The sequence below is a fragment of the Helianthus annuus genome, chromosome 13 (genome assembly GCF_002127325.2).
Source record: "Helianthus annuus cultivar XRQ/B chromosome 13, HanXRQr2.0-SUNRISE, whole genome shotgun sequence".
NCBI lineage: Eukaryota > Viridiplantae > Streptophyta > Magnoliopsida > Asterales > Asteraceae > Helianthus > Helianthus annuus.
In genome coordinates, this window is record NC_035445.2 from 172,277,532 (window position 1) to 172,349,620 (window position 72,089).

Consider the following 72,089-nt stretch of genomic DNA (forward strand, 5'->3'; position numbering starts at 1 on the left):
ATACTTAAATGGACCGAGCACACACAAGCCCACTCGGACTTTACATCCTACTCGATGACCATAGGGCAGCCCTATGTTGGGATCGGCCCACTCTTGATGTGGGGCTCGGCCCACTCTTATGCCGCAAACAAACAAACATCTTTTAGGGGATTATTATCTTTGGTTAGTTACAACAATATCATAATCACACAAAAACTCTAAGCTAACTCTCTCTCTCTCCCTCTCGTTCGCGAAACCCAAGTCGGCCGGACAACAACTTTGATTCGGATCATCTCCTCTTGATTGATCGGTTAGTGTGTAATTGTGTTATATTGATTCTGTGATTGATTCGGATAGTATAATAGTTGGATCGGACATGATTATAATCGGCAAATAGTATCGATTTTGTTGATTTGAATGTTAACCGGCCGGACATGTGTGATGACCGACCGGACTTACCTGTTAATCGATCGGACTTATGTGTTTTATGTTAGCTAATAAATAATCTGGCTAGGGTTCATGCAATCGGTAATAATAAGATGTTTGTTAATCGCATGCTTAGGCTGGAATGATTGAGATGTTTGTTTTAGTTGATCGGCCGAACAGGTTCTGAATTGATGTAATCGTTTAGTTAATTGGTTTGTGAATGGGCTAGATTGTTGATAACCGGATTCGTGTTCATGTCTTGTTCAATTAGGGTTCATGTGTTTGAATGCTGAATGTGCTTGTTTGATCGATATCACGGTAAACAACTTGTTGAAATCATGTTAATTAGGAAATAGGTAATCAATAATTGTAACCGACTCACATGTAAACCGGGTATGATGAAACCAATTGCACAAAACCCTTTTGGTCGCACGAGTGAACTGTTGGACCGAATAACACGGACTGTCCGCACGGACGGACCACACCAACTGTTCCGCACGAGTTTCCGACTGGACGGATTGTCAATCCGGATGGACTGACCATCCGCACGAACCAACTGCCCGCACGAATGGTCCAATCTGGATGAACTGCCATCCGCACGGACTACACAATGTCATCCGCACGAGCTGACAGTCCGCACGGATTGCCACTCGCACGAACCGTCCATCCGGACAGAATGTTGAACCGGGCGGATTGACACCCGCACGGATTGTCCAATCCGGACGGACTGACTGTCCGCACGAACTGCCACCCGGACCATTTGCCAACCGCACGAATTGACACTTGCACAACATTATTGAATTGTTTGGGCCATGAACTTTGTATGCTGCAATTATTTAACTTTGTGTAACCATACGTGCTGTACGTGATCCGAACCTAACTTGTATAAATACCATGATAGGACGTGATTGACCATTACTTGCTACTATACTCTTTGTGTGTCTGCCGAGCAATCCAAGGTGAGTTCACACAGCCAAGGCATGGGATTCCCGGGTTGGGAATTGGGTTGGATATGTTATTGAATAAGGTGTTACTCGTACTTACGCATATACCAGACTATACACCATCGTCCTCAGATTAGTCAGGACACGTTGCGTAAAGCCTACGCAACCCAGATTATTTGCCATATGTCTCCCGGGTCGGGAGGACACGTTACGTAAAGCCTACGTAACCCAATACCATTTACTGGCTTCCAGATCGGAAGGCCACGCTGCGTAAAGCCTACGTAGCCCCACGCGTACCACTGTCCTCGGGGAAGGGCACGTCACGTAAAGCCTACGTGACCCTGTACGTTTTCCTGTTCTCGGTAAAGAAGAACACATGGTCGGAAGTTAGTCTAGTAAGTACCGTTAATGAGAAGCCCTCATTAACCAGGATGAACATGGGAAGCCCCCACCTTTAGTACACACTAGTATGGGAAGCCCCCACTAGCTATACTTATGCATTACGTTATGAACTTATTGTCTGTGAACTCGCTCAACTAGTTTGTTGATTATTTGCTGCATGCCTTGCAGGACCTTAGGTACTTTATGGAGCTTGCACAGGGAGGAGCAGGTCGTTGTGGGATTTGGATTCATGAACGTTATTCGAACTTATAATTATTTTGAGATTACATACTATGCTTCCGCTATTTAAACGATGTTTGGTTTTGGAACATCAATCATGTCAGGATGATTTACATTGATTACTTTTACTATTAAATGCTATGTTTGATATGATTGATGGCTTGATTCTGGTCAGTCACGCCTCCAAGCGGTGGTACTCCGCGTGTGGATTTTGGGGGTGTGACAGTTTGAGCTCAGAGGAACTGGGCCGGAAGCCCACACTCGGCGACGAAACATCTTGACGAAGGATCATCCTTCGTCGAACAATAGGGTGGCGAAACATCTAGATGACGAAAGACCTGAGTTTCGTCGGGTTGGGTGGTGACGAGGGGTTAGTTCATAAGTTTTCATTTAATTAACCAAACCTAATAATTCCTTACTCATTTATTAATTATGCACAAGTTGCAAACACAAGGCAAAGTATGAAAACAGAATTGTAAACCAGCAATGTGTAAAGGAAGACCTTGAAATCTCGGGTTGTCACATCATCCCCAACTTGAAAGAAATTTCGTCACGAAATTTGATTAGCAATCTCAAGAAAATGAAGCAACTGACTAGGATGACTGTGGATTTTCCTCGGATGCCACAGTTCTTTTCAAAATCATTTTTTAAACTTTTTTAAACAATTCGCTTTTTTAGTCATTAATTTTTAAAAGTGTTTCTTTTTAAACCGTTCCTTTTAGAACCATTTTTTATATCGTTCATTTTTGAAACTTTATATTCAGTTTACTTATAGCCGTTAGGGAAAAATAACTTTAGAAAATGAACGATTTAAAAAATCGATGGAATTTAAAAACGATCGATTTTAAATGAACGAGTGGTTTAAAAAACGAAGATTAAAAAAATGATGTTTATAAAAAACAAAACCTTAAAAAATAAGTTAACAAGTGTAAGCAACTAGAAAATGCACGAATTTAATAAACGAAATGTGAAAAAATAACGAATTTTGAATAAACAAATAATACAAAGAAATGGAAGATTTAAAAAAGAAATAAACCATTCTAAAAAAGTGTTTGAAAAATGAACGACATTTTGCAAACTTTTTATTAGAATGTTTTTTTTTTCAAATCTTATATTTCTTTTGTTTTTTATACACGTTGTTTTGTAAAATCTAAATAATGAACCACCTAGAAAGTGAGTAGTTTATACGTGTTTAAAAAATAAATGATTTAAAAAAATGGTATAAAATGAAGTGTTTAAAAAACTTCAAAATACATACGATTTTAAAAAGAACGATTTTAAAAAACAAATAAAAATGAAAAATTTTAAAAACGATAGATGGTTTAAACAAAATGTAAAATAAAAAAATTATTTTTAAAACGACTTTTGTAAAAATAAACTGTTAATGAAAAAACATTTTTATTTGTATATTTAAAACGAATTTTGTTAAATAATAACTGTGAAAATAACGAAATAAAAAAAAGGTTGAGTAATTACATTAATAATCTCTTAAATATTTAAAGAACTTTGTAATTATTAAAAACAACCGCTAAGGTATATAATGACCTAATTACTCTTACACTTAACTGCAAAAAAGTAACCAAGTTAGTGTTAGGGGCCAAAACCGTTATAAAATGCAACCTTCGGATCTAATATGTTAAAAGGTTTCTTTTTAGGCTGAAATGGTTAAACTGATTAAACCACAAGGGTCAAAACAATAATTTACTCTAATGGTCTTATAAATTTATAAAATATAAGATTTATTAAAACTAAAAGTATAAACTATAGAATAGAGTCTATTAAAATTCAAACTAAACCATTAAAGTTATATTATGTTTTTACTAATACTTTTAGACATGAAAAGTGAAAATTATTATTATTACTCTAGAAAAGGAAAATAAAAACTCACTAAAGTTTAAAAGAAGTTAAGTGAGCTAGAAAGATATGATACAAACCAAATAGCAAATGACACAACCATAAAAAACACCACCAAATTAATGCTTTGTTAATAGCATAGCAATAAAAATATTAAATAGGCCCCACTTGATAATTGATATTGGAAAAAAAACATTATTTTATATATTATTTAAACTTTAAATATGATGTCAATTTTTATCACAAATCAATGTGCCACTGCCACCCGCGTAAATCCACAAAAGAACAGAGTAATCCGTTCACATAAAGCAACCAACATATCACTTCATCTTTCCAAGATTTCAAAATTAAAGATTACCCATTTGTATTTCAATGCTTTTTTATACACAAGTTCATGACTTTGTGGTTAATTTTGTGTTTTCTCAAAGAAAGATCAAAACTTTCTATACAAGTTCATAACTTTATGGTTAATTTTGTGTTTTCTCAAAGAAAGATCAAAACTTTTCATTCAAGTTCATGAGTTTATGGTTAATTTTGTGTTTTTTCAAAGAAAGATCAAAACTTTTATATAAAAGTTCATGACTTTATGGTTAATTTTATGTTTTCTCAAAGAAAGATCAAATCTTTTTATGTTTCCAACAATACCCTTGTTTGATTTTCATGTTTGTTGAATTTTAATCACAGTTTTATCTGAATCTTGAAAGAAAGATAAGGTGTTATGAGCAGGGATAATAAAAGATAAAATGTGGATCTTGTGGGAAATTGGAACTAGGGTTTAGCAGAGGATTTGATTTTAAGTTTGAATTTGTAAAGATTTTATAAAAATTGAAACTTTAGTGAAAGTTCTTTTTGGGTGTGTGTGATTGGGATAAGAAAGAGGGGAGAAAGTTGACTTTTTCTTCTATCAGTTGACTTGAAGAATAAAGAGACAATTGCATAACAAAGGTATGGTTTTATCACTTTATGTTCTTTTTAGTTTTTTTTTTTTTTTTTTTTTTTTTTTTGATTTTATCTCTTTGGATTCCCATAATTAATTTTGGATGTTCATCTTTATTGATCTGTAATCAGACAAAATTGTCAACTTATTTCTTGTTTTGACCTTCCCTTATGTTTTATGTTGATTACTCAATAATAATAATTCAGTTGAATCAAGGTATGTTTATGTTTATGTGTGTGTATGCATATTATGTATATAATTAGGGCTGTTCATAAAGCTCGCGACTCGTAGCTCGGCTCGTAGCTTGCTCGAAAGAAGCTCGAGAAAAACTAGCTAAAAAACTCAATTTGAGATGACGTGAACCAAGCTGGCTCATTTTGTAACCAAGCCCAGCTCGAGCTAAGCTCGGGTCAGCCCATGGCTCGGCTCGTTGGCTCGTTCTTAGGCTTAACTCACCGCCTGAATTAATTTCGAGCTTGAGCTCGACCCCACCCTGGCTCGACTCGTTTACAGCCCTATATATAATACAGCTGGAATTTATCTAGGATGAATGTAAGATTTGATATGGATATGTGTTTAATTTGTTGAGTTGAATATGCTAAAAATGAGTCAACTTTTATTTTCTTGATTCAAAAGTCAAACTATAAATTCTTAAATATAGATTCAATATTTTTTCTAATAATTTCTATATAATTAAGTGTAGTTAATCACTTAAATCATTTTTTGTAATGAAAAGACAACCAGTAATAATGTCAATTTTCAAAGTTAAAATGTGTGATGCAGAAAAGTCAACATAGAAGAAGACCTTATCTAGGACTACTGACTAGATACATCCAATCTAAACTCAAATGATGTTACATACATTAAAGTTCTTTCATTTGTATAATTTTCTTCATGTAGCAAGCATTTTTCCAACATGGGTTCTCTTTGCACCAAGCTTCTTCCTTGTTGTCTAGCTTCATCGCAAGATTCATCGGTTACCGAAGATCCGAAAGCTGGTATGTATTCAGCATAATGGTTTGTTAATCTCTTGTTAATTCATGTATAAATCAATATATAGGAGGTGGTCAAAGGGGATTTTATTTTGAATTTTACAGAATAATCGGTTCTTGTCTAGAGTTCAGCGTGTGGTCCACAGCAACTTTTCGACCCCTCAAGGGCGAGGCTTTGTTTTTAGTAGATTAGGGTTTTCTATTCAGAAAGGGATGGCGGTGCAGTTTGTTGCTCGTCTACCTGCTATCCTTATGTAATTTGCCCAAATTATTGGAATGAAATATATTTTAAGATTAAAAAAAAAAATTAACTAAATTTAGGATGAAGGTTGTAACCACTTGATTCTGGCAACAGTTTTTTTTTTTTTTTTTTTTTTTTTTTTTTTTTTTTTTAATTTTTACCGTTTTGACCCATGAGCAATAAGTTATAACCCAAACTGACCCGTATGTTATAATTACTGCAGGGAACAAGGATGAGGATGCGAGTGACCCGAATGCATTTAAAGAATTCACATTGGAGCAACTTAAAAACGCGACATCTGGTTTCGCTGTTGAGAACATTGTTTCTGAGCATGGTGAAAAGGCTCCAAATGTCGTTTATAAAGGGAAGCTCGAGAATCAAACGCGGATAGCTGTAAAGCGGTTTACTGGATCTGCTTGGCCTGATGCTCGACAATTTTTGGTACTATGTCAAACTTGCTCGGTTTCTAGTTGTGTTATGTTTTGCTCATTGTGTGGTAAATCAAATATTTTCTGTTAGATCCTTAAACAAAAGTTTTCTAATTTCATGCATTTTAATAGAATGAGTAAATTGTTATTTTCATCCCTGAGGTTTGGTCACTTTTGCGACTTTCATCCAACGGTTTGTATTTCAGCATCGGAGTCCTCGTGATTTCAAAATCTTGTCATTTTCGTCCCCAAGGGCTAGGGGTGTAAACAAGCCCAGAGGCTCGAGAGCTACTTGTGATCGGCTCGGTTAAAAGCTCGAACGAGCCGAGCCTTAACGAGCCCGAGCTCGAGCCTGAAATACAAAGCTTGTTTAGGCTCACGAGCCTAAACGAGCCTATAAAAAATTTTATTTTTTTTATATATAATATATTAATAATGATGATAACATTGAAGAGCCGAGCTTTGGCTCGTTTAAGCGATGTTCAACTAAGCTCGAGCCGAGCTTTTAGCTCGTTTAAGGTTGTTCTCAAAATCGTTCGAGCCGAGTCAAGCCGAGCTCGAGCTTTGGGTTTTACTCGCGAGCTGAGCTCGAGCTCAAAGAAGTAGGCTCGAACCGAGCTCGAGCTTCATAAAAACTTAACGAGCCGAGCTCGGGCTCGGCCCGGCTCGTTTACACCCCTACCGAGGGCCAAACCTCGATGGACGAAAGTCGCAACAAATTGCCAAACCTTAGGGATGAAAATGACAAGATTTTGAAACCACGAGGACCCAGATGAGAAAAATCAAACCTTTGGATGGAAGTCGCAAAAAGTGGTCAAACCTCAGGGACGAAAATGACAATTTACTCTAATAGAATTTTAAGTCTTTAAATATGTTGTTTTGGCATAAAGTGATTTTACTTCCTATTCGAGGTTTACTTGTACTCATAACGAGTATGGACCGTTATTAATTAGAACTTGAGAATGTTATGTTTAAAACATCAGGAAGAAGCAAGATCTGTGGGGCAGCTGCATAACGTTCGGCTGGCGAATCTTCTTGGTTGCTGCTACGAAGATGACGAGAGGCTACTTGTTGCTGAATACATGCCCAATAACACACTCGCCAAACATCTTTTTCACTGTAAGGACGTCCCCGCCTCTTTGTTATTGTTTTACACGTGGCGAATTGGGCGGGTTAGGTAATGGGTCAAGACGGTTAATATTTAGGTGGGTCAAGACGGACCATGTCGGGTTGACCTGTTAATAAATTTAGTCCTTAAAAAACTGGTATTCAAATAATGATCCAATTTTTCTTTTAATTAAAACAAGAGTAAAATGTCATTTTCGTCCCTGAGGTTTGACCAGTTTTGCGACTTTCGTCCAAAGGTTTGTTTTTCCGCATCTGGATCCAAAAGGTTTAAAATCTTGCCATTTTCATCCGACTCGTAAACTTCATCCATTTTATTCTGTTAATTCAGGAATATTTTTGTCTTTTTTGTTAACTTAAAGGGTACTTCGGTATTTTAAACAAGGCGGACCCAAGGCAAGCCGTGGGTGGGCGGGCGCCCCCCGTAAATTTTTTTTTTGTGTATTTTATAGGCAAAAATCCCGATCGCACCCCTTGAAAATTTGGTTAAACCCTTCATTCGCACCCCCATGAAATAATTTCTGGGTCCACCACTGATTTTAAATACTTGTACATTACGCTAAATGCTTGTACATAAAGTGAAAAAGACCGAATTGCCCTTTAAGTTAACAAAAAAGACAAAAATACCCTTGACTTAACTGAGAAAAAAATGGATGGAGTTAACGAGCCGGATGAAAATGGCAAGATTTCAAACCTTTTGGATCCAGATGCGGAAAAAAAACCTTTGGACGAAAGTCGCAAAACTTGTCAAACCTCAGGGACGAAAGTGGCATTTTACTCTTAAAACAATGTGGGAGGTTTGTAAACACATGAGTATGCATTTCGTAATCTTTAAACCGTTTGTTCTGTTGGACCCCTTTTGTTAGTTAAGTTTTTAGTTTTACCTGTTAGCAACAAAGATGACCCATTAACTAACTGGGGTAGCCCTGTTGGCCACCGACACCCACCTCTTCCCAGAGGTACCGGGTTCGAGTCTTGGGAGTTGCATAAGTTGCCCAGGGTAAGAACTCGGCATGGGGAAGTCACTGCGGAGCTAGCTTGGTCGGGTAGCGGCTCCCGGAGTGAGATCACTCTGGCGGTTGGGAGGACCGTGCATTATCCCCCCCCCCCCACACACACACACACAACAAAGATGACCCATTTCACCAAACATGTTGAAATTTCCCCCTTTGTTTCTTGTAATATAGTGGCTTACAAAGTATAATCTCCATTAATCTAGGGGAATCACAACCGATGAAATGGGCGATGAGGTTACGCGTTGTTCTACATCTTGCAGAAGCTCTTGAATATTGTACGAGTAAAGGTCGTGCTCTTTATCATGACCTCAACGCTTACCGTGTCTTGTTTGACGAGGTAAAGTTTTGATTTTTTTTTTCTAAAAATATTTGCTAGATCCATTTAAGAGTTAATTACTGTTTTCGTCCCTGTGGTTTATCAAAAATCACTATTTCAGTCCATTAGTTTAAAAATTGCGATTTCAGTCCCTGTGGTTTCACTTTCATAACCATTTCAGTCCACATTTTAACCATTTCAGTCCCTGTACTAACAGAATAAATGGATTGAAAGGTTACAAAAGTGAAACCACAGGGACTGAAATGGTTACGAAAGTGAAACCACAGGGACTTAAATCGCAATTTTTAAACTAATGGACTGAAATAGGGATTTTTGACAAACCACAGGGACGAAAACAGTAATTAACTCTCCATTTAATTATGCATTAAACTCCTACAGGAAGGTAATCCAAGACTTTCGTGTTTCGGGCTTATGAAGAATAGCAGGGATGGGAAAAGTTATAGTACTAATCTTGCATTTACACCACCCGAGTATTTGAGGACTGGTATGCTTATATTCGTTGAAGGGTATTTTAGTAATTTGTCAAGTATCGACAACCTTGCGTGTTTCTTTCGTAGGGAGGGTGACGCCAGAAAGCGTCATATATAGTTTCGGGACTCTTTTGCTTGATCTTCTTAGTGGGAAACATATACCTCCTAGCCATGTAAGTATATGCGTTTTGACTAATTATGAACCCGTTATCCGCATTTAATATTATCGTGTTTTATATCTTTGACTTTTGGTATGTTGACTTAGGCTCTTGACTTAATAAGGGACCGAAACCTTCAAATGCTTACGGATTCATGTCTAGAGGGACAATTCTCTAATGATGATGGAACCGAGTTGGTGCGTTTGGCTTCTCGTTGTTTACAATATGAACCCCGAGAGCGTCCAAATCCAAAATCGGTAGTGGCTGCTCTTATTTCTCTTCAAAAGGAGACCGAGGTTAGTTTGGTATTTTTTCCTTGTTAAAAATGCCGGCATTTTTTTGCCATCGCATCGTTGGTTGTTCATCAACATAAGTGTCAACTTCATTTGACGATCAAAACGGGTTCATGTTAGAACAAGACATTTGTTAGCATCAACGGATACTATCTTACATTTTAGGAGGTTGTATGCATTAAAAATAGACTCTCTGTCCGTTTCCCTTTTAGCTAATTTTTTTATTTGACCAAGTTGACCCGTTTAAGATAACACAAACCAAATCAATGTTTTATAAAAATTACATGTGTTTGGGATCGATGATGTCTTGAAAATTGCTTGGGCTCGACGTTTTATATAAAAATTACTTCTTTTTTTACATTTAGGTTCCTTCATACACTTTAATGGGAATTCAAACAACTACTTCGTTCTCACCTCGATCTCCACTTGGTGAAGCTTGTTTAAGAATGGATTTTACTGCAATTCATGTGGTCATGGAAAAGCTTTCGTATAAAGACGACGAAGGACAAACAACCGAGGTTTAGTCGTCGATTTACCCTTTTGTTCTTGAAAATGATCAAAAATGTTAATAATAATTTTATTTACATTTTCAGCTCTCATTTCAAATGTGGACTGATCAAATGCAAGAGTCACTAAACTCGAAAAAGAAGGGTGATGCTGCATTTCGACACAAAGACTTTACAACCGCAATTCAGTGCTATACCCAAGTATTTTTCTTACATACATACATACTCGTATGCATACCGCATACGCTTGAGAAAGTCCATATAAGAACCACAAAGAAACTTGAGTAAAAATAACTAATCATGATGGAAAACTTTTCTTCACATGTTATTATATTATAATTCACATGAAAATAAATTATAATTCACATGGGAAGAAATCCAATTTCTTGATTTATATAATTTTATGGCCCATAGTTGTTCTTTTAAGGTTTTTTTTTTTTTTTTTTTTTTTTTTTTTTGTGGTTCTAGAATGAGTTAATTACTATTTTCGTCCCTGTGGTTTGTCAAAAATCACTATTTCAGTCCATTAGTTTAAAAATTGTGATTTCAGTCCATGTGGTTTCACTTTCGTAACTATTTCAGTCTCTGTGGTTTCACTTTCGTAACCATTTCAATCCATTTATTCTGTAAGTACAGGGACTAAAATGGTTACGAGGTGGACTGAAATGGTTACGAAAGTGAAACCACAGGGACTGAAATCGCAATTTTTAAACTAATAGACTGAAATAGTGATTTTGACAAACCACAGGGACGAAACAGTAATTAACTCTTCTAGAATCAACAAGCCCCTACATATACATATACTTATACACTTACATATAGTTGAATTCTTGTAAGTTGTAAACAATGTATCGATTTCTTTTCTTTGCAGTTCATTGAACATGGACCAACGGTATCTCCAACTGTATACGCTAGGCGTAGTTTATCTTACCTTATGAACGACATGCCTCAAGAGGCGTTAAGTGATGCCATGCAAGCGCAAGTCATCTCACCCGTGTGGTACATTGCTTCATATCTACAAGCCGCCGCACTTTTCGCCCTTAAAATGGAAACCGAAGCCCATGTGGCACTTAAGGAGGGTGCCACCCTTGAAGCCAAGAAAACCGGACTCACTACACATGGACAATGACCAAGTTGTTGCCGTTGTAGCATACTGTAAATCTTTGGTATTTATACTGGATCTTTGTATCTTTTAAATGAAGTATGAGATTGAGAACCGATGAAAGATGGTTCGGTTCCTTCGTATGTGTCGAAATGACGCTTTTGCCCTTGGGTTTTATGTTGATTTTTTTGGTTACATGGTTCTGATAGTAAAGCAAGCAAGAACTCACATTTGTAGTTTGTTTACATAATGAACATTTTTCCCTCTCTTTGTTTCTTGGTTTTTCAGCTTTATTTGGTATTCTATAACTTTTAAAAGTGTAAAAAAGTGTTGTACACACTTTTTGTATCATATATTTTAAATTTTTTATACAAACCGCAACACATTTGGAGTCATCTGCGGTACCACTCTTACACAGTTCAGTAGCGGAACTAGAACTTCTAACAAGGGTCATCATAAGCTTTTTTTTAGCTCTACTGGTCACAGCTAGGTGGTCCAATCACATTATCCTTTTTTAAAGTTTAAGATTGTATATTAATATATAAAAATTCAACAAATTTCGAAGACTGGGGTCAGTACTCAGTAGATCCTCTTGAACCCCTTTGGCTTTGTCCCTGCCTTCCGTATCCGTCTCCACCGGTTTGTTATGGAGTATGTAAGCTAAAAGGCGTCTCGAACTTTTTTGGGACCTAAAGAGAATAACAATTTTGGAGCCCTTTTCGTTAAAAAAATTCAAAATAAGTTTCTTTTGATTCCATATCTAACAATCCCAAAACCCATGTTACTTATATAGTTATATATAACTTCTTCTTCTAGAATTTGAGCGCCCTACGAAAATAAAAACCCAAAACTCTTGCTTTATTTCACTGCTCTAAAACCACCCTCAAGTTACCTAGAGCATAGTCACAGAATTCGCCCAAAATAGCACGAATTTCGAATTGGTACATTTCGTATGGTACGGAATTCGTATACGACCCAATTCGCTATCAATTCCCGAATTTAGGGTTTGATTCGTCGTTTCAATTTGTTCATTTGGATCGTTCCAATTCGTGTTTCCAGAGCTTCAGCTTCAACTTCAACTGAAGCCACTACAAGGTGATTCGACCACATTGAATTATCGACCAAATAGCAAATCTCGACAGAGAATCCTGGTGCCGGTGCTGCAATATCGGCAGGAAAGAAGAAGGAGAATAGCAGATGTGCGTAACTTGGGTTTCAGCTTTAGGTTTAAATAAGTTTAGAAACTTTTAACATTTAACCCCTCCATCTTTTACTACTTTATATTTAGTCTGTAAAGCTTTAAATTTTTACATATAAAGTGTAAAACTAGTTGTTTTATTTTAACATTTAACCCCCTCTATCTTCACTAGTTTACATTTGGTCTTCAAATTTATAAGTTTATACACAAAAATATAAATGAACATTATAAATGGTACACCGTATCGGAATAGCATACCGGATCGTACCGAAATGAACCTACCCCGTCTGTACCGAATTCACGCTATCTAGCGAATCGCGAACCCGAACTGCATACCCAAACCGGAGCGAACCACGAATTAGGTGACTATGACCTAGAGTCCTAGACATCACAAATGATTTTGTTCAACATAATTTTCTCGTTTTGTGAACAATTAAATATTATTTAACTTACTTTATATTTCAATAACAAAATTTAAAATCACTCAAAAGAAAATATCATATCATACCATAATACTAGCTACCTAACCACTAAAGTGTTCAAATCAACCAACATTTAACACTGTTCAACACCAAAGCTGATCATCATTATATTCCACTTTGGTAGTAGTAGGTAACCTCAAAATTATCCCCTATTCCCCTAATAATTTTATCACCACACAAGTGCCACATTAAAAAAAAAAAAAAAAACTAATTGAATTAGTGTTCAGTTAGTTTGGAAGAGCAAGAGGAAAATAGGTTGAAAGTCATGTGATACAAATCGAAAGTTGAAAATGCTAAAATTTATGAAAATTGAAGTTATCTAAATCCAATAGAGTTAAATGCCATTTTAGTCCATGTGGTTTGGGTCATTTTGCCAGTTTAGTCCAAAGGTTTTATTTTTTCACATGTGGGTCCAAAAAGGTTTCAACGTTGACATTTTAGTCCACTTGGTTAACTTCATCTATTATTTCTGTTAACGAGAAGAACAATTCAATCATTTTATATGTAATTCTGTTAACTAGAAGGGCAATTCGACCATATAAAATGACCGAATTATCCTTCTCGTTAACAAAAATAATGAATGAAGTTAACCCAATGAACTAAAATGGCAACAGTGAAACCTTTAACCCACAAATAAAAAATAAAACTTTTTCACTAAATTGACAAAATGACTTAAACCACAGGGACTAAAATGACATTTAACTCGTTACCTAACCCCTAATCAACTAACTTTTAACCACCCATATGAAGTTGATTGTCAAAATTGTACAGTTAGGTAGTTGGTAACCTCAAAATTATCCCTTAATTTATAATTAATTAAAAAAATATTTAGAAAAAATTCTCATTCACACAACAACTGCTTTTAACCACCCTGCACTCCACTCCCCTCAAACTTCTTCTCAACATGTTCTTCTTCTTCTTCTTCTTCCTTCAAACCCTAATTTCCCCAAATGACAACCCTCAAACCCCCATTTCAAACCCTAAATTCCCAATTCAAACTCCAAATCCCCCTCAAACTCTCCCCCAAAACCTCCAAAATCCTCTGTTCTCAAAACCCTAACCACCAACCCCCACCAAAACCCATTACAATCCTCTCAATTCTCCGATCAATCCCCGATTGGGCCGACGGGATTAAAGAACGGCGTATGAAACAACCACGCCCACTCTACAAACACTCCGACTGGATCCGTCACCGGAGCTCCGTACGCCACCTTAGACATTTACTATCTAGTCTCAATTCTAGGGTTATACTGTCGTTAGTCCCGCCGGTGATTGCGTTTACGTCGGTGGCGGCGGTGGTGGCGAGTTATAACACGGCGGTGGTGTGGCATTTGTTGCCGGAGGTGTTTCCGGTGCTTAGAGCGTCGAGTTTGCCGTACCAGTTGACGGCGCCGGCGTTGGCGTTGTTGTTGGTGTTTAGAACCGAGGCGTCGTATTCGCGGTTTGAGGAAGGGAGGAAGGCGTGGAGTAAGGTGGTTTCGGGGACGAATGACTTTGCTAGGCAGGTGATGGTTAGTGTGGAGGAGGAGGATTGTTTGGTTAAGACTGCGCTTTTGCAGTATATTATGGCGTTTCCGGTTGCGCTTAAGGTTTGTAATTGATTAGTAGGATGGTAACGAAATAAACCTGAAATGGGACGGGTATGAGATTAGATTTAAAAAATTTCATGGTGTGAGATAGGTATGGTATTAACTATTAAGAGATACCTGACCCGATTACCCGAAAGAAACATGCATACCTGTTTACCCGAGCCATAGTGTAAACATTTTTTTATTATATTTTTATGTCTACTAATCCGGTATTTTTAGTATATTATAGAGTTAATTACTGTTTTCGTCCCTGTGGTTTGTTAAAAATCACTATTTCAGTCCATTAGTTTAAAAATTGCGATTTCAGTCCCTGTGGTTTCACTTTCGTAACCATTTCAGTCCCTATGGTTTCACTTTCGTAATCATTTCAATCCATTTATTCTGTAAGTACAGGGACTGAAATGGTTACGAAGTGGACTAAAATGGTTACGAAAGTGAAACCACAGGGACTGAAATCGCAATTTTTAAACTAATGGACTGAAATAGTGATTTTGAAAAACCACAGGGACGAAAACAGTAATTAACTCTATATTATATATATCTCTAGTTTTCTTAGGTAATAAAATTATATGAAAGTTAAAATGGTAGAAAGTGTATTTGAAAATCTATACGAGTAATTTTTAACAAACCAACTATTATATACTATATACGGGTATTTGGGCATGGGACGTATGGAATTAGTTTTAAAAGTTTTCATGGCGATGGGACCGGTATGGTTTTAGGTGATGCCTGACTCATAGTTTTCAATAGCGAGTGTACTGATCGCTATAGTGCGCTACGTAGTGTATAGGTCTAGGCTCGCTATTCGGGTTGTTGCGATAGATAGCGATAATAGCGACACTTTTTTTTAATATAAATAGCAATTAAATATAGCTATAAAATAACTGGATTTTTTGTTTTGGTTTAATATACATGTAAAATAGCATATATAATATACGTATAAAATTTTTAGATTTTTTTCTAGTGTATCGCTATTTATAAAACAGCCGCCCGCTATTTATCGCTATTCGCCCTTAGCAACTATCTGTTTACCTGAGCTATACCTCCCGTAAACATTTTTTTTTTATTTTTATTTAATTTTATTGTCTAGGTAATCTACTAAAATTTAGTAGATTACCTAGACAATAAAATTAGGGATGAGCAAGTGGTATCAAATACCGATCCCATCCCGATCCCGATAATACCATACCGAAGCGGTTTCGGTACCGGTTTCGGTATCCACTTTTAGGTTTTTTCGGTATCGGTACGGTATGGTATCGGTATAATACCGAATTTTACCCTCAAAATACCGACACCGTACCGACACCGTACCGAACCGACGTATTTCGGTATCGGTATCGGTACCTACTTTTCACAAAATTCGGGATCGGGATTTGTCGGTATCGGGACGGTATGGTATGGTATCGGGATTTGCCCATCTACTAATCGACTCATTTTAGTTTATATATTTTTAAATTTCTTTTGTAATAAAATTATACTAAAATTAACATAGTAAGAAATGCATATCAAAATCCGTACTTAACATAATAGGAAATGTATATCAAAAGCCGAACATGTATTTTTTTTTTACAAATAACTAGTATACCCAATACCTGACAAGATTTGGGCCGGGTATAGGACACGGTTTCACTATCTCTTTTTGAACGACCAACAAAAGATTTATACAATATTGGGTATTGGACAGTGATTATCAATACCCGGGCCCAAATCCGTTCAGTTGTTATTACCCTATAATGACAAGTAGTTTTTAGTCATATATATGTTTGGGATCTTGTAGTTGAGCAAGTTATTAAGAATCTTTAAGCTTTGAATGCAGTGCCATTTGGTTTACGAATCTGATATTGGAAGAGAGCTTCAAGATCTGCTTGAGGATGATGATCTTGAAATACTTCTCGGTTCAAATCATCACCCGCGCTGCCTTATCCAGTTCATCTCTCAAAGTATGAAGCTGCTTGATTTAGAGGAGACAAAGCGGACTTTATTGGTAAATTGACTAAACTCTAACCGAGAAGTTATAGATTTGACCGAAAGTCAAATGGTATACGATAGTAAATGTTTGTACATGAAATCGCAGGAATCGAAAGTTACTTGTTTACATGAAGGTATCGGTGTTTGTGAACAAATTGTGGGCATTCCCATCCCTCTTTCTTACACACGTTTGACTTCAAGATTTCTTGTGTTATGGCATCTTACACTCCCGATTATACTCTGGGATGATTGTAACTGGATTGTGGTTCCCGCTACATTTGTTAGTGCGGCTTCTTTATTCTGCATCGAAGAGGTCTCTCTCTCTCTCTCTCTCTTTGACTCTTGATGGTTAAAACTTAAAAGAACTAATTTTTCAATTGAAACTAGTTGACTTATCAAGTTTAAGATTGTCATATATCGATTCCGTTTGAAACTTCGTCCCAATGTGTTCCTGTTTGCAGTAAAATACACGGATAGTCCCTGTGGTTTGGTGAAATTTCACCTTTAGTCCTCAACTTTTCAAAATTACACTTTTAGTCCCTGTGGTTTGACAAGTTGTTACTCGGATACTCCCCAAAGCGGGTGGAGGTTAGTTTTTCTAGTTAAGTGGGTGTGAAATGACAAGGACTATCCGAGTAACAACTTGTCAACCCATAGGGGCTATCCGAGTAACAACTTGTCAAACCACAGGGACTATCCGAGTAAGGGGCTGTTTGTTTACCTCTTAATGAGGCTCTTAATGGTCCAGACCTCTTACTGGTTCAGCACTTAATGGTTCAGACTGTTTGTTTCACGAGCAGATGTCTGAATGGTTCAAACATTTGCCTCTGAATGGTTAAGATTTATACAGAGTCTGAATGGTTAAGACCTCTAATCTGAATTGGTCAGACATTTGCCTCTGAACGGTTAAGCATTATACAGGCTCTTAATCATTCAGACCTCTTACTGGTTCAGCACTTAATGGTTCAGACCTCTTACTGATTCAGCACTTAACCATTCAGATGTTGGCAAACAGCCCCTAACCTTCATCCGCTTTAGGGGCTATCCAAGTAACAACTTGTCAAACCATAGGGACTAAGAGTGTAATTCTAAAAAGTTGAGGACTAAAGGTGAAATTTCACCAAACCACAGGACTATCCGTGCATTTTACTCTAATTTTAATATAGGTTATCGTAATTCGGGATGGAAATAGAAAGGATGCATTTTTATATCATTTCTGTTGACTTCAAAAGTCAAACACTGTGTTTTTCAATTTCTATTTATTTAATTTTGGTATATAAGGATAATGTAGATATATCTTGATTCGGGTATTTGCGGGTGAGAGTTATAAACTTATAATAACTGGATAGTAGATAACATTGCATTTTTATATCTTTTCTGTTGACTTCATAGGTCAACATTGCATTTAATGGATCACATTGCACACTGGATACAAGAAATTGCTAGATGTAGCGTAAATGCGTAATAATCAAATATGTGGTTGAAAATTGAAACATTACTAACCAATTCTGAAGTGTTTATCAATCAATTTGACTTTTAAAGTCAAACATGAACCTTATTAGATGATAATTTGTAGGTGGGAGTTCTCATTGAAGAGCCTTTTCAGATGCTTTCTCTAGACGAGCTCTGCATTCGCGTGTGTGAAAATGTACAAGAGGCGATGACAAGCGAGAAGAAGATTCAAGAAACTTTACTTATGAAAAAAGAGGCTGCATCTAGGGACCCATCGTTAAACGGGCACCCAACATCTGGCAATGAACAAAAGACTCGATCTAACAGTATCAGTCCGTCATCAAGATAAGTGATTAAGTGTTTACAAACTTGTCTGCTATTCGTGGTTCTCTGAGACCCGTTATCACACTTTGGCTTCTTATCACACGAAAATAACGGAAATGTTGAATGTCCTAAAAGAATGTCCTGTTGTAGTCATGGGTTTGTATATGGTTAGTATTTTTGTTAGTAAACAATTTAGTTCTTCATGAAAAGAAATGTGCTTGTGTTTGAATGCAAGTACACACAGTGGCGGATCTAGAAAAAACTTAAAGGGGCAACGTTCTATAAAAAGGAGCAGCGAAATCGGAAAAACGTCAAATTTTTCCAAAATTTACACTAATTTTACACTACCACCGGAGCGTCAAGGGGCAACGGGGGTTGCCCCTTGTTCTATGCTAGGTCCGCCCCTGAGTACACAGGATGGCAAAATCCTCTCAACTAATCGGGTGATCAAATATATTATTAATATTAATAAGTAATTTGCATATATGATGATTACTTGTATTCTTGTATATTTGCATATATGTTGCTTACTGATGACTTATCTGCCTACTGCTACGTGATTTACTTACCCGTTTTTCGTCTATCTGTCTGTTGGTTGTTTTGGAGCCGGGGGTCTCTCAGGAAACAGCCTCTCTATTCTTGAATAGAGGAAAGGTTTGCCTACATCCCACCTCCCCCAGACCCTACCAATAGTCTGCTATTTGTGGGATATACTGGGTATAGTTGTTGTTGTTGCAATAAGTAATATACTAACTAACAACAAAAGGTATGCTTATTGCACAACTAGTGACGGTAAGAATAACTTAAATAGTTGGTTCCATGGTCCTATGTGGCAATCATGACTCAAACCGCCATCCCCATACCCATAGCCGCATTATATGAAGGAACATGATGGAATGGTTGGTGATAAAACTTCAATACATACATATTTCAATTCGTTGTAGACAGTTCGGCTCAACCTATTCCAGATAGATTTCCAGGGTCTAAAACGGACCTTAATACCAGGGCCTTTTGTAATATAAATAAGAGTAAATTGCAATTTACGTCTTTAAGTTTAAGCTAAATTGCAGGCATTGTTCTTTAACTAACGAAATTACATTGGATGTCCTTTATGTTATTGATTCTTATCAGGCGATGTCCTTTTGCCATATCTAGCTAATATTTTTCTGTTAACTCTTGACACGCGCCACTCACATGAGGGCACAATGGTCAATTTCACTCGATATCTTGAGTAAATTGCATTTTACGTACTTTAAATTTCAACCTAATTTCAGGCGTCGTTCTTTAGTCCGTTGTAATTTTGTTAGTTATAGGACAACGCTTGATATTTAGTTGAAACTTAAAGGACGTAAAATGCAATTTAGCTAGATACTAAGTGAAAATCACCATTATGCCCTCATGCGAGTGACACGTGTTGAGAGTTAACATAAAAACTAACTGGGTTAGGGCAAAAGGACAACGCCTGATAAGACACCTTAACATAAAGAACATCTAATGTAATTTCATTAGTTAAGGATGTCGTTTGCAATTTGGCTTAAACTTAAAGGACGTAAATTGCAACTTAGTTTATAAATAATTAGTTTGCTTACAATACTAATAATGACTTAACATAATTACCGAGTTTAACATTGATATAAATTGCAAACAAACTGGTCGTATTGGAATCCGAAGTGGGTTATGGTACAATAGCCCCTTAACATGCGACCGGTACGCGATTTAATTACGCATGTTCTTTTGTAAATTACGCACGTTATAATTTTCAAACCCTAGTTACGCATGAAAAAGAAATCACGTATGGTCAAAAACATAAAATCACCCGTGAGTTGTTTCAACCCTAATTACGCAACATACATTATATAACACTTAGAATATAGATGAAAATTTATAATGTAGTAGTTCTTTTCATTATTTGACAGCCAATGTTAATGGGCGATGCATCATAGCTACTAATTATCGGATCTCTATCTAGAGATTGTCTCTTTAGTTTTTGTTAAAGACAATTCATTGTAATATCATCACTACTACAAAAACACACATCTATAACATTAGAGTATACGTAAATAAAGAAATATATATATATTTTTATAAAATCTTACGGACCCCATGGAAGGGAGATCTACTCTGCGACCAGCAGATCTGCTCGTCTTTGGTTGGGCTAGGGGGAAACACGCTTGTGTTGACCTCACGGGGGTTTCCCCTCTGGTTGGCTTAAGGGAAAACGGGTTTGTAGCTGGTCAAGCAGCAAGAAAGGCAGAATCGAAGAAAGTTGACAAGCACGCTAAAGCCTGTGCAGAGAACCAGCATGTTTTTGTCCCTTTTGCCTTTGACACATTTGACTCTCTAGCGCCAGAAGCTATCCAATTCCTGACCAGGGTCCAACGGGTCATCCACAACAATTGCTCGGCACCAAGGGGACGAGATTTTGTCTTTGGCAGATTAGGGTTTGACATTCAGAAAGGGGTGGCGGCGCAGCTTGTTGCCCGTCTACCTTTTGTTTTGATGTAACTTGGCAAATATGAATGGAATTTTCAAATAAACCAACATGTTTGGTTTTCTTTAAAAAAAAATCTTATTATATATACCTTTTACAAAGAATCATGAATAATGATTTTAAATTTATAATATATTATATATATTGTTGACGAAAAATCATGAATAGTGATTTTAAATTTATAATATATAGTTTTTTAATATTGTAATTAAGTATTATAATTACTTTTAACTTTTAACATATTTTCATTTTTTTTTTCTTAAACCATATTTCCTCTATCATTTATTTTCTATTTTTAATAACTTTTTTTTCCTTTTCAAAATCATATTTCTTTTTTAGTTAATTTGATATTTTTTAATAACTTACATTCACTAATTTTTTCCTCGACATTCCCGTATAAACTTTATTAAAAACAAACATGTATTCAAAATAGAGTATTTATTTGGTATCATAAAACAACACGATGATAAACTGAACCGATTCTAACGATTTGACTCTCTAAACAAAATGCTTCTTTTCCAAATAACGTTTGTTTTATGTTCTTATTTGCTCCTTTTCGCTGCAACGCGCGAATTCAATAGATCTAGTATACCATTAAAGTACCATGCAATGTTATAAGATAATGTAAACATTAACGTACAACTCTAGCGACAACGATTAGTATTTAAGACAGTAGGGTCAAATGGCTCCACATCGAAGGCTAAGTAGTTCTGTAATCAACCAAGTTCAAATATTTAGGACCGTTTATACAAAGCTATGAGAATTAGGTTTGTTTAAAATTTATCTTATTGCCTTAACTTTATATAGTAAACAAGTATTATACCTATATGCGAGGCAATATATATTTAAAGAGCATGAGGGGGAATAGTGCCAGGAAGCTATCCGGCACTTCCCCATTGGTTCTAACAAATTATGATTTTATTCCCTGTTTAGAATTACACTCTTGCCTTATTTCAAAATTATAACTTTTCCCCCAGCTCAAAATTACAGCCCCTGCAAAATTATGATTTTGCCCCCAGTTCAAAATTGCAATCTTGCCATCGTTTTAGCTTTTGGTAAATTATGATTTTACCCCTCGTCCTGATTACGACTTTCCCGAGATCAAAATTACAGTTTTGCTATCGTTTTAGTTTTTTAGCAAACCTATGATAGTGTTCTGTTTTAATTGGTTGACTCAATGCATTTTTTATTAATGCCAGGCAAACTACCTAGCACTTGATGATTGGTCCTGACGAATTACCGTTTTGCCTCCAGTTCAAAATTATAGTCAAAGTATCGTTTTAGTTTTTCTTTTTCTAACAAAACTATAATAACGTTTTGTTTTAAGTGATTGAGAAATATTTGGTCTAGCCCCGCGACGAGAACGGACTTAAATTTGAATTAAAAAAAAAAAAGACATAGCATATATTATATCTCCTATTGTTATATCACTTGGTTCGAAACCCTAAACCCCCAAATCCTCCTCAAAACCCTCTGAATCCACACCACAATCTCTAAATCGATTAAAATGGAGCAGCAGAATCACTCCGAAAACCAAACCCTAGATTCCAACACAGATGAAGAAATCGAACAACTTCAAAATCTAGATGAAGAAGTGAAATTAATGGCACAAAAAATCGCTGATTTCAGACAGACATTACCAGATCAGCTCAAGGACACTCTCGCTTCCATTATTTCCGCTCAGAGACCGGTTAATTTGACTTTTCTTGATGGTGATTCGGATCCTGGACCTTCCGGTAAATAATATTGTTGTTTTGCGTTATGTTGGCTGCAGTTAGTTGTTATTGTTGTACAGGATTTGAGGTGGTTTTGAAATTGATAGTTTTGCTTAGGGTTTTAATAGATTGTTTCAAGTTCTGATTCATGTTAGTATGCTGGCTTCTAAGTTTATTAAAAGATGAAGTTGATTTGGGACTATGCAGTTAATATCGGTGATATGTCGGTCCCCTAGTAAAATATCAGTCTCAAATATCGGTCAAAATATCGGCAATATTGACCGATATTTGACCGATATATCACTGAATTATCTGTGTTAAATTGCTGTATATATACATTCTGCATTATATTAAAATTACCGATATCTCACGGAGATAACCTATATCTCAAATATTGGTCCTTGACCGATATCCGATATTTTACCGCATTAACTGCATAGATTTGGGATTGCTTGAGATAGAAAGTATTGGATTCTAAGGTGTAGAATTGTTGCATAGAAGGATGGATTATTGCAATTACACTTGTGTGAAAAAAAAAAAAAAAAAACCTCATGTCCAGTAGGACCAATACACACACACACACACTTACATTGGCTTGAAAGTAGGGGTGCAAACGAGCCGAGTTCGAGCTCATTAAACTTGTGAAAGCTCGAGCTTGGTTCGTAAGTAGTTTTTCAAGCTCGGGTCGGGATCAGGTAGTTTATTTTTTAATAATTAATTTATATTAATTATAATTATTATTTATATATAATTTAGTTATTTTTTAAAAATTTTATAGATAATAATAATTATTAATTAAATTTATATTTAATATATTAGTTAAATATTGTATAAATACTGGGATCATTTAGGCATAGTTGTCAATAGCATAGCGATCACTACGCTCGCTACAGCGAATAGCGTAGCTTATAGGTCTAGTCTCGGTATAGCCTCTGTAGCGATAGACAGCGATGGTAGCAGCCTTTTTTTAATATAAATAGCAATTAAAATTTAAATATAGCTATAAAATAGTTGGATTTTAGGTTTTTGTTAAATATACATGTAAAATAGCGTATATATATTTTGATATAATATATCTTCTAGTGTGTGGCTATTTTTAAAATAGGGCCCGCTATTTATCGCTATTCGCTATGTAGCATATAGGTATACCTTATCGTTATTTGTCGCTATTCGCTATTCGCTATGAAGCATATAGGTACCTTATCGCTATTTGTCGCTATTTGCCATTAACACATATGCATTTAGGCTCTTGAGCCGGCTCGAGCTTGATAAGCGAAGTCCAGGCTTGTTTATTGAACAAGCTTGTTTTTTGGCTCGGATTCAGGCTCGTTTACTGAACAAGCTTGTTTTTTTGGCTCAGGCTCGTTTAAGCTTAGCTCATTTCGAGCTCTTTTTTCGAGCCTAGCTCGACTTGGTCACAAGTAGGTCAGCTGGTTTCCACCCCTAGTTGAAACAGGAAAAGTGTTCTTCTGATCAGAATAGAAAAGGAAGATAACGGTGAGAAGATTAGTTTATTTGGCACAGGTTAGGTTTATTTGATTATTTAAATAGAGTCTGAGTTGGGTCGGGATTAGATTATGTCTGGTATAAATAGAGGGTTATGTATTCAGTTTTATCTGTTGAGTTGATTAATACAAAGACAGGTTAGTCTCCAAATCGTTTGTGTTCGGTTTTGTGTGTTCATGATTGGAAGTCTGGACCAAAAGTAAGAATAACTAGGTCTGTCTGAGAAATGGCAAAAACTGCTCTAACAAGAATGTTTGGTTTACCACGGTGGCCCGTATGCCAGTTGGGAGCCGGGAACTTTATCTTTTTTTGCAATGTTGTCGGTTCTTGAGAATTAGATGTTATTAGTAGTTGTCTGTCACCCTGTTCTAACTGCTAACAACTCCATATAAAAATTTGATTCATGTTATATGCTACTTGGTTTTAAAAAGTGAGAGGCGCACAATAGCGATGAGGTCTAAAAATGAGGCGCAAAGCGCAGAAGCGGTGGGCTTTTTGTACCCGATGCGCAAGAAGATTATATAAATTTTTGTATATATCCCATAGGTTTTTAGCATCCCTTATCCAAAATATAGTTATAAATAAGGTTATATATCATATAACCTACATGTACAAGCCAAAAAACCTATTGTACACTTGGTTTTAAAAAGCGAGAGGCGCACAAAAGCGACGAGGTCTAAAATTGAGGCGCGAAGCGCAAAATCGGTGGGCTTTTCGTACCCGAGGCACAAGATGTTTATATAATTTTTTTTACCTCCCATACATATCTTATAGGTTTTTAGCTTCCTTTAACCAAAATATAGCTATAAGGAAAGCAATGCTTTTATACCATTTTACTTACATGTACAAGTCAAAAACCCAAGGTACAACATTTTTATGCAGTAAAACGCCTAAGATACATGAGGCGCGCGCCTCAGGCCAAAAAGCCCACAAAAAACATCAAAAAATGCGCCTTTTGGTCGCTTCCTGTAATTACACAAGGCGCTGAGCAAAAAAGCCCCAGGCCCTGCACCTTGCGCCTAGGCGCGCCTAGGGCGCGCTTTTTTAAACCAAGATTTTACAACACTTTCATGCATAAAAACAACACAAAAACACCCAAAATACATAAGGCGCGTGCCTCAGACCTCATAAAACCCAAAAAATGTGCTTTTCTTGCGCTTTGTGGAAAAAAGCGCGCCTCAAGCGCCCTGAGGCGCTGAAGCCTGCGCCTCGCTCCTAGGCGCGCCTCAGGCGCACTTTTTAAAACCCAGAATGCTAGCCCGAGTTTATTAAAGGATGAAGCTAATTTAGGATTACCTGGGATAGAAAGTATTGGATTCTAAAGTGTAGAATTGTTGCATAGAATGATAAGTAATTGTACATTTGTACTTACACCTGTGTTTAAAAACTCATGTCAAATATACACCCAAAACACACACGCTCTGGCTTGAAACAGCGAAAGTGCTTTGAGATCAGAATAGAAGAAAAAGAAGATAAGGATGAGAAGATTAAGAAGATAAGTTATAAGTTCGAATTAAAGAGTTTAATTTAGTTATGTTTATCAGGTTAGGTTTATTTGATTATATAAATAGAGTTCTGAGTTGGGTTAGGATTAGTTTATGTCTATGTAGTTAATATCAACCGATATATCAGTGATATATTGGTTATCGGTCCCCTGCCGAGATAGCGGTACAAAATATTGGTCAGAATATCGGTACCGATAATATCAGCGATATTGTCCAATATTTGACCGATATAGGACCGATATTTGATCTATAAATCACCGATTTTCCCGATATCAGTTCCATTCTTCTTATTTCTACCGTTCATTTTTCTTCTTATTGCTGCTATTAGTGTTTTAAGTCTTAACTGTTAGTGTTTTAAGTCTTAGTCAGTTCTTACTTGTTACAATTGTTAGTGTTAAATTGCTATATATATAAATTTAGTATGATATTAAAATTACCTATTTACCACCGATATCCAACCGCGATAACCGATAAATATCAGTCCTTGACCGATATCCGATATTTTACCGCATTAACTACTTAGGTTTATGTCTATGATAAATTATAAATAGAGGGTTATGTATTCAGTTTTATTGGTTGAGTCGAATAATAGTATGAGATTGGTTAGTCTATAAATCGTTTGTGTTCGGTTTTGTGTGTTCGTGATTGGAAGTCTGGGCCAACAGAAAGAATATTTAGGTTTGTCTGAGAAATGGCAAAAACCGCTCAAATAAGAATGATTGATTCTACTTGGTTACTTCAAGTTTGCAAATTTATTGTTATGCCTTCAGTTCATCCTATACTTTTCGTTTGATTGATTAAATTCAATATATATGAGTTTTCAATTGATTGACTTATTCCCAAACGCGCGCAGACGTGATGACCTGTCCTGATTCAGAGGATCCAGAGCACACTGAAAAACTAGAAATGATTAAACAGAAGATCTCCGACAATGCTTCAGCAATGCCATTACTTGTGAAGCGAATGAAAGCTTGTATCTCGAGAATCGATCAACTAGATTCCTTCAAACAAGACATGATTCACCCTGCTTTTACCAGAAAATGGTCAACCTGAGAGGAAAACTTCAGCCAGATAGGGAGTTGTATAACGAGTTGTTGGCTTCTGTTGCTAACCGTTTTGGCTATTCTTTGCAGACAAGACATCGTTTTCAATGTTGATGCGGAAAATTAACTCATGTTTAAATGTATCATAAAGTTTGTTGACAACTTTTTAAAGAATAGGTATGTTGTTCGGTTTTAAGATTCAAGATGGCGGATTTGTGTGTGCGCTAGCTTGACCCGTTTCTGGGCACTTGTTGTGTTGATTCGTTTAGAGCTATAGCAACAACAAAAGGCGGATCATGATTTGGGTTTGGGTTTGGGCGCAGGGTAGACAGTCCGCCGAATACATTGATCTTTCGGCCTTATATAACGGGTTTCGCGAGTGACTCCAATGTTATATTGGATTGTGAGTTGCTACTCCAATGTTTTTTTCTAGATGGTGAGTCAACTAGGTAAACAAGCCCATGGATGAAAAGCCCTCTGTAATTTAGAAAAAAAAAAGGGTAATGCACGGTACCCCTGACCACGGAGGGGATAACCCCTCCCAGGCCGCCACCCGACAAGCCTGAGCCTGGCAGTAAATACCCTTGCTGAGCCGACCCTTTGAGGGTACTTTGTTTGCCCCAAGGTTCGAACCCGGTACCTCTTGGTAAGAGGTGGGTGTCGGTGGCCAACTGGGCTACCCCAGCTGGTTGCCCTCTGTAATTTATAATTAGTTAAATAACCCACTCCCTTTGAATGAGCCCAATACCTACTGAATACTCGATTAGAGTTAAGTAGCTATATAAGCCCAAGTTCATCGAATTTTCGAATTTTTATTTTTTTACATGAATTCGTATTCGATTCGATTAGTATTTGAAACTCGAATTTGAATAAATTTGATTTAATTCAAATTCACCCTAAACAATAAATTATTTTACTTTCATATTTTTTAACTACTACAAATAATTATATTCAACATAATATATATAATAATCTGTAAAATTTATTAACTATCAATATGTTAAAACGCCAAAATTTAGAAGATATGTTGGTTACTGGTAGCGATTTAAGTTACGCAAAATTTTGGAAATAAGTAGTATGGGCTATTTGTCTGAAGGTTTGGTAATGTTATGAAAAATAAATTATCACTTATGGAGGTAGTTTATACTTTCGCCAAGTTTAGAAGTTATGTGTGTGTATATATATGTTTGTGTGTGTATATACGTATATTAGAAATATATATATAAACTGAATTCGAATTTAGAATTGAATCGAATTGAAAATCATAAATTCGTATTCGATTCTAATTTGATTACTGGACTCGAATACGAATCAACTCGAATTCGAAAATTTTTAATCGAATTCGAATAAAATCGAATTTCGAATTTTTCGAATTCGAATCAAATCTGAACGCCCCTACCAATCTCTATCAACAAGTGTTGATTAAAAAGATGTAATGCAACACTTTCAGTATATGAAAACTTCTAGGGAACAACGTAGTTTTTTTTTTTTTTAATTTGTAAAGAAACTAGTTTTTTTGTTATGAGTTTTTTTTTTTCTAATTTAGATGATGATGTTTTTTTTTATTAATGGATGGTAGGGTTGACCAGCCAATAGTTGTGTCATTTGTTATGTTTACAATCAAAAGAATTGTGAGGTTGGAAGTCATTTTTCACCTATGTATTTTTTTTTTGTTACTTTCTAGATACTTTTTAATATCGGTTTGACCAGATGGGAACAAATATAACCATAGTCAAATCTTTATTTAGGAACCACAAGAAACTTTTGAGATCTTTTACTGGCATTATTTATTGATCCAAAGTTTTGTTTGTAGTTGTTATTGGTGGTATCCATTAAACTTTGTTCCAAGTTTTTCAGTCGTATTTATGTACAAAACTTAATATTGTTAAAATTGGACCTAGGCTTGGGTTTTCTCGGAACTGGTGGCTCGGCCGCTCGGGTATGCATCCAATTTTGACCGTTATGGAGGTGGGGATGCATTTACTCGATTGAGGGCATCCCATGATGCTTATCCCGTGATTTAGTTGTCCGTTCAAAAAAAATGGACCTAGGCTGGGAACCGAAATCCTAGTTGGTTCAGGTGGCGTAGGTTAAACCAACACCAGTTTACTACTTGGACCGTATATCAAGCACATAATGTATTTGTATTTTTTGTTTTAAGTGTGAGATTCATTATAGAACAATAAATTACTATGAGAACAAATCAAATCTCTTATTTTGTTTTATCAGTTGTTCATATTTGTTTAAAAAAATTATTCTTAAGATACAAATACGCATATCTATATTTATATATTTATATACTATATAATAAAACAAACAATTCAGGGGACACTTGTCATCATATTAGGCTATGTATTTTTGATTTTCTTGCCAATCTCTTATGGATAACTATTATTTAATTTAATATCTAAGAATTAATTATAGACAACTCTCCTATCAAATATTATTTAGTTTAATATCTTCTACCTAATTATAGATAATTATTATTTAGTTTAAATTTAATGTATATTCTCATTTATAAGGCCGTGTATCTTTTGATTTTTCTACCAATCTCTTATGATAAAAGATTATTATATCGATTTTAATACATAATTCTTAAACAAATTGTATATAACTTTCAATATTACTTTAAATATAAAACTAGATTTATTATGGGTTTTTCAAATATAATTTATATTTTATTATTCAAATGGTTGTTTATTTGCATCTTGAATAACATGTTTGACCACTGTATATTCTTTTCAATGATCACCTCCGAAATCATCATATCTATCGCGTACCGAGTATATCCAACTTTCTATATTACTTTAAATATATAATTAGATTTATTATAGGTTTTTCAAATATAATTTATATTTTATTATTCAAATGGCTGTTTATTTGCATCTTGAATAACATGTTTGACCATTGTATCTTCATTTCAATGATCATCTCCGAAATCACCATATATATCGCGTACCGAGTATATCTGTTATTTTTTTTAAATATATTTTTATTATTTGGTATATAAAATCGTATTTATTCAACTCGTGTAATACATGAAGGTTTTTTAAAGAAATATTTTTTTATTATTTGGTAAACAATAATACATTTATTCAATCCGTGTAATACACATGGTTTTAAAGATATATTTTTTTTATTATTTGGTATATAAAATTACAATTATTCAACCCCTACAATATATATGGTTGTTATAGATATAACTTTTTTTAATTTAATAAATATAATTACATTTATTTAACCCGTGCAATAAAGGAGGTTTTTAAAGATTTGTTGTTTTATTATTTAGTAAATAAAGTTCATTTATTCAACCCGTGTAATACACGAGGTTATAACCTAGTTATATACATAAAGAATTATTAAAGTAATTTGTTCATGTGTTTTTTTTAATGTTTAAATATTTATCTACACGTCGCATGAGCTATCTATGTGTATGTTCGATAAATAGAAAAATGTTCATATATTTCTTTTTAAATCATGAGAGATGAAATTAATACTGACTTTCAACGGTTTTGTTATATATTTATTAAATTTTAATTCAAAAATTAATGAGATATGAATTAATACTGAACTAGCTTTTTACTATCGGCGCGTTACGGCGAACGTCTTTTGTTGTTTAGTTTGTGTTTACATGTGTTTTGAAATCACTAAGAACGCATTGCACACGGAAACCGTTGACAAGAATAAAAAGAAAATATGGAAAAAACACTAAAAGATAACCAAAAGAAAATCAACCAAAAAAGTTGTATGGTAATAATGTTGTTCGTATGAAACCTGTGGTTAGAGATGAGCAAATGATACTGGGTACTGGTACCGAATTTCCTGAACCGGAAAATCTTAAGTACCAATTCGGTACGACTTTTGGCGTTCCTGGTACCGGTTCGCTGCCGTTTTTACCTTCGTATACAGGTACCGTAATTGGTATTTTCGGTACCAGTACCGATTCGGTATTGGTTGGCACCGAGCTATCCCTACCCCTGAAACTAAAAAAAGAAATCATTAAAAGTTGAAGAAAAAAAAAGTTGCACGATACAGCTGTTATTCATACGACACCCGTGATCAGGGATGATCGGAGTGTCGTGCTCCGGTCAAAGATAATATTTATAAGCCCAAATTACCCTTAACAATGTGTTAGTGGTAGTAAGGGGTCGATCCACGAAGAGTATGTGGGTTGTGTAGGGATTTGACTGAATTATAAAAACTTGTCACAATTATGAAGCTTGCCAGATATTTTTGTATTTTTGTTTAGAAGAAAGATGTGAATTTGGACTACTGAAATTGAATTACTTAATTAACAACTACTACTTAACGATTGCAAGAATTTCTGGATACGAGAACAATAATATTAAAGGGGAATCACACCCGGTTTCGATAATTATTAACCTAGGATTTCTACAAGTTTTAGTTTTAACTCAAATGCATTTGATTAACGGATTTAGTGTACCGTGACTTAGGTGCTACTAACTATCAACGCCCCGAAGAACGGACAAAAAGACACTTTGTAATCAACACAAGTAAATCCTAACAATGATAATGCACAATTATATATCACCGTTTCGTGAAGTCATAACTTTTAACATTGCTCGACAATTCACGAATTCGTAAAAAATGTAACACTATTATCAAGAGTTTCAAAAATCAAATACAAATTGTCACTAAGTTAAAACAAGAACAATTCGAAACCCTAAAATTAACAACTACCTACACCGGGGTGAAACCGAGATGATTAGCCGCTCATGGTTGATGTAACTTGATCACCGGATGCTTGGAATGCCGATGGAGTCATCTTGAAGCTTGATTGGATGATTGGTGAATGATGAAGGTTGGTGATGGTGGAATGGTGAATGATTGGATGAACTAGGGTTCGGAATCAAGATTGTGTTGAATGATGATGATGATTCTTGATTCGGGTAGGATGTAGTGATAGATGGAGTTGGAGATGTAATGGTTGGTGAGATTAGGCTCCAAGTTCAAGATTCAAACTCTCTCCAGTGCGTAACTCCCGAATTCAATACAAGAGAGCCAATCATATTCGAGCTTGACCCCCAAATCATCAAAATTCGCGTTTTGATCATCCACTACCCGTCGTCGACGGGCCTGACCCCGTCGCCGACGGGTCCCCAAAAACACAAGTGCAGCCGACGACTTAATTGACTGGATACGGGGAACATGTGCCTACGGGCTTATTTGGAGGGCGTCGCCGACGGTCTGGACCCCGTTGGCGACGGGCTCTCTTTTGTGAATCCTCCATTTTTCGCTCCCGACTCTCCCGGTTGATCCATGACGCATTCTGGTGCTTCGGTTTTCGACCCGGTGATCCGTAAAGCTCCCGAAAAGCTCCTTAAACTTCATTAAACCTGCAAAACACAAATCTAATTAAAAGTAGGCTATTCAAGATTAAAAGTCGAATAAAAACATCAACTTAAGCATCAACGAACACCGGTTTTCAACCACACATCAAAAAAAATGTGCTTTTCTTGCGCTTTGTGGAAAAAACGCGCCTCAAGTGCCCTGAGGCACTGAAGCCTGCGCCTTAGTGCGCCTCGCGCCTAGGCGCGCCTCAGGCTCACTTTTTAAAGCCCAGAATGCTAGACCGAGTTTATTAAAGGATGAAGCTAATTTGGGATTACCTGGGATAGAAAGTATTGAATTCTAAAGTATTGAATCATACCTTTTCGATTTGATTGATTAAATACAATATATTTGAGTTTTCAAGTTTAATTTGTTATGATTGACTTATTCCCAAACGCGCGCAGATGTGATAACCTGTCCTGATTCAGAGGATCCAGAGCACACTGAAAAACTAGAAATGATTAAACAGAAGATCTCCGACAATGCTTCAGCAATGCCATTACTTGTGAAGCGAATGAAAGCTTGTATCTCGAGAATCGATCAACTAGATTCCTTCAAACAAGACATGATTCACCCTGCTTTTACCAGAAAATGGTCAACCTGAGAAGAAAACTTCAGCCAGATAGGAAGTTGTATAACGAGTTGTTGGCTTCTGTTGCTACCCGTTTTGGCTATTCTTTGCAGACAAGACATCGTTTTCAATGTTGATGCAGAAAATCAACTCTTGTTTAAATGTATCATAAAGTTTGTTGACAACTTTTTAAAGAATAGGTATGTTGTTCGGTTTTAAGATTCAAGATGGCGGATTTGTGTGTTAGCATGACCCGTTTCTGGGCACCTGTTGTGTTGATTCGTTTAGGGCTATAGCAACAACAAAAGGCGGATCATGATTTGGGTTTGGGTTTGGGCGCAGGGTAGACAGTCCGCCGAATACATTGATCTTTCGGCCTTATATAACGGGTTTTGCGAGTGACTCCAATGTTATATTGGATTGTGAGTTGCTACTCCAATGTTTTTTTTCTAGATGGTGAGTCAACTAGGTAAACAAGCCCATGAATAAAAAGCCCTCTATAATTTATAATTAGTTAAAAAGCCCACTCCCTTTGATTGAGCCCAATACCTACTAAATACTCAATTAGAGTTAACTAAATAAGCCCATCTCTATCAACAAGTATTGATTAAAAAGATGTAATGCAACACTTTGAATCAGTGGTAGACCCAGGAATTATTTTCTAGGGGTGTGAACGAAGGGTTCAATCAAATTTTCAAGGGGTGCAGTCGGGATTTTTACCTCGAAAATACACTAATATTTTTTTGAAGGGGGCGTCCGCCCACCCAAGCCAAAGCTCGGGTCCGCCCTTGCTTTGAATGAGCACATAATATATTTGTATATTTTGTTTTAAGTGTGAGGTAATTTATAGAACAATAAATTACTATGAGAACAAATCAAATCTCTTATTTTGTTTGATCAGTGGTTCATATTTGTTTAAAAAAAATTTACTTTTTAGATACAAATACGTATGTTATATACATAAAGAATTATTAAACTAATTTGTTCATATGTTTTTTTAATGTTTAAATATTTATCTAAACGTGTAAGTAATATAACCTCCGCATGAACTATGTATGTGTATGTTCGATAAATAAAAAAATGTTCATATATTTCTTTTTAAATCATGAGAGATGAATTAATACCGACTTTCAACAGTTTTGTTATATATTAATAAAACTTTAATTCAAAAATTAATGAGATATGAATTAATACTGAATTCAAAATATATCAATAAAATATTAATTCAATAATGAATGATTTATTTTGGTTTTCTTATGTGTTTTGCCTCGAATCCTCACATACACATTTATATATTTATATAATCACAAATTAAACTAGGTATTATAACTTTTTTGAGATGAAATAAACAAAAGAGAAAACTTAGGATTCGTTCATTTGAATATTCAAATGAATTAGCATTAGCATGTTAAACATAAAGTCAACTCCATAAGCAATTCAATCATTGAGTATTACTATTATTTATTTATTTATTTATTTATTTATTTAAATTAGTTAATATAATATTTCCAAGAAATTAAACATAACTTTAATGGTATGCACGTTTGCCATAAAAAAAACCATGCTATCTTATGAGATCTGTTTCCAAATACATTGAAGAGTTTATAAAAATTGCCCCATGATGAGCATCAATGTGTCATCTTTATTTTTGTGCGTTGGACGTTATATATATCTTATAAACACTTATCAAGAATATAATAATTATATCAACATCTTCCAGGGCTGTAAACGAGCCTAGTCGAGCCGAGCTAGACCCAGCTCGAGCTCGGCTCGAACTCGATTCGAGCTGGCTCGGCTCGAGCTCGAATTTCAAATTGAGCTGAGATTTGAGGCTCGAGCTCGACTCGATTCGAATTATGTACCAACAAATCTCTATTCTTTTATGTAAGATTGGAATTATTAATGCAAAAGTTTCAATATGATGTTATACGATAGATGTTTGAGTGATACAGTGTATTTTAGGACGACGAAGACCCTATAAAAAAAATTCTTCTAATTGTCATATGATCCATGTTGGAAAAACATTACCTTTTGTTGACTTTTCGGGTCTAGTAGGAGGTACGAGATGTCTTTTTTTTTTTTTTTTTTTTTTTTTTTTTTGGTACTAACATATAGGACATGGTCCATTTTGGTAGGGGTCACAAGAATGACAATTACTTTGGGTGTGGGGTAAATAATAGTAGAACATGGACCCTTTAGGTAGGGGACGAGATGACTTCTTTCAGGGTTGACATGTGTATTAGTTACCCATAGTGACTTAGTACATGATATGTATAGTAAATTTTAAGCTTGTGCCTCGCCACGTGTAGAAGGAAAAGAAACTTAAGTCCTGAACAATAAGTAATATCATCCTCACTAAAAGTAATGGCATAACGAACAATGATAGAAGTTAAGTAAAAAATCACGGCCGTCTCCGAAAATGTTAAAAGAAATTTGGGCCCTGTGCGAGACAAAAGAAAAAGGGCCCTACACGCCCTAGTAAAACAAAAATTCAGTGCCGTTGTTGTGTCACTCAACAATTCAATCAAACCCGAGTACGAGTACTATAACAAACCGAACAAATTCAGGTCGATTCGAATAATTTGTAAAAAAAAATATTTTAGAAGTTAAGGAAAAAATAAAATATTTTATAATTAATAATAATATTATACAATAAAAGAATTTGGTAAAAAAGAAAAAGAAAATTTAAGGGAATAAAAAAAGAAAACTTGAGTTAAACATAGCTGAAGGAAGAATACTTCTTTTGTCATTAAATGAAGTGTTGTGGGCATTTAATTTAGGACACTGAGTACGAAAATTGTAAAAAACGGTAACTACAAGCTTCGACCTCGTAACCAACGACTTAAAAACCATCTTTTCTACCACTCAACTGCAACTGTTACTTTGTTATAAACATAGGGTTATAATTATATATATTGAATATTATGTAAAAATTATATAAAAATTTACGGGCCCTTTTGCGTTTTTGGCCCTGAGCCGTCGCCCATCCGGCACATGCTTATAGCCGGCCCTATAAAAAATGAATAGATGCCCCTTAACAGTGTTACTTGACACGTATTTATATCTACCTAAAATCCTTCGGTAAGTGATAGCGACCCTTTATGTGGTCTCCTTTCGGACTGATATTGTTACTTATGCCATTATCAAGTTTGTTATTAAGATGAGGCCACTTAGTTATTCAAATATGTGTTGTTTATCGTTAAGTGCTTCTTCTCCTACCAGACTAAACGAATAAGACTTTTTGTATCCGTACCGAAACGTTGGATCCGACTATCTTTTTAGCTTGGCTGAACCGATTTAGGGTGTTACTCCTTCAAGTCCCCACAATCACGTGAGGCGTTCTATTCTTTTAAGACAGGCAAATTGGAAAATAATAATCCCACCATTGTGAAATTGGCCAATAATAATCCCAAGTCAGGAATTAGCCAATAATAATCCCACCTCGTCCATTTTTGGAAAATAATACTCCAAATGCTGACGTGGCACTTTTGTCGTTTAGTGACTTTGGATTATTATTTTCCAAAAATGGACGAGGTGGGATTATTATTGGCTAATTCCTGACTTGGGATTATTATTGGCCAATTTCACAATAGTGGGATTATTATTTTCCAATTTGCCTTAAGAATTTAGATGGAAATGACATGTTTTAAAAACGTCCGGGACAGAATTACAGAAATAGTAAGAAACTTTTTTTTTGGCGTGAAGTGACAATTTTTGTCAAACCACAATGACGAAAATGACATTTTACTCTAAATCTTATGTCAATACTTTTATTAGAGATGAGCGGAAAAACGATTAACTAAACCCTAATTGAATAACCGAATAATATGATACAAATACAACCAACTAAACTGAAATAATTGTACCTGACAAAATGTTTTACTCAAAGTCTCAAAACGGAGTTGCATATTCATGTTTTTCTTAAAGATGTCTTAAATTGTACCTAAAAGGCATAAGTTTGTATATTTATGTCTCTTTTTTAAAGTTTATATCACTTTCAAAGTTTTAAAACAGAGTTGGTCTTCCACCGACTTACATGTTTTGATGTAACTAGTAATAAGACTCATCCGCGTTGCGGTGCGGGTACTTCGTAAATATCGAACGGATTAGTCCAAGTGTTATGTGATGTGTTAACCATATGAAAACGCATGTTATGACGTATCTGATTGAAGTCAATGTATCCTATAGTTGCATTGCGATTGGATCAAAATGTAACATAAATTAAATTTATATCGTACAATCATAACGTATTGTAGGGTGTTCAATTGTTCATTGAATTGGATATTGAATTTTCAAATTGCTCGAATCAAAGTTTAAAAAAAAATTCATGAATTCGAATTCGATTAAGAATCAGCCAATTTGATTCAAATTCGTATTCAAATTAAAAACCAATTCGAATTCGATTCCAATTCAATTAAAAATTCAAATTCGGATAAATTCGAATAAATTCGTTTTGATTCGAATTCAGTTAAAATATGCAATAAATCAGTTTAAGTTATGGGCTTTGTAATGGGTTTGATAATGAGCTATTTTAATACTTAGAATAAATTTAGAGATTAATTTATAATATAGCCCAATAAAGTTATAAATGTATTATATATAAAAATAATAAATAAATAAATATGTATAACTTTAATTTGAATTGAATTTAAAATTATAAATTCATATTCGATTTACCGGACTCGAATTGAATTGACTTCAAATTATGATAATCGAATAAAATTAAATCGAACTTCAAATTTTTCAAATTCAAAACGAATTCTGAACACCTGAAGGGGTATGGTCCCAAAAAGCCGCGCAGACCTTCTGCAGGTCGCGCGCGAGACCATACTCCTTAATCAGCAAGATGTTCAATCCCAACCTCGCGTGGGTTACTTCAGCAAGGACTGACCTCGCGCGAGGTCTAAACAAGAAAGAGCATTGGTTTCAATACTTAGCATTCTGGATGAGTCTCCAACACCTATAATCCTGCGCGGGCTAGTAACGTGCTTAGCAAAGGTCACGCATGATCTATAGCACATAACCACTTCAGAAGGTACAAAGGTACAAGTGGCAGATGAAAGGAGCCAATCCGCATCCTCCAGGCTCCGCTCAATCGTGCTCCACGATCGTCTGACGTGCATGAGGCAAAAAGTACGTAAGGACGCCTACGTGGCACCAATCACAGGGCAGAGACACCTGCCCCACGATCTCCACTGACCTGCTGATGGCAGAGGGATAACAAGGCCGACAACAGTGACACGTGGCTCCATTCACGATGCGCCAGCACCAGAGAACTTCTTGAAGCCACTAACGGTCGACACCAGTGAGACAAAGAGCATATCCGCTGTGTTGTCGCCTTCCGGCCCAAGGCCCATCAGCTGTAACACCCCGAAAACGGGTTTAGTAATAAAACCACGTTAATAGTGATGAACGGGTAAAATACCGTTAGTGGTAAAATTTAACCCGGTAAATATTAGGACTTAAATAAATAAACCTAATATTAATTAAAAGGGGAAATAAATACTTTGAGAAAACAAAGTGTATAAAAAGCCCAAATTAACCGGACTTAAAATATAACGGATTATAACTTCCCGAACACGTTGAAGTAACTAGGAATAATTAACCTAGTTAGTAGCATTTAATTAAGTGACTAATGGTGAGTTACAGCTTCATTTGATCAAAATAAAACATTAGGGACTAATGTTGCCATGTGGGAAACTTGTTTTAATAAAACAACAGTTAAAACACCAAAACACACACTTAAAGTGTGTGTTCTGGTCGACATGTTCACAGAGCCAAGAACTCTTGAGCTCAAAAACCCTAACAAGCACAAAATCAAGAAATTGGAAGGGCAAATCAAACCCAAATCGAAATTCAAGCACATATTAGTGATCACCTCAGTAAAAGGGATCAAAAGGTATGTAAATTTTGTAGAAAATTCTCATCTAAAATTTCTGGATGAACATAAGAATTCGAGTTTGATGTTGCATGTTGGTTGTTTGGAATGAAATAGCGCCTAGGGATAAACCCTAGTTAATTACTTGTTGAAATTTGGCCTATTTCTTGTGAAACTCATAACTATCATTTAAGGTGATAAGTGGGTTTTGTAGAAACATGTTGAACACTAGAATTATAATGTTATCTTAGTGTAATTTGAGCCCTGGGAAGTGAATTCAGATTTTGTTAATGTGAAAATTGATAGGAACATGCTTAATTGATGTTAAGCTTGGCTAAATAACTAGTTATAAAAATTGATTGTTGATTTTATAGAATATGCTCACAAGGTGTTTGTTAAAATGCCTAAGTGAACGTTCATATGTTGAAATTTCGAAAGAAACGCGTAATTGGCTAACTTGACTAACTACGTGTAATAGGAAATAATACGGGTTCTAAACGTGATGTTGATTGAACTTATTGTGCGTGTAATATGATTGAAGTTGGTTGACTATTGAAAGTCAAATTAGCCAATGTTGAAGTCGAATAGTAGTTTCGACATAGAATTTGTAAGATGGAATAGTCGTATGCGATAATGACTAAACTAACCGTCTTACGAATTATGATGATAGTTGACGATCGACAAGCTAGGTGGAAGCTTGGGGAAAGAAGCCGGTTAAATGGAATAAATACGCCGAAAAAGAGCATAGCCGGATGCAAGGTAAGTATAACTTACGCCCCTTTTTCATTATTTGCGAAGTTACTAATTTCAGGTATTAATGAATGCTACTAAATGGTTGGTACATGATATTTTGACTTGATTCAATGAAAGTCGGAATGATGGAAAATGGTATGAAATCATGACGATAGTAAAAGGAATAAAATGGTAAATTAGTCATGTAGTGACAAATAAATAAAAACGGCTTGAGTGAAACAACTTCAAAGGAAAACCTAAAAAGGGTAAGGGGGATGAAATGGTAATTAAATACCATCTCATGCGGACAAATAGTTGGTTAGACTAAATGGGTCAAATGGTGTTGTTAACACCATTTGACAATAACATTTGACAATCACTTGTTGAGTTTTGTACTCACAGGAAATAACATAAGCTTGCATCGCTTTAACTAAAAGGATTTAAGGCAAAAATTATGTAATGGGTCAATACTTTGACCCGAGCCAGGTATGTACAATTAAGTTTTTAGTTAAACATACAAATTGGTCAAATATTTAGCGAAAGTCCTTCGTCGTATAGTGAGGGACTAAAGTTGACCAAAACACTTTGAAGGGTATATTGGGTAAACGACCCATAGGAGTTGTTTAGAAACTTACATTAAGATTATGGGATCATTAGACATGAATAAAGGTCATAGGAATGCACATCCGCGGGTCAAATGCTCAAAAGTGGTCAATTGCGTAAAATGATCAACCGATGGGTAAGATAGGGAAAAAGGGGTTTGTTATGATATATCCACCACAAAATAGTTGTGGTGGAATAATTGTAGTTGATTCGATATGTCATTTTGTAGCGACAAAAAGAAAAGGGTACAAGTTCTAGACAAAATGAGTAAATACCCTTAATGGGTCAAAATGGAAGTTTTAGCGAAACGGGTTAAGAATGTGTAATGACCCGTGAATTGAACCTTGTATAATAGGAAATAATTATAATAATATGTTTTATAGAAGAAACAAGGGCCATAACCATGTTTGATGATGAAATCACGAACGGGTCAAAAGTTGGCAAAAAGGGTAATAAGCCGAAGACTTAAAAGTCTTAAATTTTGTTAAGCCGAATGTCGGATTTTAACTCCATATGATGGAAAATCAAATTACAAATACGTAGGAAGAAACGGTAGGTCAAACGGACAAACGGTTTGAAAGATACGGAAGATTTCGTGTCAAATTACGGCAAATTGGAGAAGTTAGATGCAGGGTCCACCGTAAATTACGGTGACACCGTAATTTACGGTGGAGCTGATATGGTTACGGTGGTAACCTACTGTTGTACGGTAGAAGGATATGAATACAGGAGCCACCGTAAATTACGGTGACACCGTAATTTACGGTGGAGATGATTTTCAAGTTCTTATTTTCTTTTGATAACCAATTGTTTCCCGGACTCGTTTGGACATGATTTAAACCCCGTAAGACTAAAGCATTTCATGTTTATGAAATGTAGGTACACTATGGGATGCCGGAAGACGATCAAGCTCAACGAAGAACCGAACACGATAAAGATACACGCTTCCGCACTTGTAACGTTGTAAATTTTAAACAACGAATTCGATCACGTTTTGTAGAATAACTTATGAATTTTAAAAGTTTTAGTAAACCCGTATTTTTATAGCATGTGTAGACTTAACTACACATCTAATCGTTGGTAATTACATATAAAATCGTTAATTAGTAACAAGGGTGTTACATCAGCCCACATCCTCTTACACCTCTCCGGCTATAAATAGAGACCTTAGTTCATAGGCTAAACATTCCATTCCCTCTACCCTCACTCTTAGGGTCTGTTTGGTATGGGGTAATGGAATAGATGAGAGAATGGAATTGACGAGGTAATGGAATGGACAACGGAATGAAATGGATCATTCCATTCCATTGTGATGTTCGGTTACTCATATGTGAATAGAATGAGTTATTACTTTGTACAATTTGATAAACAAAAAAAGATGAAGTAACGAAACACAACTGTATTAAAAACGACAAAAATATAATTGACTCAATAATAATAATAATAATAATATATTAATGATAAAAAATTAGTAATAGATTTTTCATATATATTAATATTAGTATGAATATTAATAAATATAAATATAAATATAAATACAAATAAAAGTATAAGTATAATAATAATAATAATAATAATAATAATAATAATAATAACAACATATTTCTTTCCATTCCTTAAGGGAATGGAAAAAAAACACCTACATACCAAGGAATGGAAATTATTATATTTGGAAAGAGTTACATTCCCTTGGAATGCTCCATTCCATTACCACATGATAACCAAACATGTTTATTTTCATTCCATTAGAATGATCCATTCCATTCTACCTTTCATTCCTTCATAACAAACGCTACCTTAATACTTGATTATCTCTTCAAAGCAGTCGCTTATTCTCACGCCGGGGCATGATTAAGAGGGAAAACCCAATATTGCCCTCTTAACGTGCTAACGGTGTTCTGTTTTGTAGGATTAGCCGATCATTAAGGAGCTCAGAAATCCAAAGAAGATTAACCCTTATGGTAGAAGCATAAACCAAACTAATTAACCACCAAATTAGTTACGTGTTTCTACATTGGCGCCCACCGGTTTTCTACAAATCATTTTCATCTTCTTGTTCTGAGAGTTTTAAGTTGTTTTTCCTTCGATCATGGCTGGTCAAGGAATCATTCCCGAGTTTGGTTTTGGAGCAAACTCTAATGCAGTATTGGGGGAGGACAACCCAAACGTCTAAGCCCAACATATCGAAGAAATCAGTGAAATCGAAGTAACCAACACTAGGGCCCCCGTGCGAGTGTTACTCTCATCACTCAAACGGTAACCCCAGTAAGCCACGTCACTGGTCCTTCAAACGTAGCTCCACCACATAATATTTCTGTGCTACTAGGGCTACCAGAGGGCGAGACTCCAGCCTCGTGGTACGCCAAGCAAATTGCTACCATCAACGCCGCATATCAGTCTTTGAGCACGCAACAAGCAGTCTTACAAGCAGAACCATCTCTGGTCATACCCCAAGGTCCGAGTCAAGGGGCGTGACAGATACCGCAACAGCAAATCCTTCAAGGAAGAATGACCAGGCCTCCCCCTTTACGAAGACCAAGCGTGCATGACACGCGCGACACACGGGGGGAGACAGAAAGTTATTATGACCATCTGTCAAATTTTCAGAGGGGTCTAGTTCATAGCCGGCTCGGGCCGCGCAACATGAATAATGAATGGGACGACATAGACCCAAACGACCCAACTTGGCAAGATGACGAGAGCTCATCAGTTTTCAATCGCTTGCAAACGAACCATGAGTACTACAAGCCAAGACAACACATTGCATACAGCGAAGAGGCAGAGCGTGACTTCAGCCTCGCTTATAGGCCAGTCGAAGCTGCAGAACACTCAAAATTCATTCCAAAAATTGCTCTAGCACCATTGACGAAAGAGAAGCTACCGCCAACAGTCGGAAAGTTCAATGGTCTAACTGATCCAGATGATCACGTTAGAGTATTCACAAGTGTTGGCGTTATGGGAGGTTGGAATATGCCAATGTGGTGTCACTTGTTTATCCAGACATTTACGGGGGCTGCTCGCGCCTGGTTCGACAGCCTTGCGCCTGGAAAAATCAGTTCGTGGGTGGATTTCAGAACACAGTTTGTAAACCATTTCAGCCAACAGAGACGTTACCAGCGCGACACAGCCGAGGTAACATATATGTGGCGCAGAGAGAACGGAGGTTTAGAAGATTTCATCACTCGCTTCAACAAGGAGTGCTTGGAAATTGGTGGCGTAAGTAAGCAACTCATGCGCGCACGTTTTAAGAAAGCCATCCGCTGTGATAGTCTCATCAGAACTATCACCGGAAAAGATGAAATGCCCAAAGAATGGGATAAGCTCATGGAGGCTGCGAAAATAGTTGTGCAAACTGAAGAGTCGTTGGCCGGTAACAAGAACTCTTATACTGAGGATCGTTTCTCAAAGGGAGGCTCGCACGACAACAACAAGCGCCACAAAAACAAAGGTCAAGATTGGAAGTCAGGAAAAGCAAGGGGTTATGACGAAAACCCGCGCTATAGAGAAGACGCGCGAGAGACAATTGACAGAATTGGGTATCGAAAAGCAGTCAGGGATGATAATCGAGAAAAACACTGGACTCCGCTCATAAAAACACCAAAAGAGGTGCTAATGACGGAGAACCATGACTTCAAGGCTCCAAGGCCTATGACAAACAAGAAGGGACAAGACCCGAACCTGTACTGTGATTTCCACAAGCATACAGGCCATCTCACAGATGACTGTATCAGTTTACGTCAAGAGATCAAAAAAGCGCTAAAGAGCGGAAAATTAGGCCACCTGGTGAAAAACGTGCGCAAAGAAACGCGCCAGATCCAGCGCCATGACGATGGAAACCACAAGAAAGTTCGGCGCCTGGAGACGCATATGGTCAACGGACCAAGATACAGTGCAAGAGAAAAAGGCAAGCGCCCGTACGAGCCATCTTGGCAAGAGCAACAAGTCATTTTTACGGTAGTACGCAGGGCCCTCGCGCAACTCGCCCCGTTGTTATTACCGGTATTGTTGGTCATTATGAAACAGAGTACATCTTTATTGACCCAGGAAGTACAGTGTCACACCCCCAAAATCCACCTACGGAGTACTACCGCTTGGAGGAGTGACTGACCAAGATCCAACCACCAATCATATTGAACCAGCATATAAGTAGTTATAAAATCCAACCAATACAATTGGTGTTCAAACAAAACATAGTTTAAGTTGCAAGCGGAAGCATAAGATTTAAAACCAAAACATAAGTTCAATTGTTTCCAAGTTTAACATGGCACGCAGCTATCCATGTCCCACAACGACTCTCCCCCGTGCAAGCTCCAGCTAAGTACCTATGGTCCTGCAAAGCATGTAGTAACGAGTCAACAACAAGTTGAGTGAGTTCACGGTTGGGTGTTCGTTTTAAGTTGTTTCGAAAACAGTTTCCTTTATCTGGCATCCTGCCGTGGGGGTTACCCCATAGTTAAAAGCGTGACTTGTTTATCCCGGTTACTCTGGCATTCCAGCCGTGAGGGCTACCCTGTGTTAGTTATCTGGCATTTCGGCCATGTGGGCTACCCCATATATACACTAGACTCGTTACCATATCGACTGCTGACTGTAGTCATGTTTATGTGCCCTGAAACTGTCAATGTCTATCATCATTGACGTGCCCCAGATCCATTAGTTCACGCCCGTCCTCTGCGGCACGGTGTGAGGTTTGTCAGACCTAAATAGCGCTATCTAACTAATGACCCGCTCGCCATTGGCCCGGCGATTAAGTCGATATAAAAGGAGGGACTTCGTGATAGAGTTTTGGTCTAGTACGAGTTATCTGTCCGTGAGGACGAGGAAATTACATTCCTGAACCATTGTTGTCCTACCCAAGGAGGACGAGGAATCTACGTTCCTTAACCCCATTCCCAACCCAGGGAATCCCATGCTTTATAGAGGGTGTGAACTCACCTTGGTTTGCTCGGCAGATACACAGGAAAGTCAATCAAGTTGTAAGTGGTCAACTACGTCCTAACATAGATACCATTCAAGTCAGGTTTGTATCCAAGTAGTGCACGTATGTTCTACACGTATTGTACACAAGTAACAATCATGGCATACATATCTAGTATGGCAGTTCAACAACAGTTCGCAACAAGTTCCACAGCATCATTCATGTAATAACCAAAGTCTAAGTGTGGCCCAAACAGTTGGTTTCGTAATAGCACGCAAGCCCAAAACACGCATTCAACAGTAACACAAGAAGCCCATAAGTCCGGCCCAAATGCCCAAGCCCGTAGCAGTGTGGAAGTCCAAATAGTGTGTACATGCATATGGTCTCGAGTCGAGACTGTGCGGTCTCTAGTCGAGACTGTGCGGTCTCGAGTGTAGCTTACAAGATCTCGAGTCGCAACCGAGGTGGTTTCAGGTCATGCATGCATTGGTCTCGAGTCGCAACCGGACTCGCAAGCATGGTCTCGGGTCATGATGTTTGTGTGATGATCATGTGTGGTCTCGAGTCGAGACTAGGGGTTCTCGACTCGCAACCTGTGTCGCAATCTATGTTCTCGAGTTATCATGTTCATGGTCTCGAGTCGAAATTAGGTGTCTCGACTCCCAGCACCTGCTGACTCTGCACAGTTGTACTATCCAATGGAAATTTGATTTCATGCAACAATGTGTACTATCCATTTAAACATGTTTTCTTGTCTAACAATTTACTAAAATGGATCAAACAATCAAATTTCAAATATTCATAACACATTCATAGCACATTTATGTTGTTCTTCATATATTCAAATAGTTCATTATTTTAGGGTTTTTGTTTTACAACATGCTTCATCTAGTATTAATCATAGTCACAACACATTCATATCATACTATCTAATACACATATGCAAGCCGGTTTCATGAACACCCACATTTAATGGTTTGAATCACCTTTAGACACAAGATATCATGAGCTCATTGTGCAATATATCCGAATCAAAGCATATTAGCCGAATACATCATATACAAAATAAATACCTAGCATGCATCACTAACCTACATCATTACACATCCACACCTTTAATCATGTATAAACTTAGCAAGCAAACATATTATCATAATCATCAACCCAAACACAAAACACAACATGAATCACTAACCGGTTAGGGGATGGGAAGGGTGAACTCTAAATGCCGATTCCAAGCTTGAACCGAAGACTCTAGTGTTAACCGATTGGATCCGAGAATGAGGGAGTGGAGGTTTGTGCTTCTAGGGTTTTAGTGAGAGAGAAAGTAGGAAAGTGTGTGTGGTTTTCCCAAGAAAATGGCAAAGATGGCTAGGAGTGTACTATATATACTAGTTCCACATGGTGCACCCTAATGGGTTTCGGGTGTGATTAAACGGCCCAACCGTTACTGTTCACTCGAGACCGCATGGTCTCGAGTCGTGTCCTTGTGTCTTGGTTCACATAATCACACTCATACATACAAGCATAACACATAATCACATAAAAGGTTCACTTATATCATTAGATTAACAGGTTAACTAGTCACGTAACGTTCAAGCAAGTTACATCAAGATACAGCGAAAGGTTCTGAGTTTCGAGTTGTCACATACAGCACACATCATCTATGAGCAATGCTTTAATCAGTTTGACGATGAAGATAAAGTGAGACTTGAGCCAGTCGACTACCCTCTGTCAGGACTCTGTAACGAAATGGTCTTCCCACTAGGCCAAATCAGCTTTCCCGTCACGCTCTCTGACGGAAAGCATTCAAGAACAACAAATGTGAATTTCATGGTAATGCCTGTCAAATCAAGGCATGATGTATTGATCGGGAGAGAAACCCAAGGTGAATTAAACATGGTAACTTCCACACCCCACTCAGCCATCGGGTTTCCAACTGAGACGGGGGTGGCAATTATTTATGCAAAAAAGGAAGTAATGTCGGCAGAGGAGATGCGCCCAACCAAAGAAGTGAAGGTTTCAACAACTGAACTAGAAAAGTGGGTTTTAAACCGCAAGTACCCGGAGCAAGCGGTGACGATAGGCCACACAATCTCACCAAACATCAGAACACACCTCAAGCAACTCTTGTTCAGAAACATGGATATCTTCGCCTGGACCCCGGCAGACATGACCGGTGTCCAGCGCGATGTTACTGAACACTGTCTGAACACATATCCCTCTGTTGAACCAAAAGTGCAAAGAAGGTGCAGCTTAGGGGCGGATAAGACTAAAGCGATGAATGAGCAAGTGTGTAAGCTGCTAAAAGCAGGAATCTTGAGAGAGGTGTGTTATCAGAGCTGGGTCGCGAACCCTGTCATGGTCGAGAAGTCGAATGGAGGATGGAGATTGTGTGTCGATTATACCGATCTCAACAAGGCATGCCCTAAAGACTGCTAGTCATTGCCCGAGATCGAAAAAAAGATAGACTCTCTCGCGCCATACAGGTGGATATGCTTTCTGGATTGTTATAAAGGTTACCACCAAGTCCAGATGAAACTGGAAGACGAAGACAAGACAGCTTTCAGAACCGGCCTCGGAATTTTCTGCTACACAAAGATGTCGTTCGACCTCAAGACCGCTGGCGCAACATACCAGCGTCTAATGGATAAAATCTTTGCGGAAGACATCGGTAAACATATTGAGGTGTACATCGATGATCTGGTGATTAAGAGTCCCGAAGAGGATCAAATGTTAAAGGACATTGAGAAAACATTCAACTCATTGAGAAGCGTGAATATGAAACTGAATCCAGCCAAATGTTCCTTTGGTATGGAGGAAGGCAAGTTCTTGGGCTTTGTGGTTACAAATGGGGGATTTAAAGTAAATCCAGAGAAAGTTCAAGCCATAGAGCAAATGCCGTCGCCACGAACAATCAAAGAAATGCAACGATTAGCCGGCCGCCTGCCCGCGCTCAATCGATTCCTATCAAACTACGCCGCAAAGTCATATCCTTTTATCAGCACCCTGCGCAACTGCGTAAAGAAACAAGAATTTAAGTGGACGCCAGAAGCAGAAGCCGTGTTCCAACAAATGAAAGAGTTCTTGATAAAGCTCCCTACTCTGACCGCGCCATTCGAAAAGGAACCGCTCATCCTATACTTGTCTTCCTCGGACAAGGCAGTCGGGTCGGTATTACTGGTGGAAAGAGATGGAGTCCAGACTCGAATTTATTACGTCAGTAGGGTGCTCACTGACCCAGAAACGAGATATTCAACAATGGAGAAGTTGGTACTGGCGCTACTACGCGCCTCCAGGAGGCTACGCAGATACTTTACAGGGCATGTGATCACAGTACTCACCAACTTTCACATCGGCACTATTTACAAAAGCCAGAAACATCAGGGCGGTTAGCAAAGTGGGCGATCGAGCTGGGGGGCCACAACATCTTATACAGGTCGCGCCCAGCCATTAACGGTCAAGTCCTTGCGGACTTCGTCACAGAAGTCCCAGTGGAAAAAATCAAGGATTGCGAGATTGTTGAGACTCCCGTGAAAGACACGTCTAATGAGTTATGGTTGTTGTACACTAATGGGGCCTCAAATGAGGATGGCGCAGTGTGACACCTGTGTCACCGCGACCATCAAACAAATACCGAGCCAATAAAATATTGTATTTCATACTTGGGATCTTGTATAAATATGTGTATCTTTTGCACATATCAATTCTTGTTCAATTTCAAATTCTACATCACTTTCTGGAGAATTATACGCAAACTGGTGCGTAAACGTACTCAGTTTAATGCGACAAATACTCTGGAGCATCAACATATACTTAACATACCTTAAATAACCTTTACATAACTTAGAAATAAGTTTTGAAGGCTTTGGTATGGCAAAAACAAGTTAATTCGCTTACAAGGACTAAACTTGACAAACTGCGAAAGTATGCCAATTTGAACTGTAACGAATATTCCGGAACGTGTCCATAAGTTAAACATACCATAAATATCCTTTACATAGCATATAAATAGGCTTTGAGAGGTTTGGTATGCTAAAATAAACTTTTGGGTCATTCAGGGACTAAAAGTGTCAAAAAGTGCACAAGTTTGCACTTTCGCGCATAACTTACGTTCTGAATACATCCGGACATCCAAAAATTTATGTAAGCATCCTTATATTATGCCTTAGTGTTTGGCATGAGAAAAATCCATTCGTCGCGTCATTTGGATCGTCTTTCGCGCTTATGCGCATTCCGTCGTAATTAAGCGAACATTGCGATCGTACGACCAAACGAACCGACATCCAGAATATTTTTGAGCATACCCCTACACTTTAACTTCATCTTAGAGCCTTGAAAAGAGGTTAACGGGCCTTAAACGTGCCAAAAATGGGCCAAATTGCATGTTTCTAAAGTGCAGGGACTGAAACTGAAAATTCTGATCTGTGACCCTCAGGCGGGGCGCGTAAGAGTTGCCCAAATCTTTACGCAGGCCGCGTCAGATATACAGACCAGATTCAATGTTTAATCCACTTGCCTTGGCCTTTCAAACACCCAAAAGGGGCAATGCCCTTTCACAAACTGAAGGATTGGGGCCATTTTCAGTAACCACAACTTTGTGACAAGTGTAAGGCTTGGATCGTGGCACGATATTCGAGAAACGATCCTAACGGCTTTACTTTTCCTATAAATACCCCCCCCCTTTGAGTAAAACCCACAAAAATCTGATCAAGAGCTCTAAGTTGGAACCTTTGTTTCATACCTGAGCCATTTTGATCTAGATTAGCATTCGGGGACCCTCCGTAAGTATTCTTTCGCTCTTTTATTCGCTTTTCAAGTCCGAAAGTCAAAGTTTTGTTTGACTTTCTGTGTGACCAGCCTATGGTCAACACGAAGTTCATAACGTGAGCGTGATCACGATGGTTATAGTCCGTAGTGACTATACCTACTGATTACCACGCTATCTAGGCTCAGTGACGAGTCGTAGTTTCGGCCAAAATGCGCATTCTTGCGTGTTTTGTAACCAAACTACTCCTAAGCATCAAAGCCTTTTGTTTTGATGCCAAACCTGTTTTCTAAACTTAGTTAAGCATGTTCTAACATGCTTAGCTCGTCACTTTTAGTATAGTGCTTATATAGGGTCGTAAGGTAAGCGATCTAAACCATCGCTTATACTTTCGAACCCGACCCATTTGGTCGATCATTAGGATCCGACCAAACACATTAGGTGACCATAGCTGTAACCTTCCGAGGTTATACCTTGTGGTCACGGTGTTAGGCGTTCCAAACGCGTTCTACGCGAACGACGCGTTAAGGTAGCATAAGCTATCTAAACGGGTCGTAATGGGCCGTAAGCACTTAGGTAAGGTTTCATTTTAGTATGTAGGCTTTGTTAAACCATATTACACGAGTCTCCACGCTCATTTGGTTTACGAACCCACATACTATCCGATCTTCCGATTTAGGTCCGGTATATTAACATAGCTACCTATTAGGTGTCGTTTGATATTCCGTGATCTAGCATTGTTTGGTTATTATACAAGAACTTCAAAGCAATCTCAGGTGAGTATATTGAACCCCTCTTTTACTGTTTTCCAAACTGTTTTGGGGTGAAACACATGTGCCTACTTGTTACTTTCATGCTTTCCTGTTTTCACATCATATGCTTATTATGTTCGTTAGTACATATATAGTACATGATTTCATTGCGCTTATGCTATGTATGTCCATTGTGTGCATACTTAGTACATCACCCTACAATACATTTCATGCTATGTACGCCCATTGTGTGCATACTTAGTACATCACTTTACAATACATCTCATGCTACGTACGCCTATTGTGTGCATATTTAGTACATCACTTTACAATACATCTCATGCTACGTACGCCCATTGTGTGCATACTTAGTACATCACTTTACAATACATTTCATGCTACGTACGCCCATTGTGTGCATACTTAGTACATTGTTTTACATTACATTTCTGTTGCATATGCTCATCCATCATATGAACACATTATACTACGTTTTGAACCGTTGTAACCACCTGACTATGTGAACCGTCTTAACCCCTCTGATTTTATGAACCGTTTGTAACTATTGAACCGTGTGAACCAGTTTTATCTGTTGACATGATTTACATTTGACAATAGACATTTGACTATAAATAATCATTTCTACAATTGTTAAACATTACATCTTGATGGTTTGGTTTGAGTAAGTGAATAAGTAACGAGGCGTGTGTAATATGATACAAGCATGGTGGATACGCCGCTGGTACCTCCTATATATAAGTGTTTGTATGGTATTACATATCGTAGCGTTATCTGAATCATTTCAATTTGAGACATATGACATTTTATACAAATAACACACTTTTCACGAGACATTGTTGTACAAACGACTTATCATATACAAACTCATTTTACACGGTTATCTGTTTAACCATACAGTGTTCTCTTATTTATACATATCATTGGATCTTATCGTTTTTCAAATGATTTACAAGACAAAGCAAATTACAAGGTTCATGACTAAACATTTTCTCAAACATAAGTCATGAATTCTGTTTTCACAAAACCAATGTATCTCACAGGCATTTTTATGCTGACGTACCTACTTTCACATGTGTTTTCAGGAGACGATGCGTAGGACTTATCAAGACATACTTAGGCGGACCTGTGCCTTAGTGAATTAAAACGAGACAAGAACTAGTTAATTTATGTTATATATACTCTTTGGTTCTTGTTTAAACAATGTAAACATTCATGTTTGATTAATAAAAACGAAACTTCAATTGCCATGGATTTGAAACAATTGATTCTGTTACAACACTCCCCGATGTTTCCTCCACGTTTTGTATGTTCTACGTGGTCGGGGTGTGACACGCAGGAGCTGGGTTGCGCCTTGTGAGCCCCGAGAAGCATGAATTTACATACGCCATCAAGTTGGATTTCAAGAATACCAACAATGAGGCGGAATACGAGGCGTTCTTGGCAGGCTTGCGCCTCGCCATAAAAATGGAGCTCAAAATCTGCGAGCGCATGTTGATTTACTCTTGATCGCCAGCCAAATTAACGGTCTATACCATGCAAAGGGCGAAGTTATGGCCCTGTATTTGGATCAAGCAAAAGAGTTGCTTCAACAGTTCAAATCTTACAAGGTAGTTCACATCAACCGCTCCGAAAACAAACCAGCAGACGCCTTGAGCAAGCTCGCTTCAACCTCCTTTCAACATCTCGCCAAAGATGTAAGGATTGAGGTACTCAAAAATCCATCAGTTCTGCTGCGCCAGGTAAATGTGATCGAAGTAGGGCAGCCATCTTGGATGACCCCTATAATTCAATATCTGCAAGAAGGAATACTCCCGGAGAGCAAAGCAGAGGCAAGGAAGATTCAAAACAAGGCCCTGCATTATGTGATGAATGGTGGTATCTTATACCGAAAGTCATTCTTGGGGCCCCTATTGCGCTGCGTGGACCCCCAAGACGTGAATTACTTGATTAGGGAGATTCACGAAGGGATTTTTGGCATCCATGCAGGCCCACGCATGGTTATCGCGAAGATTATGAACGCTGAATATTACTGGCCAAGGATGCACGTCGACGCCCTCAAGGAGCTGCGCAAATGCGACTCCTGTCAAAGACATTCTCCAAAAACCCTGCGCCCAAAAAACGATCTTATCCCGGTATCCATTGCCTGGCCTTTTAAGCAATGGGGGATTGATATGGTGGGACCCTTCCTAGACGCTCCTGGTGCTGTTAAGTTCATAATCGTGGCCGTCGATTATTTTACTAAATGGGTGGAGGCCAAAGCTCTCGCCTCAACTACTGCAATGATGGTGCGCAAGTTTATCTGGGAACACATCATTTGCAGATTTGGCCTCCCACTTAAAATCATAACAGACAACGGTACCAATTTTGCTTCCGAGGATCTTCAAAAATGGATGAAGGAAATGAAGATTGAGCACACTTTCTCCTCCGTTGCGCATCCTCAAGGCAACGATCAGGTGGAAAGTGTCAACAAGAGTATCGTTGAAGGGATAAAAGCCCAAGTAGGCACAAAGAGAAGAGGACGGGTAGATAAGCTCCCAAGCATCCTGTGGGCTCATCGAACCATGCCGAAAACAAGTACTGGTGAAACTCCTTTTAGCCTAGCCTACGGCTCGGAGGCAGTTATCCCAGCTGAAGTTGGACTCCCCTCACCGCGCTTGACAGCAGTCAACACGGTTGATAACGAAGCAGAGCGCCGTCTCGACTTGGATTTACTGGAAGAAAGACGTGAAATTGCGCGAATTAAAGAAGCCAAGTACAAGACACAGCTGGAAAGGTACTATAATGCGAGAGTGCGCATTTGTACCTTCACTCCAGGAGAATATGTCTTCAGAGACAATGAAGCTTCAAACGCTGAACGCCAAGGAAAACTAGCACCCAACTGGAAAGGCCCATACTTGGTGCATGAAGTGCTAGGAAAAGGGGCTTACAAGTTACTCATTCTGGATGGATAGATACTCCCGCGCACGTGGAACACGCAACAACTGCGCAAGTGCTATATGTAACTACTATCGGCCTTGCGCCTCTATCCACTCATGTTGGCCACGCGCCTTTTTAATGTCTTATGTTGGCTAAACGCCCCTTATGTTATTTGCATGTGATGTATGTTGGCCTAAGCGTCTGTTTCGTAATCAATGAAAGCATATACCTTATGTTTTCTCCTATCATGATTTTTACGTTACAAATGCATGTTAAACTTCTGATTAGCACGAAAACACTTCAGTAAATTACGAGCTCTTGAGTTATGCCTCCAAGGTCCTCCGCGAGCATAGCGCGAGACCAGGCAGTTCACTCACACAAGAGCCACACTTACATTTATTCGCGCTAACTTAACCAAAGTTCCTAACAACAGTGCAATAATTGTAATGAGACAAAAAGAAAGCAAACTTAAGCATCAAATTAAACAAGCGCAACAACGCAATAGTTACACAGAAACAAACCATCATCAGTTCAATACAAAATAAGCGCGTCCGTGCAACATATTACATCTAACATCTACAAACAAACTACAAGGCAAAAGCCTGTATAACCTATTCACTCATAACCATCACCATCATCTTCATCGTCATGCTTATCGTCGTCATCATCATCATCATGTTTGCCTCCATCGCCATCACCATCACCATCATCGCCCGCAGGTTCATCCTCATTAGATAGTTCAACAGTCTCTGGCGGGTCGAGAATGGCTTTTAAACGTTGACACCGGTCGTCATTCTCTAAGGCTTTTGCAACCAAGTCCATCACAGGCGGTGATAGATGGTTATATGCATTTTCAGCGCGAGCCAACTCGGCATCAGCTTCACTGGTCACCGAGCAATGACTAGTGTCAAACTCTTGCCCAAACACCTCTTCAACATGCTGCGCACACTCCAGATAACCTCCACGGTGACCAACCGCGCGAGAGGCATCTATAAGAGCAGCAACAGCCCCATCTAGTTCTCCAGCATTTAGGATAGAGTTGGCCATCTACACCAAAAGAAACAAATGAGAAATCGGGTTTAGTAAATAAAACCTAAGTAAAGAAGAGAACAATACTAGAACTAATCCTCTACCACGCATCCATTCAGCTTCGGAGACTAGCATGTCAACAATGCCCTGGGCCTCAGTATAGTTATTTTGCGCCACATTGAGGGCAGATGAACTTATGGCACGCGCTTCCTCGACCTTTTGCCTGGCTTCCTCAGCAGAAGCATCTTTTCCTTTCTCCGCTTCAAGATCGATCTCCAAGGACTCGCTTTTGTCAACCTGCTCTCGAAGGCGACATTTCAACTCGGCAATCTCGACGTCCTTGGCCATCAAATCCTTGTCTTTACCATATGGCTGCGCCTTCACCTCAGCCAGCTCAACCTACAAAGGGTAAAAGACTTAGACAATTATGCAAAAAAAAGCACAAAGAGAGAAAGGGTAAACGCTTTCCAAACCTCAGCATTCTCCTTAGCAGCCTGCGCATCTTCAACCTTCCCAGTCAGCTCCGCAACCTTACCCACGAGCTCGGTAATCTTGTTACGAGCTACATACGCGCGCTGATTGTTCTTTTCACATATTTTCTTGAACTCAGCACGCTCTTTGGACAATAGTTCCTCAGCAGCACGAAGTTTGCCCCGAAGGCCTTCACGACCCTACTCTTCTGATTTCCTATCAGATTCAAACTTGGCCTTCTCTTCAACAAAGGCAGCCTTAGCCTTCTCATAATCTTGAGCCTGCTTCACCAAGCGCTCACGATAACTCTCCCAGTCAGCCCACTCCTTGACCATCATGCGCCACTCTCGCACGATCTGGTGATTAGCGGCACGAGTGTTGGCCTCCCCAACAACATAGGCCTGGTACAACCCATCATGGGTTCACGCCCTTTGGCGATTAACCTCACCAGGAGGGAAGGAATTTAAGAACCAATCACGGCATGCTGAAAACTCCTTAAACGTATCCCTCTGCTTCAGACCCTAGGGAGCTTGGTGTGGAGTGTTGTCGCACGACTCCTCGGTATAGGTCTTGTAGTAAAGATCACCCACAATATCTTTAGGACCGATAGGAGATTGCGGCACAAACCCTCCAGCACCACCAGAACTCGCGCCACCAGCAACAGCAGTTTTCTCCTTGTGAGCAGCAAAGCCGGACCCCACAGTAGTGGAAGTCACTTGCACAGTCTGAACGGGGGCATCAGCTGGCGCAGGTTTAGTCGGTTTCTCCACCTCTGGACCTTTCCCTCTCTCATGAACGGGTTGGTCAAGCCCTATGATATGGACGACCTCCGGACCCTGCGCCCTTTCAGGAAGAGCTGTAGCAGTGACATCGGTCTCCTTTGGTTCAGTAAGAGGCTTGTCAGCAGCTCTCTTTTTCTCCATCTCCTTCTCCTTCTCAGCAGCTTTCTTTTTCTCCAGCTCCTTTTCCTTATCAACAGGCTTTTCGCCAACCTTTTGCTCCTCCTTCTCAGACGGCAATCTTGGTCTTCTTCTGCACAGATTCCTGAGGATCGATAATAACAACGCCTTTCTTTTCGGGAGTCTTCTTTTTTGCCTCCGCAAAAAGAGAGTGTTAAACAGAGATAGAACAACAAAGGAAGCAAAGTAGTGAAGAGACTAACCAGGAGAAAATTTATACAGAGAGCGTAAATTGCTCTGCTTCCTGATCAAGGGAACCCCTCCAACCTTCGGCGCGATAGACACAACAACAGTGGCCTCAGTTCTACTTCTCTTTCTGCTTATCAATTGGGCAGCAGGCTCCTCTTCCTCTTCTTCCTTCTCTTCATCATGAGCGAGGGAAAACGGAGTAGCTCCAGCATCCGGGTTGCGAGAACCCGCGCTCCCTGAGCTTCTTGAACCAGCACCTCCAGTCTTCTTCTCGCCTATACGCGATAAACCCTCAAATGAGTCACTGATAATAATGTAATCTTCCAAGATACTTTGACGAAGGCGAAGGGTACCTTTGTCAGCAACACCAGCGGTTGCGCGGCTACTTCCACCCTTCTTGCTGACCACCTCAGCATCTAAGGTGATAACCTTCTTCCATTTCGTAGGTTTCTTCTTCTTATCCTCAGGGTCAATTCCCAAGTCGCGCAACACACCTGCAAAGATGTTAGACCAGGAACTTAGCTCTCCATTTGAAGATCCCACAGACTCCTCGCTGGAAAGATAGACAATCTCCTTCCCAGCGGAAGTCAAAGCGCACAAAGGCTTGGGGTTAGGTATATGCGCACCTTCAGTAGCAGAAGGTGGATCGGCAAAAGCTCCAGCAACTGGATACATGAAGTGGCCCTTAATCTCGTCATACCAGTATTGCTCCCATGCTTCTAGCGGGCGCACACCCATAGACCCACCAAATGTGGGAAAAGCAGCTTGATAAAGGCGCACCTCTACATTCGAAAGTCAGCAAGTTGAGTGCTATGAAGGCAGAAATAAAAATAATTAACGAAATGACTAACCTCTGTCTTGGAACTTCAAAACCGGAACTTCCTTGCTCTCAGACGGCCATTGATCACTCATCCGTGCTGCAACAAGGACATTCTCTCCAAATACTGGGTTAGGGGTTGCAGTGAGCTTCACGTACCAATCATCCTTCTTAGGAATCGCTAACTCCTCCTTCTTGATCACCTGAGTCCATGGACGGAAAGTCATAGTGATAGGTATCACCTCCTCGTGAATAAAGAAGAACTTCTGTTTCCAATCGTGGAAACTCTTCGGTGGGTTTATGTCACACCCCGTTTTCCACGTGTATCACCGGTGGGCCCGGTGGGGGATTACCGTGACGATGTTGGCAACAATATAGTCAAACCACACAATTATATAATGCACAGCGGAAGCTTAAAGATAAATATATACTTCAACCTCTGGTTGTAATATCAAAAGTATTACAGAAGTTGAATATATCCACAGTTGGATCAAAAATAATAAATTATTGTCCATTCAGATGCAGCGTCAAGCTTGCGAGACTTATCACGACACTTGGAAGCTATTACCAGCCCATTTACGTTTAGTACCTGCACTTAATCTTTTTGGGGAAAATACGTCAGTTTACACTGGTAAATACAGTTGACTGACTCATTTGAAAATGTTTATTAAAATTGATTTGAATGCACAAGGCACAAACTCTTTTATAACTTGGGAAAATTCATAATGATCTTGTGAACGTTTTACATGTTCTTTTATGCGTTCGGTAGCCCGGGTCGTGTCGGGTTAAAGATTAATTGACACACCACATTGAGTAAAACCGTAGTCTAAAAACCAACGGCTACGTCTTTTAATTTTATATGTCGACAATATATACCGGGTGTACGCCTACACCGGGATGTCGCTGGTCGTGGCCATTTCGTAAAATGATGCCAAGGATATCCGGGACAACGGTCAATAACCCCCCAAAGGCTTGTAAGAAACAAAACTGTTTAAATGAGCCAATCATATTTAATCAATTAACCACCTAAGCGATGGAATTATATAATGCTCAATCAAGCGGTATTAATATACCGTAACCCAAGCCCGTATAGGGGAAATAAGTCAAAAGTATTTACCTTTGCAAGTATAGTCCTTTTTATAGATTAAGTCACCGATAGCTTTTACTGGGGCTTCCTAATCTGGAACGAAGGTTTTAATTAACCTCTTAGAATCCTAACGGTCCTTATATTAGCCGTAGCTTAGACCGGTTGATTCCGATATATAGATATGGTTTAATCGCGCGAAGAGGCGAAAACCGAGAATGGAGTATGATTCAGACCCAACAAGTTCAGAGACTTGTTTTATATGGGTTTATAGTTCATACTCTGGATTTTGGGGTTCAAATAATATAATTTGACCCGTATCGGCTATTTTATGAAAACTAGTTTCATAAGCCGAACCGTGCGCGCAATAGGCGAAACGGTTAACCGTGAGAGTCTTACGCTCATTTCCTAAGTTAATATGCCTTAAAGAGGTTGTGGTATCAGTAGGGTACCTTCCGTGATGGCCGTAACGAGTTTAAGTTATTATTACGCCCCGTAGGGGTTTTCCGGTCATTTTAAAGACTTTTAAAAGAGCTTTTCGAGTTCTACAGGAAATCTGAGTTTCCCGAACAGTTCATAAAGTTTAAAATACTTTATTTATTATTTAAAATCAGTGGTAACTGGAATCGGGTCAAAAGACCTTGTAGAACTCCCGTTTTGGTCGAAAAGGGCATATTCGGTATTTACCGAACCGTAGCCATAACCGTAGGTTATGAGCGAGGTAAAAATTATTAAAAATCTCTAAAATTCCCAAAATATTATTTTAATACAGTGGGTAAAAGTTTTGGTGACGAAATCTTGGTTTAGATATGCGCTATGCTAATTGCGCCGTTAAATACAAAAGTTTATTTTAAATGCGCTATTTAGCATAACTCTCATTCTAGACCTCGGATTGACGTAAAAATTTAAGGACATGCTTATAATTTAATAAGCAAGGTTATGGTCCGTTCACGTGTCCGAAATACTTGTTTTATTTTCAAAGTGGCGTTACGGTCAACTTTTAGGCGATTAACGGAAATGCGTAAAAGACTCGGATAACTCATGAACCGATCACAGAGGTTTATACCATCATGTAACCTGGTCCTAAGAGAGTCCTAAGGTATATCTATACCTCACTAAAACGGGTCAGAACTGAAGTCAAAGCAAAAGTCAAACTTTTGCGACATTCGGCTCCGAACCGGTTCAATATAGCAAATGATCGATTCAAACGAGCGCAAACAAGTTTATATACTTAATATCATATTTTATGAGTGTCAAAACAGGTTTCATAGCATATACATTACAGATTGTGCATAAATCGCTAAAATAGCTTTCTGTTGACTTTTTAACCGCACGTTTGACTTGATAATTGTCATAGTTAGAGTGGTGATCAGGGGGAACTCTTTTAGAGGTTTATTACCCACATAAATACCAACTCATAACCACTTTTGGTTCGTCATAAGACTGAACCATTTGCAAGTTATTGCAATGACAACCGTTAGTTACGACGGTTGTGTTTATAAGCTATAACTATGGAAATGTATGACCAAAATGGTTGTGAACGACTTACAGAAGTGTGTTCTTGCTTATAGAGCAGAGATGAAAGCTAGGGAGCTCTTGGAATGATCAGTTGTGTGTTTTTAAGTTGTGTGAATGTTAAGAGCTCAATGTGGCTATTTATAGTGAAGTAAAGCTCTCTAGATCACTACACAACAACCTACACTGATCATGATGATGGGTAGATGTCTCCTGAGTGATATGGGTCGAGTAGGGGGCGCCCATGCCTCATTTATTGGAGATTGATCGTTCATAATGCTCAAAAGTCAAGAAAACACCAACTTTCTGCATCTGGGCGTCTCACGCGGCCCGCATGGACATTCCATGCTACTTTCACGCGGGCAGCCTGAGTTTAAGAACTCAGACGCGTAATTGAGGTGGCTCGCGGCCCGCCTCAACTTAAGTCCAAACCTCACGCGGGCCGCGAGAGGTTAGATTTCCAGAAATTCTAAATCTTTTGTTATGATTACAGAATCTGGCCATTAATAACGAAATCTTTCGTAATGATTTGCCTGACCTTTCGGTTTTGAAGGGGTAACTTTGCGGTTTGGCCCTCGGTTATTTACCGATAGGGGCCTCGTGCTATTTACCCGCATTATTAAGTCCCCGGTTTATTTATTAATTATTCAGAAAGCCTTGACTTTCATTATTGACGCTTTCAACCCTTCTTGTACGAACCCGATCGTAACTTTCTCGTTTCATAACGAAACTTCGCGAAATTTATATATTATATTCTAGTGAGCGTATAATACTGTTACACAGCCTTGGGAACGTTAAAGGGTCACTCAGAGGTATAATTAAACATGTTGACACAGTTAACCCCTGATAGCTTGTAACCTCTCACTTTCTTTCGTGGTTCGCTTCCGTACGATACATGATACATTCGTTTGAAGGTTCAAGCATTATTTAGGGTTACTATACAGTATATTTACCCTTGTTAACATTTATAACCCTCGAATTTACATACTTTCAAGGTTTGTCAAATTTAGTCCTTTATTTAATATAGATGCCACGTGGAATCAAATGACACGTGTTAACACACCATTGGACACAAAAATTCGAGGTGTTACAGTTTAGCAAGATCTTTTTAGCACCACCTCAGTTGCCAAAAGAATAGAAGCCCATGTTCCGGATCAGCTGGTAGAATGCTCTAAACCTTTCAACCGTCGGCTCGACATCATGAGATCGACATAGATATTCAAAGTGTCGAACTCTCACCATCCCTAGAGGACTCATCTGAGAAATATGAAACCCATAATACTGAAGTATATGGTCCATGAAGTTCATCGTCAGCAACCGAAAGTTACCCTGCAAGAAAAAGTCTTCGAAAAGGGTAATGTATCCCGGCGGTGCATCAGGAGCGGTCTAATTTTGACTGGGATATCTGGCATCCCACTTTGGTGGAAACCGGAAGCCCCTGGTGATCTGCTCAAATAACCCTAGATCCCACTTCAGGACACGAAGTGGACCCTCCTCACCGGGATTTTCTTCTTGATGTTCTTCGGCCATAGATTCTCTTCAAGAAACTTGAAGATCTGCGGCTGTGTTCTTCAAAGATTTGAAGGTTCAAAGAGAATTCGAGAGTGAATAGGAAAGAAAGATGATAACAGAAGAGGAAAAATGATCTGCTCTCGTCCCTCCTCGGATATATATACCCATCGCATTTAATGCGATGGGTAAATGTGCTAAGATCACCGTGCGCGTGACCAATCAGAAAACGCCATGTAAGGCAGATTTCTCAGAGTGACGGTTACCACGCGCGTGTGGGCCTCACTCGCTTAACGAAAAGCCGAACCGTCAGAGACAACTTGATGACAGCCGTGTCAGCAGTCAACTCTAACGTTGCCATCAACGACATTTGCACCAACCAGTAAGAATTCAAATTTCGAGGGTTTTCCCGCCTAAAGTTGCTACAAACTTCATGCAGAAGCTACTAAAGCCGCGCGACATTCACAATTACTCAATACCTTGCGCGCTTACAACTCGAATCACCATGAGCCAAATCCTGTAGTCGCGCCGTAGTAACTGACAAACAATTACACGCGCGCCGTCTGCTAAGTTCAAGCAAGCATTTTCAATCATTAGCACTTCCTTTTTTCCGAGTCCAGAGCTCTAACCACTTACTTCGCGCATAGTGCAGCACTGGACTGGGGGGAGTTGAAGGGGTACGGTCCCAAAAAGCCGCGCAGACCTTTTGCAGGTTGCGCGCTACTCCTTAATCAGCAAGATGTTCAATCCCAACCTCGCGCGGGTTACTTCAGCAAGGACTGACCTCGCGCGAGGTCTAAACAAGAAAGAGCATTGATTTCAACACTTAGCATTCTGGATGAGTCTCCAACACCTATAATCTTGCGCGGGCTAGTAACGTGCTTAGCAAAGGTCGCGTAGGATCTATAGCGCATGACCACTTCAGAAGGTACAAAGGTACAAGTGGCAGATGAAAGGAGCCAATCCGCATCCTCCAGGCTCTGCTCAATCGTGCTCCACGATCGTCTGACGTGCAGGAGACAAAAAGTACGTAAGGACGCCTACGTGGCACCAATCACAGGGCAGAGACACCTGCCCCACGATCTCCACTTACCTGCTGATGGCAGAGGGACAATAAGGCCGACAACAGTGACACATGGCTCCATTCACGATGCGCCAGCATCAGAGAACTTCTAGATGCCACTAACGGTCGACCCCAGTGAGACAAAGAGCATATCCGCTATGTTGTCGCCTTCTGGCCCAAGGCCCATCAGCCCACATCCTCTTACACCTCTCCGGCTATAAATAGAGACCTTAGTTCACAGGTTAAACATTCCATTCCCTCTACCCTCACTCTTAATACTTGATTATCTCCTCAAAGCAGTCGCTTATTCTCACACAGGAGGGAAAACCCCATATTCCCCTCTTAACGAGCTAACGTTGTTCTGTTTTGCAGGATTATCCGATCATTAAGGAGCTCAGAAATCCAAAGAAGATTAACCCTTATGATAAAAGTATAAACCAAACTAATTACCCACCAAATTAGTTACGTGTTTCTTCAACACCCCTACTACTTATTTGTCTTTGTTTCAAACTTTTGTTTGATATATATTATTCTAAAAACAAAAGAATATATCCTTTTTGTTAACGACCAAACCAATATTTAACAAACAAATATTAAAAAAAAAATGTGTTCCCACTTCCCACTAAGTCATTAAGACGGTTTAGTTATTCTTGTTACAAAATAAAGAAGTTTTCTTTATTTAAATACAACACAATAACAGTCTTTATAAGTTGAACACATCAACAATTCAACATCATCTTCTTGTGTGATTCAAAGTCTTGAAATTTATGATCACAGTTGCAGTTTCTTGAAAAAAAAAAAAAAGTTTTGATCTTGTTGCACACCAAGTGTTTGTTTTAATGCATGACTGAACTCCAAAACATTTTTCTGATCTGGGGTTCTTCAAATTTCAATCTTTACCAATTTCTTTGATGGATCTTGATCAATCTACTACTGTGGAGTCAACACAGAGCGGCAGTTCTTCTTCGGGTTATTGTCGAACTAACTCAGAGATTTCAGGCTTTTCTGAGCATTTAACAGATGATTTCAACAGCTGCTCATCAGAAACAAGTTCTCCTGTATCGTGGCCGGTTACCGGAAGATCACCTTTCCGGCCAACGCTTTCGAGATTCGGAGCAATCAGACATGATCACAAGCTGGAAAAGGATGATAAGCTTAATGATCAGAAGCCTACCGATTTGGGTCAGTTGTTTTGTAATTATTCAATTAGTTATTTATAAAATGTTTTAAGAAAATATAAGAGTTAATTATTGTTTTCGTCCATGTGGTTTGTCAAAAATCACTATTTCGGTCCATTAGTTTAAAAATTGCGATTTTAGTCCCTGTGGTTTCACTTTCGTAATCATTTCAGTCCACCTCGTAATCATTTCAGTCCCTGTACTTAACATAATAATGGATTGAAATGGTTATGAAAGTGAAATCACAGGGACTGAAATGGTTACGAAAGTGAAACCACAGGGACTGAAATCGCAATTTTTAAACTAATGGACTGAATTAGTGATTTTTGACAAACCACAGGGACGAAAACAGTAATTAACTCTTTTAGTAATATAATGCAAAATGTTATGGATTTCCTAATCCAAATTGATATGTATGAATTTTTTTTTTTTTTTTTTACATATATCACATCATTTTGTATAATCAAGTTGCATTGTAGATTAAAAGCAAGAAGAATAAAGAGGCTAAAATCCCAAGTTTGATAGTTTTATTTTAGAGTAAAATGCCATTTTCGTCCCTGAGATTTAGCCAGTTTTGTGACTTTCGTCCAAAGGTTTGTTTTTCCGCATCTGGATCCAAAAGGTTTGAAGTCTTGCCATTTTCATCTGGCTCGTTAACTCCATCCATTTTTCTCCATTAAGTCAGGGGTATTTCTGTCTTTTTTGTTAACTTAAAGGACAATTCGGTCTAAGGGATTCGGTAAGGGGTATTTTAAATAATTGTACATAAAGTGAAATTGACCGAATTGCCCTTTAAGTTAATGAAAAAGACGAAAATACCCATGACTTAACAGAGAAAAATGGATGGAGTTAACGAGCTGGATGAAAATGGCAAGATTTCTAACCTTTTGAATCCAGATACGGAAAAACAAACCTTTGGACGAAAGTGTCACAGAACTGGCCAAACCTCAAGGACGAAAATGACATTTTACTCTGTATGTTAATTAAAAGAGTTAATTATTGTTTTCGTCCCTGTGGTTTGTCAAAAATCACTATTTCGGTCCATTAGTTTAAAAATTGCGATTTTAGTCCCTGTGGTTTCACTTTCGTAATCATTTCAGTCCACCTCGTAACCATTTCAGTCCCTGTACTTAACATAATAATGGATTGAAATGGTTATGAAAGTGAAATCACAGGGACTGAAATGGTTACGAAAGTGAAACCACAGGGACTGAAATCGCAATTTTTAAACTAATGGACTGAAATAGTTATTTTTGACAAACCACAGGGACGAAAACAGTAATTAACTCTTTTACTAATATAATGCAAAATGTTATGGATTTCCTAATCCAAATTGATATATAAGAATTTTTTTTTTTTTTTTGTTACATATATCACATCATTTTGTATAATCAAGTTGCATTGTAGATTACAAACAAGAAGAATAAAGAGGCTAAAATCCCAAGTTTGATAGTTTTATTTTAGAGTAAAATGCCATTTTCGTCCCGGAGATTTAGCCAGTTTTGTGACTTTCGTCCAAAGGTTTGTTTTTCCGCATCTGGATCCAAAAGGTTTGAAATCTTGACATTTTCATCCGGCTCGTTAACTCCATCCATTTTTCTCCGTTAAGTCAGGGGTATTTCTGTCTTTTTTGTTAACTTAAAGGGCAATTCGGTTTAATGGATTCGGTAAGGGGTATTTTAAATGTTTGTACATAAAGTGAAAATGACCAAATTTCCCTTTTAAGTTAACGAAAAAGACGAAAATACCCATGACTTAACAGAGAAAAATGGATGGATTTAACGAGCTGGATGAAAATGGCAAGATTTCAAACCTTTTGAATCCAGATACGGAAAAACAAACCTTTGGATGAAAGGCACAGAACTGGCCAAACCTCAAGGACGAAAATGACATTTTACTCTGTATGTTAATTAAAAGAGTTAATTACTGTTTTCGTCCCTGTGGTTTGTCAAAAATCACTATTTCGGTCCATTAGTTTAAAAATTTGCGATTTCAGTCCCTGTGGTTTCACTTTCGGAACCATTTTAGTCCACCTTGTAACCATTTCAGTCCCTGTACTTAACATAATAATGGATTGAAATGGTTACGAAAGTGAAACCACAGGGACTGAAATGGTTACGAAAGTGAAACCTCAGGGACTGAAATTGCAATTTTTAAACTAATGGACTGAAATAGTGATTTTTGACAAACCACAGGGACGAAAACAGTAATTAACTCTAATTAAAAAATATATTTTTTGCTCACAATAACTGTTATAACATATTTATAAGCTTACAATACTTTTTAATAATTCTTATCGATATTCTTCGAGAAACATGTTCAACGAATTGTATTATTGGTTAAATCAGGGGTTCTATACTTCTATCAGCTTATGATTTGTTTATTTAAATCAGTGGTTGACTTTTTACATCAAATAATCAGTGGTTGACTTTTTACATCAATTAACCAGTGGTTGACTTTTTTACATCAAATAATCAGTGGTTGACTTTTTACATCAAATAATCATGTATACTGCAGAACTAGAAATGATGAAAGAAAGATTTTCAAAGCTTCTGTTAGGCGAAGATATGTCGGGCAGTGGCAAAGGAGTCTCGACTGCTGTTACCGTCTCTAATGCTATAACAAATCTTTATGGTAAGTAGTCGTTTCTTTACAATGTCACAAGTTGTATATTATATTTTGAGTTAATTAATGTTTTCGTCCCTGTCGTTTGTCAAAAATCACTGTTTCAGTCCATTAGTTTAAAAATCGCGATTTCAGTCCCTGTGGTTTCATTTTCGTAACCATTTCAGTCCCTGTGTTAATTACTGTGATTTTTGACAAACCACAGGGACGAAAATAGTAATTAACTCTTATATTTTCATCAACGAGTAAGTTTTCGTATTGTTGAATCTTTGTACATTGTAGTTTCGGTGTTCGGGCAGCACCAGCGGTTAGAACCGTTGTATTCGGATAAAAAGAGAATGTGGAAAAGGGAAATGACTTGCTTGTTATCTGTATGTAATTACATCGTTGAATTCGTCCCAGCATCGCAAAACTTACAAAACAAACCATCTATGGAGGTACAGAAAATAATTTTTGTAAGAGTTAATTACTGTTTTCGTCCCTGTGGTTTGTCAAAAATCACTATTTCAGTCCATTAGTTTAAAAATTGCGATTTCAGTCCCTGTAGTTTCACTTTCGTAACCATTTCAGTCCACCTCGTAACCATTTCAGTCCCTGTACTTAACAGAATAATGGATTGAAATGGTTACGAAAGTGAAACCACAGGGACTGAAATGGTTACGAAAGTGAAACAGCAGGGACTGAAATCGCAATTTTTAAACTAATGGACTGAAATAGTGATTTTTGACAAACCACAGGGACGAAAATAGTAATTAACTCTTTTTGTAATATAGGCATTGTCAAATGGAAATATAAATTCGGGAAAATAAACTGTGATCTTGATGTTTAGGGGTGTAAACACGCCCAGAGGCTCGAGAGCTACTCGTTATCGGCTCGGTTAAAAGCTCGAACGTGCCGAACTTTGACAAGCCCGAGCTCGAGCCTGAAGTAGAACTCGTTTAGTTATCGAGCCCGAGCTCGAGCCTGGAATACAAAGCTCGTTTAGGCTTGCGAGCCTAAACGAGCCTAAACGAGCCCAAACAAAATTTTATTAATAATGCTGATAACATTGTCGAGCCGAGCTCGGGCCGAGCTTTGGCTCGTTTAAGCGATATTGAAGCGAACTCGAGCCGAGCTTTTAGCTCGTTAGAGGTTGTTGTCAAAATAGCTCGAGCCGAGTCGAGTCAAGCTCGAGCTTTGGTTTTTGCATTGTTAGGTAGAATTGGTTTGCATTTACATTTTAAAGTTTTGTTTAAATTGCTTTTTCTTAGGGCTGCAAACGAACTGAACGTTCAACGACCAGTTCGTGAACCGTTCGGCGGGAATCGTTCATTTAATAAATAAACGAATTCGAATAAGAAAATCCTTTTGTTTAGTTGAATGAACGAACATAAACAATGGGCCGCGTTCTCTCATATATGTTCGTGGACATTCGGTGACGTGTTTGTTTGTGTTACATATCTCATTAGTGTTTTTTTAATACTATTTAAACATTTCAAAATTCCGGCAAATAAAATATTTAATAAGTATCAGTGTATTATATATTATGTTCATGAACATTAGTTTGTGTCCGTTTGTGTTCATGAACGTTTGTTTGCGTTCGTTACCTAAAAATTAACAAATGAACAGACACGAACAAAAGATCTCATTCGATAAGTGTTCATGAACAGTTCGTGAACACATATATTTCCTTAACAAACAAACACGAACAAGGTCTTGTTCGTGTTTGTTCGGTTCGTTTGCGGCCCTACAATTATTCTTGTAAATCTTTCGTGCAAGAATAGTTATTAAGTTGATCACTCTTGATTATAATGCATTTTCTGTTATAAAGTTTGTGATAGGTCTTGTTTAAATAATTTTCAGATGATGATTAGCCGGCTGAGATCGGACATAGATATCAACCTTCCTGCGTTAATCAAGCTCGATGCACTTCTCATAGTAAGGCCATTACGAGATATATGTAAATACAAACTTTGTGTTTGGGTTCACTCCGGCGGTTGGGAGGACCGTGCACTATCCCCCCCCCCCCCCCAACTTTGTGCTTGACATTTTTTTTCTAAAAATGTTACTTCCTGAATAACAAGTGTTTATTTTGTATTATAGTAAAGAGTTAATTACTGTTTTCGTCCCTGTGGTTTGTCAAAAATCACTATTTTAGTCCATTAGTTTAAAAATTGCGATTTCAGTCCCTGTAGTTTCACTTTCGTAACCATTTCAGTCCACCTCATAACCATTTCAGTCCCTGTACTTACAGAATAAATGGATTGAAATGGTTACGAAAGTGAAACCACAGGGACTGAAATGGTTACGAAAGTGAAACCACAGGGACTGAAATCGCAATTTTTAAACAAATGGACTGAAATAGTGATTTTTGACAAACCACAGGGACGAAAACGGTAATTAACTTAGGAAACAAAAAGTCAATCCAATGGTTTAAATACTTAAACATTTTCAATTACTTAAACATCCAATTACTTTTTTTTTTGAGTAAAATGTCATTTTCATCCCTGAGGTTTGGCCGGTTTTGCGACTTTCGTCCAAAGGTTTGTTTTTCCGCATCTGGATTTAAAAGGTTTGAAATCTTGTCATTTTCATTCGGCTCGTTAACTCCATCCATTTTTCTCCGTTAAGTCATGGGTATTTCTGTCCTTTTTGTTAACTTAAAGGGTAATTCGGTCTTTTTCACTTTATGTACAAGCATTTAGCATGATGTACAAGTATTCAAAAAACCGAATTGCCTTTAAGCTAATAAAAAAGACGAAAATACCCTTGACTTAACGAAAAAAATGGATGGAGTTAACGAGCCGGATGAAAATGGCAAGATTTCAAACCTTTTGGATCCAGATGCGGAAAAACAAACCTTTGGACGAAAGTTGCAAAACTGGCAAACCTTAGGGACAAAAATGGCATTTTACTATTTTTTTTTTTAATATTGATGAAAATAACTGAATCCTGTGTTTCTGTTGTAGGAAATATTGGATAGTTTTCAAGAAACAGAATTCTGGTATGATGAACAAGGAAGCATGTCGAGAAACTCGCTAAGCGGGTCATTCCGGGGAGCTCCTCAGCCTCAGAGAAAAGAAGACAAATGGTGGCTGCCGCTTCCCTGTGTGCCAGCTGGCGGCCTCTCGGAGACCACCAAGAAACATTTGAGACAAAAACGTGACTCGGCAAATCAAATACACAAAGCAGCAATGGCTATCAACAGCAGCATTCTATCCGACATGACAATCCCACATTCTTACATTTCTTCTCTTCCTAAGGTACTTGATTTTGTCGTAGATTGACCATTGTTGACTTAGGCCTGTAAATGAACCGAACGTTCGTGAACTTGTTTGGCGGGAAGTTCGTTTGTGTTCGCTTATTTAATAAACGAACGAACATGAACAAATTTTTTTGTTTATTTAGTTAAACGAACAAACATGAACACACATTTTGTTCGTTCATTTATGTTCGTGAACGTCTGTTTATGTTTGTTTGTTTGTGTTCGTTTAAATTTTAATAAATACATAAGTACTTATATAGAGGCCAGTTAAGGTACATTACGGCTTAACGTACAACCAGTACGACAGGTAATTACGCACGTTCATTTTAAAATCACGCACGTTATAGATTAAAAAACCCAAATCACGCATGTTGAAAACCATTAATCATGCATGTCATACCTATAATCACGCACGTTGTCGTACGTGAAGTACGTTAAGCCGTAATGTATTTTACACTTTTTCTACTTATATATATATAAATATAAAAATAAGAGTAAACTTCCGTTTTGCTCCCTGTGGTTTGGTCACTTTAACGGTTTTGCCCCAAACCTTTAAAAATAGCCATTTTACTCCCTGATGTTTTGGTTTTGTTGCCAGTTTGCTCCCTGCAGGGAGCAAAATGGAAAAACAAACAATTTGGATGGAGTTAGAGGCAGGGAGCAAACTGGCAAAAAACCGAAAAATCAGGGAGTAAAATGGCTATTTTTAAAGGTTTGGAGCAAAACCGTTAAAGTGACCAAACCACAGGGAGCAAAACGGAAGTTTACTCATAAAATGGTCTTTATTACTACTTACACAAATATAACTAATTAGTAGTCACTAATTTATAAAAAAAAAAAAAAAAAAAAAAAAAAAAAAACACTTTATGTTCGTCAGTGTTCGTTTATGTTTGGTCAATTATGTTCATTTTTGTTTGGTCAGTTAAGTTTATTTTTGTTGTTTTATGTTTGTTTATGTTCATGAACTGTTCGTTTTGGTTTAAACGAACGAACATAAACGAACATGAACATGCCCATTTCCTTAACGAACAAACATGAACAAAAAAATGTGTTCTTGTTGTTAAATGTATACCATGGATAAATAAAGTTATCAAGCAGTAAATCTTTGTTTTCAGAGTGGAAGAACAAGTGTAGGCGATACAATATACCGTTCCATGATTTCTACAAGCAGGTTCTCCGCCGAGTACCTTCTTGATTGTCTCGACATAAGCTCAGAACACGAAGCACTTGAGTTAGCGGATCGGATTGAGGCCTCGATGTACACATGGAGACAAAAAGCATGCTCAAATTATCCGAAATCGTCATGGGAAATTGTTAAAGAGAAAATGGAGGGTGACAAGAATGTGGTACTAGCCGAAAGAGCGGAAATTTTGTTGTTTAGCTTAAAACAACGGTTCCCCGAACTTGCACAAACAACACTAGACACAAGCAAGATTCAATACAATAAGGTAAGTTCATATGAAACCTTTTCGTTTATCATGTACATGATAGGGGTATTCAAGTTCGGATTATCCAGTTTTCAGATTTCCGAAAATTTCGGATAGTGAATATTAATATCTGAACCCGTATCCGAAATTTCGGATATCCGGTTTTTGGACATCTGAAGGATATCCAAATTCATAAAAAAAATTCAAAAAAAACGTTTCGTGCTCTTATACTATATATATTTAAAAAGATTATTAGTTTTCGGATATCGGATAATCCGATTATTCGAAAATTTTAGAAATCCACATCTGAATCCGAAAATTCGGATTATCATGTTCTCAGATATCTGAATTTTCGGATATTTCAGATACGGATTTTCGGATCCGGATTTTTTTGACACCCCTAGTACATGATGGTAACTTGTGAAATGGGATATATTTTTAAAGAAACAAGTGATTGATTGTTCTTGACAAATGTTGTCAAGTGCAATGGTACTTGGTTTGTGTCTTTCTAAGTAATCATTGTTTTTACAAAAAAAAAAAAAAAAAAGTAGAACATTGGTCTAAAAAGTAAAATTGTTTTTTACTTGTAGGATGTGGGACAAGCTATATTGGAAAGCTACTCAAGGGTTTTAGAAGGATTGGCATATAATATTGTTGGTTGGATTGAAGATGTATTGTTTGTAGAAAAATCCATGACAAACCAACAAGAATCTTAGGCCTTACTTTTGTAAGTAGGCCTTACTTTTGTAACATTTTCTACATGCTTTGAAAATCAAACCGGACCAGTTCAAGTTCAATTGGTTACATGTTGGTTCGGTCTGGTTTTCAAAACATTGTAGGTAAGTAAATAGGTATTCTTTTGCTTTGCTAGCAAGTTGTTTCATAAACTTAGGATTGATTAAACCACCTTTGACAAATGACAATACACATAAATGATACAATGGGACTCATATATTTCCCTTTACATTGTCATGATTAGAAAATGTAGTCTTTTTGACCTAGTTCCTCTTTTGGGTACATATGTATACTCATGTATACTTGTAAATATAACGATCATCGCCGCCACTATCACCACTATTGCCACCACGATCAACCCCCTCCTTCCATTCTCGATGAAACATAAGAGGCCCGAAAAAGAATCGGAAAAAAAAAAAACAAGAATTTAATTCTCATCTTTAGACACCCTGCAAATCAACAAACAATAGTCATAAAGAAATGTACTAAAAAAAGAAGTTGATTTCTTAAACGAAATTTAATGTAGCAAAGTTTAATAACTAGGTTATAGGTTAAAGATAAACAGATTAGAGCATTGGTTTCTCCATATAATAAAAAATAATAAGTTTCAATTCTATGTTAAAATCAAGAATCGCCTACAAAGAATTAGAATCTATATTAAAATCGGCAACGGGCTTTTCTGAAAATATAGAACTTCATCATCATACTCGGTAAATCCCATCAATAGCACAGTTAAAGTAGTGTTTGAGGAGAGTAAGATGTACACAGTCTTACCTCTACGACATAAGAATAGATATAAGAATAGAGATGTTGCTCCCAATAAGACACCCGGCTCGAAAATAAAGACCTTATATATAAAATTAATAAATAATTAAAAACATTTAACATCGAAAATTGTAAAATAGAAGTCATACAAAATACAGAAAACAGCCACATGGATTTTACAAAGAAATTCTAGAATTCGAACACAAAAAGAAAATTCAAAAATCACAATAAAAATGCATGTAAAAAATTGTGAGAAATTTTGATTT

The 72,089-nt window shown here is 37.7% G+C and overlaps 4 protein-coding genes and 1 long non-coding RNA gene across 8 annotated transcripts; all 5 read left to right on the forward strand.

The window, feature by feature from the left end:
• Positions 1-4,063: 4,063 nt before the first annotated feature.
• On the forward strand, positions 4,064-11,703 carry LOC110900380 (serine/threonine-protein kinase BSK7). Its single transcript, XM_022147260.2, has 11 exons — positions 4,064-4,769; positions 5,662-5,759; positions 6,218-6,435; positions 7,406-7,541; positions 8,767-8,900; positions 9,279-9,384; positions 9,458-9,543; positions 9,636-9,824; positions 10,187-10,339; positions 10,415-10,528; positions 11,199-11,703. Exons 2-11 carry the CDS (start codon positions 5,678-5,680, stop codon positions 11,454-11,456), a joined length of 1,476 nt encoding a protein of 491 aa, XP_022002952.1. The 5' UTR covers positions 4,064-4,769; positions 5,662-5,677; the 3' UTR covers positions 11,457-11,703.
• A 2,307-nt stretch (positions 11,704-14,010) lies between these two features.
• LOC110900382 (UPF0187 protein At3g61320, chloroplastic) lies at positions 14,011-18,676 on the forward strand. Its single transcript, XM_022147261.2, has 4 exons — positions 14,011-14,698; positions 16,515-16,682; positions 16,773-16,979; positions 18,243-18,676. Exons 1-4 carry the CDS (start codon positions 14,060-14,062, stop codon positions 18,465-18,467), a joined length of 1,239 nt encoding a protein of 412 aa, XP_022002953.1. The 5' UTR covers positions 14,011-14,059; the 3' UTR covers positions 18,468-18,676.
• A 3,681-nt stretch (positions 18,677-22,357) lies between these two features.
• LOC110900383 lies at positions 22,358-32,851 on the forward strand. Of its 2 annotated transcripts, none has more exons than XM_022147263.2 (2): positions 22,358-22,669; positions 26,513-26,941. In XM_022147263.2, exons 1-2 carry the CDS (start codon positions 22,441-22,443, stop codon positions 26,710-26,712), a joined length of 429 nt encoding a protein of 142 aa, XP_022002955.1. In that variant the 5' UTR covers positions 22,358-22,440; the 3' UTR covers positions 26,713-26,941. The 2 variants fall into 2 exon arrangements, with proteins under 2 accessions (XP_022002955.1, XP_022002954.1); XM_022147262.2 differs by lacking the exon at positions 26,513-26,941 and adding an exon at positions 32,459-32,851 and having other exon boundaries at positions 22,375-22,669.
• A 5,572-nt stretch (positions 32,852-38,423) lies between these two features.
• Positions 38,424-40,755, forward strand: LOC110903576. 2 transcript variants are annotated; one of them, XR_002572074.2, is made up of 3 exons: positions 38,424-38,524; positions 39,174-39,262; positions 40,718-40,755. It is a non-coding gene; the product is annotated as an uncharacterized LOC110903576 (long non-coding RNA). The 2 variants fall into 2 exon arrangements; XR_002572075.2 differs by lacking the exon at positions 40,718-40,755 and adding an exon at positions 39,638-39,725.
• A 21,861-nt stretch (positions 40,756-62,616) lies between these two features.
• On the forward strand, positions 62,617-71,273 carry LOC110900384 (rop guanine nucleotide exchange factor 3). 2 transcript variants are annotated; one of them, XM_022147266.2, is made up of 7 exons: positions 62,617-63,031; positions 65,587-65,661; positions 65,935-66,089; positions 67,495-67,569; positions 68,601-68,894; positions 70,012-70,344; positions 70,914-71,273. In XM_022147266.2, exons 1-7 carry the CDS (start codon positions 62,761-62,763, stop codon positions 71,037-71,039), a joined length of 1,329 nt encoding a protein of 442 aa, XP_022002958.1. In that variant the 5' UTR covers positions 62,617-62,760; the 3' UTR covers positions 71,040-71,273. The 2 variants fall into 2 exon arrangements, with proteins under 2 accessions (XP_022002958.1, XP_022002957.1); XM_022147265.2 differs by having other exon boundaries at positions 62,618-63,031; positions 65,545-65,661.
• The last annotated feature ends 816 nt before the right edge of the window (positions 71,274-72,089 follow it).

Bases quoted from the DNA above. Each gene is read 5' to 3' on its own strand.
- LOC110900380 (XM_022147260.2), top strand. From the start codon at position 5,678: ATGGGTTCTCTTTGCACCAAGCTTCTTCCTTGTTGTCTAGCTTCATCG. The intron at 7,542-8,766 runs GTAAGGACGTCC...CCATTAATCTAG, and splicing joins CGCCAAACATCTTTTTCACT to GGGAATCACAACCGATGAAA. The intron at 9,544-9,635 runs GTAAGTATATGC...ATGTTGACTTAG, and splicing joins AACATATACCTCCTAGCCAT to GCTCTTGACTTAATAAGGGA.
- LOC110900383 (XM_022147263.2), top strand. From the start codon at position 22,441: ATGGAGCAGCAGAATCACTCCGAAAACCAAACCCTAGATTCCAACACA. The intron at 22,670-26,512 runs GTAAATAATATT...AAACGCGCGCAG, and splicing joins TTCGGATCCTGGACCTTCCG to ACGTGATGACCTGTCCTGAT.
- LOC110900382 (XM_022147261.2), top strand. From the start codon at position 14,060: ATGACAACCCTCAAACCCCCATTTCAAACCCTAAATTCCCAATTCAAA. The intron at 14,699-16,514 runs GTTTGTAATTGA...CTTTGAATGCAG, and splicing joins CGTTTCCGGTTGCGCTTAAG to TGCCATTTGGTTTACGAATC. The intron at 16,980-18,242 runs GTCTCTCTCTCT...GATAATTTGTAG, and splicing joins CTTTATTCTGCATCGAAGAG to GTGGGAGTTCTCATTGAAGA.
- LOC110900384 (XM_022147265.2), top strand. From the start codon at position 62,761: ATGGATCTTGATCAATCTACTACTGTGGAGTCAACACAGAGCGGCAGT. The intron at 66,090-67,494 runs GTACAGAAAATA...AATAATTTTCAG, and splicing joins AAAACAAACCATCTATGGAG to ATGATGATTAGCCGGCTGAG. The intron at 70,345-70,913 runs GTAAGTTCATAT...TTTTACTTGTAG, and splicing joins GCAAGATTCAATACAATAAG to GATGTGGGACAAGCTATATT.